General features: G+C 30.2%; 10 protein-coding genes, 1 long non-coding RNA gene, 1 other non-coding gene and 1 pseudogene across 13 annotated transcripts; 9 read left to right on the forward strand and 4 right to left on the reverse strand.

Annotated features, from left to right (window-relative positions):
* Positions 1–5,721: 5,721 nt before the first annotated feature.
* Positions 5,722–11,471, reverse strand: LOC112747917 (putative cytochrome c oxidase subunit 6b-like). 2 transcript variants are annotated; one of them, XM_025796125.3, is made up of 4 exons: positions 11,223–11,470; positions 10,984–11,060; positions 6,210–6,291; positions 5,722–5,918 (listed from the first exon to the last, which is right to left on the reverse strand). In XM_025796125.3, the coding sequence occupies exons 1-4, from the start codon at positions 11,391–11,393 to the stop codon at positions 5,865–5,867; spliced, it is 384 nt and encodes a 127-aa protein (XP_025651910.1). In that variant the 5' UTR covers positions 11,394–11,470; the 3' UTR covers positions 5,722–5,864. The 2 variants fall into 2 exon arrangements, with proteins under 2 accessions (XP_025651910.1, XP_025651911.1); XM_025796126.3 differs by lacking the exon at positions 6,210–6,291 and having other exon boundaries at positions 11,223–11,471.
* A 9,116-nt stretch (positions 11,472–20,587) lies between these two features.
* LOC112747919 (ras-related protein RABH1b) lies at positions 20,588–23,796 on the forward strand. The gene is made up of 6 exons (XM_025796127.2): positions 20,588–21,045; positions 21,363–21,433; positions 21,658–21,746; positions 21,907–22,018; positions 22,768–22,858; positions 23,359–23,796. Exons 1-6 carry the CDS (start codon positions 20,929–20,931, stop codon positions 23,500–23,502), a joined length of 624 nt encoding a protein of 207 aa, XP_025651912.1. The 5' UTR covers positions 20,588–20,928; the 3' UTR covers positions 23,503–23,796.
* Positions 23,797–24,622: 826 nt separating this feature from the next.
* LOC112747920 (ras-related protein RABH1b-like) lies at positions 24,623–28,191 on the forward strand. The gene is made up of 6 exons (XM_025796128.3): positions 24,623–25,032; positions 25,854–25,924; positions 26,225–26,313; positions 26,644–26,755; positions 27,400–27,490; positions 27,795–28,191. The coding sequence occupies exons 1-6, from the start codon at positions 24,916–24,918 to the stop codon at positions 27,933–27,935; spliced, it is 621 nt and encodes a 206-aa protein (XP_025651913.1). The 5' UTR covers positions 24,623–24,915; the 3' UTR covers positions 27,936–28,191.
* A 366-nt stretch (positions 28,192–28,557) lies between these two features.
* Positions 28,558–31,079, reverse strand: LOC112746858 (expansin-like B1). Its single transcript, XM_025794985.3, has 5 exons — positions 30,855–31,079; positions 30,660–30,766; positions 29,657–29,838; positions 29,379–29,511; positions 28,558–28,946 (listed from the first exon to the last, which is right to left on the reverse strand). Exons 1-5 carry the CDS (start codon positions 30,997–30,999, stop codon positions 28,740–28,742), a joined length of 774 nt encoding a protein of 257 aa, XP_025650770.1. The 5' UTR covers positions 31,000–31,079; the 3' UTR covers positions 28,558–28,739.
* A 2,737-nt stretch (positions 31,080–33,816) lies between these two features.
* LOC140179461 (uncharacterized) lies at positions 33,817–35,055 on the forward strand. Its single transcript, XR_011872932.1, has 2 exons — positions 33,817–34,480; positions 34,683–35,055. It is a non-coding gene; the product is annotated as an uncharacterized lncRNA (long non-coding RNA).
* A 2,400-nt stretch (positions 35,056–37,455) lies between these two features.
* LOC140179071 (secreted RxLR effector protein 161-like) lies at positions 37,456–39,223 on the forward strand. The gene is made up of 2 exons (XM_072217666.1): positions 37,456–37,512; positions 38,651–39,223. The coding sequence occupies exons 1-2, from the start codon at positions 37,456–37,458 to the stop codon at positions 39,221–39,223; spliced, it is 630 nt and encodes a 209-aa protein (XP_072073767.1).
* A 3,933-nt stretch (positions 39,224–43,156) lies between these two features.
* LOC112747928 (haloacid dehalogenase-like hydrolase domain-containing protein Sgpp) lies at positions 43,157–45,613 on the forward strand. The gene is made up of 5 exons (XM_025796136.3): positions 43,157–43,375; positions 44,207–44,321; positions 44,502–44,653; positions 44,738–44,999; positions 45,097–45,613. The coding sequence occupies exons 1-5, from the start codon at positions 43,356–43,358 to the stop codon at positions 45,277–45,279; spliced, it is 732 nt and encodes a 243-aa protein (XP_025651921.1). The 5' UTR covers positions 43,157–43,355; the 3' UTR covers positions 45,280–45,613.
* A 1,672-nt stretch (positions 45,614–47,285) lies between these two features.
* Positions 47,286–49,131, forward strand: LOC112747927 (haloacid dehalogenase-like hydrolase domain-containing protein Sgpp; annotated as a pseudogene).
* Positions 49,088–52,647, reverse strand: LOC112747926 (phosphoacetylglucosamine mutase-like). The gene is made up of 8 exons (XM_025796135.2): positions 52,200–52,647; positions 51,928–52,047; positions 51,703–51,845; positions 51,330–51,581; positions 50,491–50,903; positions 50,225–50,400; positions 49,771–49,867; positions 49,088–49,621 (listed from the first exon to the last, which is right to left on the reverse strand). Exons 1-8 carry the CDS (start codon positions 52,521–52,523, stop codon positions 49,479–49,481), a joined length of 1,668 nt encoding a protein of 555 aa, XP_025651920.1. The 5' UTR covers positions 52,524–52,647; the 3' UTR covers positions 49,088–49,478.
* A 1,839-nt stretch (positions 52,648–54,486) lies between these two features.
* Positions 54,487–55,786, forward strand: LOC112747931 (uncharacterized). Its single transcript, XM_025796138.3, has 2 exons — positions 54,487–54,982; positions 55,467–55,786. The coding sequence occupies exon 1, from the start codon at positions 54,664–54,666 to the stop codon at positions 54,976–54,978; it is 315 nt and encodes a 104-aa protein (XP_025651923.1). The 5' UTR covers positions 54,487–54,663; the 3' UTR covers positions 54,979–54,982; positions 55,467–55,786.
* Positions 55,787–56,335: 549 nt separating this feature from the next.
* On the reverse strand, positions 56,336–58,651 carry LOC112747930 (vacuolar protein sorting-associated protein 55 homolog). Its single transcript, XM_025796137.2, has 5 exons — positions 58,394–58,651; positions 57,334–57,465; positions 57,201–57,240; positions 57,004–57,088; positions 56,336–56,874 (listed from the first exon to the last, which is right to left on the reverse strand). Exons 2-5 carry the CDS (start codon positions 57,430–57,432, stop codon positions 56,679–56,681), a joined length of 420 nt encoding a protein of 139 aa, XP_025651922.1. The 5' UTR covers positions 57,433–57,465; positions 58,394–58,651; the 3' UTR covers positions 56,336–56,678.
* A 3,871-nt stretch (positions 58,652–62,522) lies between these two features.
* On the forward strand, positions 62,523–66,188 carry LOC112747942 (uncharacterized). Its single transcript, XM_025796147.3, has 10 exons — positions 62,523–62,912; positions 63,001–63,128; positions 63,208–63,279; positions 63,416–63,552; positions 63,680–63,794; positions 63,879–63,959; positions 64,503–64,640; positions 65,037–65,124; positions 65,445–65,555; positions 65,647–66,188. Exons 1-10 carry the CDS (start codon positions 62,675–62,677, stop codon positions 65,667–65,669), a joined length of 1,131 nt encoding a protein of 376 aa, XP_025651932.1. The 5' UTR covers positions 62,523–62,674; the 3' UTR covers positions 65,670–66,188.
* Positions 66,189–66,667: 479 nt separating this feature from the next.
* TRNAK-CUU (transfer RNA lysine (anticodon CUU)) lies at positions 66,668–66,740 on the forward strand. The gene has a single exon. It is a non-coding gene; the product is annotated as a tRNA-Lys (tRNA).
* Positions 66,741–69,950: the final 3,210 nt, after the last annotated feature.

The raw sequence follows: 69,950 nt of genomic DNA on the forward strand, positions 1-69,950 counted from the left end.
ACTACAGGATATGTGTTCATGCTTGCAGGAGGAGCTGTGAGCTGGCTATATAAATTACAAACTGTTGTAGCTTTATCTACTACAGAAGTTGAATATATGGCAGCTACACAAGCATGCAAGGAAGCTATTTGGATCCAAAGGTTGATAGAAGAACTCAGGCACAAACAACAGAAGATTTATGTGTATTGTGATAGTCAAAATGCCTTGCATATTGTAGGAAATCCTGCCTTTCATTCAAGAACAAAACACATTGGAATACAATATCACTTTGTTCGGGAAGTAGTAGAAGAAGAAAGTGTTGATATGCAGAAGATTCACACCAAAGATAACCTAGCAGATGCCATGACAAAACTAATCAACACAGAAAAATTTGAATGGTGTAGATCCTCATATGGCCTATGGTCACCATCTTTGCCACCGGAGAGAATGTTTTATTGTAATCTAGTCCTTCCATTTGTTGATTTCCTAAGATGACCAATCGTGCTTTGAATCGCTCGACTGACCCATCAGAATTGTATTTAATTTGATAAACCCATTCACAACCATAAGCTTTCTTTCCTGGAGGAAGAGATGTGAGCTTCCACGTGTTAACTTTCAGTGCTTGAATTTCTTTGGACATGGCATCTCGCCATCGTGAATCTGTGACAGCTTGGGAGAAGGACCGAGGTTCTTGCTCAGCTTGTAATGAAGCAAGAAAAATGCGGTGTTGGTCAGAGAAATTGTTACAATTCACAAAATTTTGTATAGCATAAGACGCACTTCGAGGAAGATGATTGGAGTAGGTGAATAGAAGGATGGGCTTTATTGGTCTCGTGGTGTGCACAAGGCTCAAGCAAGTCATGTCAAAGCTGAAAATAAATTGACTATGTGGCATAAGAGATTGAGACATCCATCATTTAAAATTGTGCAAATGATCCCCAATATGAGTGACAAATGTACTAGCGAAGAGGTGAATAAAATTTGTGAAATTTGTGAAAAATCCAAACAACCAAGAGATAAGTTTTCATTAAGTGATAGTCATGCTTTGAGTCTTTTTTATTTGATTCATTGTGACTTGTGGGGGCCTTATAAAACTCCGTCGTCATCTGGAGCCTCATATTTCTTAACCATTGTGGATGATTGCTCACGGACTGTTTGGATATATTTGTTAAAAGAAAAGACGGAAGTGTCTATTACATTGAAAAATTTCTTTGTTTTGGTTGAAAAATAATACAATAAATGCGTCAAAATGGTGCGATCCGATAATGGAACAGAGTTCATGTGTTTAAAGCAGTACTTTATGCAACAAGGAGTGTGGTGCACGAAATTGTGATCATCAATGGCGCCATCAACATGGTATGCTCAATTGCAATCTCAACTCTTTATCACAACTTCGCACAACTAACCAGCAAGTGCACTGGGTCGTCCAAGTAATAAACCTTACGCGAGTAAGGGTCGATCCCACGGAGATTGTTGGTATGAAGCAAGCTATGGTCATCTTGTAAATCACAGTCAGGCGGATTCAAATGGTTATGGAGGATTAATGATTAAAAGATAAATAAAACATAAAATAAAGATAGAGATACTTATGTAATTCATTGGTGAGAATTTCAGATAAGCGTATGGAGATGCTTTGTCCCTTCCGTCTCTCTGCTTTCCTACTGTCTTCATTCAATCCTTCTTACTCCTTTCCATGGCAAGCTGTATGTTGGGCATCACCGTTGTCAATGGCTACAGTCCCGTCCTCTCAGTGAAAATGTTCAACGCGCTCTGTCACAGTACGGCTATTCATCTGTCGGTTCTCGATCATGTCGGAATAGAATCCAGTGATTCTTTTGTGTCTGTCACTAACGCCCCATAATCGCGAGTTTGAAGCTCATCACAGTCATTCAATCTCTGAATCCTACTCAGAATACCACAGACAAGGTTTAGACCTTCCAGATTCTCAAGAATGGCCGCCAATGGATTTTAGCTTATACCACGAAGATTCTAATTAAGGAATCCAAGAGATATCCACTCAATCTAAGGTAGAATGGAGGTGGTTGTCAGGCACACGTTCATAGGTGAGAATGATGAGTGTCACAGATCATCACATTCATCAAGTTGAGGAACAAGTGATATCTTAGAACAAGAATAAGCTGAATTGAATAGAAGAACAATAGTAATTGCATTAATACTCGAGGTACAGCAGAGCTCCACACCTTAATCTATGGTGTGTAGAAACTCTACCGTTGAAAATACATAAGAACAAGGTCTAGGCATGGCCGAATGGCCAGCCTCCCAAAGAGGGTTCAATCATAAAAACATGATCAAAAGATGATCTGAAGATTGAAAGATTCCTCCAAATACAATAGCAAAAGGTCCTATTTATAGAGAACTAGTAGCCTAGGATTTACAAAAATGAGTAAATGACATAAAAATCCAATTCCGGGCCCACTTGGTGTGTGCTTGGGCTGAGCATTGAAGCTTCCATGTGTAGAGACTTTTCTTGGAGTTAAACGCCAGCTTTTGTGCCAGTTTGGGCGTTTAACTCTCACTTTTGTGCCAGTTCCGGCGTTTAACGCCGGGAATTCTGAAGCTGACTTGGAGCGCCTTTTTGGGCCATCAAATCTCAGGAAAAGTATGGACTATTATATATTGCTGGAAAGCCCTGGATGTCTATTTTCCAACCCAATTGAGAGTGCGCCAATTGGGCTTCTGTAACTCCAGAAAATCCACTTAGAGTGCAGGGAGGTCAGAATCCAACAGCATCTGCAGCCCTTTTCAGCCTCTGAATCAGATTTTTGCTCAGGTCCCTCAATTTCAGCCAGAAAATACCTGAAATCATAGAAAAACACACAAACTCATAGTAAAGTCCAGAAAAGTTAATTTTAAATAAAAACTAATAAAAATATAATAAAAACATACTAAAAACAATGCCAAAAAGCGTATAAATTATCCGCTCATCAGAGTGATTCATCAAACTTTGTGTGTCGAAACTCCATAACAAAATGGAAGAGTAGAGCGCAAGCACAGGCATATTCTAAATGTCGCCCGGCCCTTGCGATTCCAAGGTAATCTCCCTATTGAGTTTTGGGGAGAATGCGTTTTAGCTGCCGGACAACTAATCAATCTCACACCATCTTTAGTGTTGAAAGGAAAATTCCCATATGAAATTATTCATGGAAGAGTTCCCAGTTATGAACACCTGTGAATTTTTGGTTCTTTGTGTTATGCTCATAACCAAAGTAGGAAAAATGACAAATTTGACAGTCGAAGTAGGAAATGTGTGTTTGTCAGGTATCCATTTGGGCAAAAAGGATGGAAGCTGTTTGATTTGGAAAAGAAAGTTTTTCTTGTCTCTCGTGATGTCTATTTCATTGAAAGTATGTTTCCCTTTCGTGAAGCCCAAAGAGCAAACTCACGATTTGACCAAATTGAGCCCCCAATGCTGGAGCATGTTTTTTAAGAGGACACTCCAATTAGGTCAATTTTCACTTCTCCCACAGTTGAGCCCATTCCTCCAAATCAAAATGAGACTCTAGAACATTCACCCACTGCTCCTTACATCCAAGACAGGGGAACATGAGCTCCGGACGTCGTCATCCCTCCAAAATCAGCGCCGAGGAAACAGTGTCAATATCCGATTTGCTACCAGCCGCAACCGAAGCCCCCTTAACCGTGGACACTATGTGAAAATGTCCTCCATCAAGGTGCGCAACTTTGTCACCACCGCCACTGTCCAAAAGAGCCCCTCAATCCAGAATCCGACTTCATCAATTTCCTCAGGTGTGTCCTATCATATACAAAACTTTGTGAATTGTAACAATTTCTCTGGCCAACACCGCATTTTTCTTGCTTCATTACAAGCCGAGCAAAAACCTCGGTCCTTCTCCTAAGCTCTCACAGATTCGCGATGGCGAGATGCCATGTCCAAAGAAATTCAAGCATTGGAAGTTAACAACACGTGAAAGCTCACATCTCTTCCTCCAGGAAATAAAACTTATGGTTGTAAGTGGGTTTATCGAATTAAATTCAATTCTGATGGGTCAGTCGAGCGATTCAAAGCACGGTTAGTCATCTTAGGAAACCAACAAGTGGAAAGACTAGATTACAAAGAAACGTTCTCTTTGGTAGCAAAGATGGTGATCATTCGAACAACTCTTGCCGTTGCAGCAACCCGGGATTGGAAACTTCACCAAATAGATGTCCATAATGCCTTTCTGCATGGCGACCTTGATGAAGATGTGTACATGAAGCTCCCACCCGGGTTCCAAGTGTCTTAGCCAAGCTTAGTGTGTAAACTTCAAAAATCCATCTATGGCTTGCGACAAGCTCCACGTTGTTGGTTTGCAAAATTATCCTCTGCCTTTACTCGATTTGGATTCCAACAGTCACAAAAAGACCAACCTTGTTTAGTCTCTGTAAAAATGATGTCCACCTAGTTGTTTTGGTGTATGTTGATGACATTATGATTGCAGGAAATAATGGTGATGCAATTAACAAATTCAAACAGTACTTGCACAAGTGCTTTCACATGAAAGACTTAGGGCGCCTGAAATATTTTTTGGCGGTTGAAGTTGAAGAAATATTTTTTGGCGGTTGAAGTTGTCCAATCTTCCAAGGGAATTTTTCTGTGCCAGCGAAAATACGCCTTGGACATCATCACTGAAGCAGGTTTGCTGACTGCTAAGCCCGCAGCTACTCCGTGTGAGGAAAATCACCGGTTGGCATCCGCTGCTGGCCCTGTTATCTCTGATCCTAGCATGTATCGCCGCCTCGTTGGAAGACTCATATATTTGTGCTTCACCAGACCTGACCTCGCCTATAATGTTCATGTTTTGTCCCAGTTTATGCAGAACCCACGTACTGAATATTGGCACGCCGCTTTACGGGTTGTTCGGTATCTGAAGGGACATTCGGGGCAGGACATACTTCTACCTAAAGAAAATGATTTGCAACTCTATGGCTGGTGTGATTCTGATTGGGCTGGCTGTTCGCTAACGCGCCGATCTCTTACAGGATGGTTCATTCAATTCGGTACCACCCCTATCTCGTGGAGTACTGCTCAATGGCCAAGACAACTAAGAAATTAATATGGATAAAGAATATATTGTCCTCGCTGCACGTGTCGCATCCTGCTCTCATTCGCTTGCACTGCGACAGTCAAGTGGTGTTTCACATTGCTAAAAATCCAGTCTTCCACGAACATACCAAGCACATTAAAGTCGACTATCATTTTATGAAATCATACACAATTGACTATTACCTTCTTACGTTCCTACTCATCTCCAACTAACTGATATTTTCACCAAGGCTCTTGGGACGAAATAGTTTAAAAAACTCTTAGTCAAATTGGACATTCAAAATTTACAGGCACCAACTTGAGAGGAGTAACAACGGTCAACATAAGTTATATATAAAAATGTCAATTAGAAGGTTTGATTATTTACGTATATAACAATCTGTCATATATATTTTTTGTAAGAATAAATTAGGATAACAAATCAAACGGTTATATTAGAAAAAAATTTGCTGTGATTAGAATGTATATATTAGAAAAAAATTTGCTGTGATTAGAATGTATATATGAAAGTTTGTATCAAGGAGAAAACATACCGATTATCACATTATTTATTAACATCTAATTACAAAAAAAAAAAATTCACGATGTAATTTAATTTTTTTCATATAATTTAATTTTTTTTTATATATTATGAATATATTTTTTCTCTCAGACCTTAGAATGCATCCTAAAAGAAATTGACTAAAGTTAGCTACGCCTTTTGTTGGTTACATAAAAGAAATTGTTCTGACAATCTTTTTTTAAGAAGGTATACAAAGTCTAATTTCACACGTGTTATTCTTACCAATTTTTTTCAAAATAAAAGATGATACAATCAAGCCTATAACGCATCAGGAAACTGTCCTTCTCTTCTCTCCTTATCCCATTCTGCAATCTGTAAATAAACAAATAAATAAATAAAAAACAGAAAAAGGACTAAAAATAAAAATTTATATGACATTGTGTTTAAATTCGTTACAAATTCCCTTATGCGATTTGTAAAAGAGGAAAAATTAAAAGACTTGAAGAAAAACTTGAATGAAAATCGGTGAAAACTCAATTACAGTCGACTTTACGTGAAGTTCACAACTAATAATCGTTAGATGATTTGACGTGAAGTCTTAACTATCAATTTCACGTGAAATCGATTGCACCTAAGTTTGCACCATTGTAATTTGTGGCTCACCAATTCAGTTGGGCATGAGGAGCTAAGAGAATTGCCAAGTTTATTGCATTCAAATGTCTTTTCGCCCTTTTGCTTAATGCATCTGATTAAGTTAAAAATAAAAAAGAAAAATACAATTATTTATAAAAAAAATTCGGTTACAAAACAATTATTTTAGTTGGAATAAATAAACACAAATATATATAAAAAAAATATTTGAAGTTACAAAAATACATACGATAATATCAAAATTTCAATATACACACTAAAAATGACTAATAATGAATAAAACTAATTTATCATTATTAGAAGGACTAGTTTCATTAAATTTAATGAATACGTAGCCATTAAAACGGTGAATTAGCACTTTTTATCACTATTTAGGATATCTGAAGTGAAAAATAATAATTTTATCTATTTTAAAATAAAAATATTATTAAAAATAGTACCATTTTTTAGCCCTAAATTAATTAAACTCTAGTTTTACAAATTTTTTTCTGAAGCAACTAGGTGAGAAATTGAAAATATGTCTAGATGTAACAATTAAAAGAGTATTCCCGCCAAAATAGCTTAAATGACATTGATGGATATAAAATTATTTTAGTCTTAAAATTACGTCAATGTTTTATTTTAATTTTTTTTAAAAGCACGTCTTAAATGATTTCATGTAAACTCTTTCAATGTAAAACATGTATATGTTGTAATTGAATTTACTACTAATACAACATATATATGTAAATCAAATCAATACTAAATAGTACATATTGATTCGATTTTACGACTTATTATTTATTGAGAAAATATTTAGTTTGGTCCCTAAAGTTACATTCGAGCCTCAATTTAATTCTTTAAGATTTTAATTACTTCAATTTAGTCATTAAACTTTTCAAATTTTAATCATGTTAGTCTCTAGGTGGTTTCCATCAATTGAGACAATTAAAACTTTAAGGACTAAATTAAGATTCGAGTATAACTTTAGAAACTAAATTGAATATTTTTATTTATTTATTCTATATTAACTTTAAAACAAATGTCATTAATATATTATAAGTGATAAATCGAATCAAATTGATTCAATTTACTATATATGTACGGTTCAATAATAAATCAAATTAATTAATATAGCATATATTGTAAATAGAATCAATATATATATATATATATATATATATATATATATATATATATATATATATATATATATATATACTAAATTGAATTCAATTGATTCGATTTACATAAAATTATTTAAAACATACTTGTAACAAAAATCAAAATAAGACCTTAGCATAATTTTAAAATTAAAATAGTTCATTAATGTGTTTTACCTTCGAAATTGCATCAGAATTAAAAAAAAAACTTTCAATAATGACAAACACTACCATAACATTGAGGTGGTATTGTTAAAATCATTAACAGTAAAAAATCGGGTGGTTTTGTTAAAATCATGAACACTTAAAAATCGACCTTTGTATAAGATATGCGTTTGGAATTTGGTTTTAAACTGTATTTATTGAAAGTTTTTTTTATATTATTTATGTCTTAGTTCTGTTCATCTTCAATGAAAAAAAAAAAAAAAACTGAATTGACATGCGAGTATTTCATTTGATTAGATGAGTCGAAAATAAATACAGAGATAAAACAATTTTGGATGCTAATTTATTGTAAAATTTATTTTCTGAAAGACAAAATGTTGTTTTGAGTCAGGAGATGGATTCAGATGATATAACTATGAAATTGACGTTGAACTTAAACACGAAGACGAGAGTTGAAATTAGTGACTTTAAAAATTAATAATTAAATTATAGATAAAAATAATTTTTTGAAATTTTACTAAAAAAATGATACTCTATCTTTAAAAAAAATGATAGTCTATTTTTTAATTATAATAATGTGTTGATTTCAAAATAAATAAAATTGTTATTTTTCACGTAAGATACCCTGTACAATGATAATGATAAAAAATGCTAACTCATTTTAATCATCACGTATATAATAAAACTTTAACGAAAACAACAGATTAATTTTGTCTGTGGTTACACATCTTTAATATTTAAATTGGAATTTTAATTTTATTGTGTGCACAAAAATCTTTCTGTGTCCAATTACCCATTTACTCTTTTAGTTAATTTGAAGAAAAATAAAATCACTTAATCATAATGAAAAGGAGAATTAATAAGAAAGAAAACTTTTAATTACTTCCCCCTTCGCCCTTCGTTTTTAACCCCCCCCCCCCCAAAAAAAAAAAGCTAAATACTTTATAATAATAGAGAAAAAATATATTTTTTCTCCTGTAAAAGATACTAAAATGATATTTTTTAATTTTTTTTATTTGTAATATATATATATATATTTTTAAAAAAATTCTTTTTAATTTATTTAAAATTTTTTGTGTTAACTAAAAATTAATTTTATCTATTAAAAATTTTTTTTTTACAAAAATATTCTTTAGTAAATTTTTTTTCTATTAAATTTTGTTTTTTTATTGATTAAATTATATTTTTACCAAAATATTTAAAAAAAAATAATGAGTAAAGTATCGTTTTTGTTTCCAATATTTGGAATAAGTTCCAAAGTTGTCTTTAATGTTTCAATCGTCCTATTTAATCGTCCTATTTAAGTCCCTTTCAAAATTAACGGCGAAACAAAATTGAAACAATTTTAAAACGTTAGGAACTTAAATAAGACTAAAACATTGGAGACAAAAACGATATATAGAAATAAATTTTAATTTTCTCATTCAATAATATCAATTTTTTACTGTACATAGTATTCAATTATTTTTTAAACACATCTAAATAAATTACACTTAGTCGTATTACTTTCATTTTAAATAAACTAATCGTATTACTTTCATTTTAAATAAACTAATTTTTTTATGATTTAATTATTATAAAATGTTTGTAGAATGATTAGTACATAAACTTACAATAAATATATATATATATATATATATATATATATATATATATAATACTTTTTGTCTCTAATAATAATGTATCAAAATTATTTAATATTTAATTTAGTTAAACTTTATTTTTAATTTTATTTTTTAATAATATCAAATTTTTACAATAAAAAATTATTTAATTATTGTTTAAATTTTATTTTTAATCACATTATTTTTTTAAGTGAATTTATTTTTAATTAAGATTAAAATTAAATAATTTCAATAATTTTAATTTTTAATAAACTTGAAAAAATAATTATGGTAATAATAACAACTAATTAAATTACATCGTGTAATTATTATGATTTGGTTATTATATTGTATTATAATGTTATAACTTACATACTTCTTATAGTTAGTGAAAAATATTAAAGTGATAGATTTAATTCAACTGATAAAATATTGATCAAATTCTAAATTTAAAATTTAATAAAATATTATATAAATTAAATTTTATCTTATTTAATTATATAGTATATGTAAAATATATGAGATTTCAAATGTTTACGACAAATAATTATTTAATTTATTTTTTATTAAATTTTTTTTAATTTTATTCTTAATAAAAAATAAATTCACTTAAAAAAATTAATATGATTAAGAATAAAATTAAAAAAATAATTGAATAATTATTTACCATAAAAATTGATATTATTGAAAAATAAAATAAAAAATAAAATTTAACTAAATTAAATATTAAAAATTTTTGAATACATTAGAGAAAAAATGTACAATTTATACTTTATTGTGTATATATAATTTTTTCTACAAATTTATGTACTAATCATTCTATAAATATTTCATGATGACTAAAAATTTTTAGGTGTAAAATTATAAAAAAAATAAATTTATTTAAGATGAAAATAATGTGATTAAGTGTAATTTAGTTAGATGTGATTAAAGAATGATTGAATACTATGTACAGTAAAACAGTAAAAAATTGATATTATCAAAAGATAAATTTAAAATTTATTTTTATGTATCATTTTTATTCCAAACGTTTTCGTTCTGTCTAAGTCCCCAACATTCAAAATTGTCTAAATTTTGTCCCGCCGTCAATTTTATTAACGGATCTAACGACAGGACAACATTAACCCAATTTTAAAATGTTAAAAACTTAAATAGGACAATTGAAACGTTAAGGACAACTTTGTAACTTTTCATAATCCTAAACATTGGAGACAATACGATACTTTATTCGATCGCATTGTCTCCAAAATAATTAATTTTTTTTTAAAATACCCTTCAATAATTTTTTAATTATTAAATTATAATTTTATCAAAATTTTTATTAATAATTATAATAATTATTTTAATATTAAATAAAATAATTTTGATTAAATTATTTTTTGATATCAATATATATTAATTGTTATCCATTAATAGTGGTAAATTTTTTTATTTAATATTAAAATAATATATATTAATATCAAAAAACTAATAACAAAATATAAAAATAATTGTGAATGAAAATTTTGATAAAATTATAATTTAATAATTTAAAAAATTATTGAAGAATATTTTAAAAAATAATTTAATTATTAATTTTTTAAAAATATTGATAAAAATATAATTTAATCAATAAAAAATTATTAAAAATATTGTGATGATAAACAAAATTTAATAAAAAATAAATTTTTTGTTAAAAAATATTTTTATAAAAAATAATTTTTTTAAATAAATAAAATTAATATTAATCAATACAAAAATATAAAATAAATTAAAGAGAAATTTTTTTAAATTATAAAAAATTATATATTTTACAAATAAAGAAAAAAAATTCATTTTTATCATCTCTAAAAAAAAATGAAATTTTCTTAAATAATAATTATCATCTCCACTTACCTGTGATATTCCACGTACTTCACGTAACAGTGCCGCGTTTGATAATCCGTGGTTGCTACTTTGGCACCATTTTCATCCTGTTTCATTAGGGCATCAAAATCAGTGGGCAAGGTTAATTAATAGAAACTCAGGTTTTCATGAGTCTTGCCATGAAAACTAATTCATCGTAATAAGGCAGGTAAGATTATATATATATATATATATATATATATATATATAGCGCATTGAAATGTAGTTACCTGGTTGCTTTTCTTAGCATCGATATAATCCGTGGAAGAAGGAGGAGGAGGTGGAGAAACGGTGCCGAATTCATGAGGAGGCCTCGGAGCTTGCTCGCCACGCGCCACTTTGCTCACGTCCCTAGCCCTCATCTTATCATGCGGATCCAACGGTGTTCCTGCCGTCGACATTAACGATTCTTTATTGTTGTTTGCAACTGCGTTTGTTTTTCTTTGTTTTTTCTAGTCACAAACTATATAAAACCGATACGTTCAACATTGATAGAGTAAGTATAGTAACGCCACGCTGCAAGACACCTAGCTTTCGGCGTAACAGCTGTCACCGTTCTGAAGCACATCAACGTCTCTTTTTTTACTCCTTCTCACTTCCTTTGGAAAAAGATACTAGATAGTATAAAAAAAAAAAGAGAAAGTACAAAGATATCATGGAATATTTGTATAATATGTATAATAAAAGTTTAGAAAATATTAGAGATATAATTATTAGTGTTATTTTTTTTATTAGTTAAAATTTTGGGATGAGTAGTATTATAACATAATATTAGAGTTTTAGATCCTCGATTCTTGGTGAATCCAAATTATTCTAGATAGTTTAGGAGATGTTCATTTTGTAACTCATATAATTTATTGTACACATTGTACAAATAAGCCATTATTCTTATAATATAATATATATATATAGGGAAAGTATAGAGAGCCAATGATTTAAGCGTATAATACATACAATGGAAGTTTAGAAAATATTAGAGATATAATCATTAGTGTTATATTGTCCTATCAGTAGATAAATAATAAAATATTAAATAATATAAATAATAAATCTATCAGATTTTTATTTTATTAATTATGTAGATAGTTATTTTAATATTAAAATTTAGAAAAATAATTTAAAAATATAACGTATTTTTATTTTATTAATAATTATTCATATTATTTAAAAAATTATTAATTAACTAATATAATTTAAAAAAAAATATAACAAAGCATTTTTTGGCAATAAAAAATACTATGAATAGTTGAATTTCCTGGATCCGATCCAATAAATTAATGGGCTAGGACTTATTTAATTTGTTTATTATTTAAAATTATATTTAAAAAAATTTTAAAAATTAGTATTTTTATTAAAATTAATCAGTATTTAATTATTAAAAAATTGTATAATCTTACTATCTTATATTATTAAATATATTTTTATATTATTAAAAATATTAATAATGACTAATTAATAATTATAAATTATAAAATATATTAATCCTTTAATAGTTAATACTGCTGTTTATATTTAAGAGCATAATATATTCTTATATTTTATTAAAATGTGAACTTAAGATCAAAATACTTATATCATCAGCGCAAATTAGTTAACTTTGTCGATTAATCAAAATAAGGAATAGAGAAATGGGCTCGAGAATTTTTTTAGAGAAATACTAGAGTTAATAATTTTTATGATTTGTAATTATTAATTAGTTATTATTAATATTTTTAGGGTAAAGTATATTTTTTGTTTTTAAAATTTGGTAAAAGTTTTAAAAATACTCCTAAGTTTTATTTTGTTTTAATTTTGTTCTAAAATTTTTTTATTTGCATCAAATATATTTTCGACGGCTAAATTTTCAAAATATTTAAGACCAATCTAACAATAATGCATAAAAATTATGCTTGATTTGTTTGTGTTGAAGGTTCTTCTTATGAAATTGTTGTTGAATTGGTCTTAAATTTTTTGAAAAATTAGCCGTCAAGGATATATTTAATGCAAATCCAAAACTTTTGGGATAAAATTGAAACAAAATAAAACTTAGAGATATTTTTAAAATTTTTATCAAATTTCAAGAACAAAAAATATATTTTACTCATATTTTTAATAGTATAAAATTAATCTTTTTTATTAATTAAATACGGACCAAATTTTAATAAAACTATTAATTTTCTAAACTTTCTCTTTTTATACGCACCTAAAATGATAGTTAAGAAGAAATACTAAATAGTATAGTATCATGGTAGTCATAAAGGACGAGTTAGATGGTTTATGAGATTAGGGTCGTGTATTAAAATTATTTATAAAATTTTAATTGTATTAATTAGGCTTCTAAAATAAATAAAAATGCATTATATATATTAGTTGTTAACTCATTTTTTATTGACGGTATGATGACAAAATTTAATAACGTAAATTATTGGTGACATAAATCTCTTAATAATTGGTTACATGTAATAATATAATAATATACTAATCTGTAATACGTGGCATGCTAACATAAATAATTTTTTCATATATTACAATATTTTCTGGTTATATGCCAGTTTTATGTGTTATCTGTTAAGTTATTAGTGTAGATGTATTAAATTAGTCTTTAATTTTATATTAAATGACTCATTTTAGTTTTTAAAATTAATAATTTAATATAAAATTACATATCAATTTGGCAAATCTACAAGGATAACATAGTAGATAATACATAAACAAATATTATTGCGACACATGATACAAACTAATATGTAATCAAATAATAGCATTGTAATATGTGGTACAACCGTCTACGTCAGTATGTCACGTATCACTAGTCAATATATCATTTATATGTGGCCAAATTATTAACACATATTATTAATAGTCCACATTATCAAATCACGTCATTACTCCGTTAATGAAAAAAATAGGTTAAGATTAATTTAATATACTTTTATTAATATCAAAGACGTAATTTGTATGATTAAAAATTTAAAGACAATTTTAATACACGATACTAATTTTATAGATCACTTTAAAATTTAACTCTTATCAATACTAATATGAAGGATAATTGTATGTAATGCTTTTTTCTTATTTTTTTTTACTACATGTAATGCTTAATCATGTGATGAATTTTTTTTTTAAAGAAAAATTTATATTAAGAAGGGAGACCCGTAATATCAAAATAGACCAAATTATAAATAATTATAGGAGTTTTTTCCAACTATATTAAATTTAACTTGGTATGAGCTAAATTAGCAAATATGTGTGCTACTAATTTTTACTTCTTTTTATACGTGTAAAGTTGTAAAACTTAAAATTATTCAAAAAGATTTTACAGTTTATTATGATAGTGCCGCTGAGACCCGTAAAAATTAGTGTAGCTTTCAGAGTTTGTATTACTTTAATATTATTCCCTTTCACTTTTATTTCCAAAAAATACTTTTATGCTGCTAAACTCAGACCCATAAAAATAACCCATACTTCTGTCTCTGTAACTGAAAATGATGCAGCAACCTCCAGGATAATAGTAAGTTCAACCAATTATAATAAAAAAAGCATTTTATTCCTAAAAATATAATTTGCATTATTAAAATAAATAGACTTTAATATTAACCAATTATAATTTATATAAAAAATAAATTTTGGTCCTTATATATATATATATATATATATATATATAATTCATTGGAAGCTTCTATAAATTTTATATTTTAATATAATTTGTAAAAGGTTGTTAGAGGTGAAAAAAAAGTCAGACGATATATATATATATATATATATATATATATATATATATATATATATATATATATATATATATATATATATATATATAATTCATTGGAAGCTTCAATAAATTTTATATTTTAATATAATTTGTGAAAGATTGTTAGAGGTAAAAAAAAAGTCAAACGATATATATATATATATATATATATATATATATATATATATATATATATATATATATATATATAATTCATTGGAAGCTTCTATAAATTTTATATTTTAATATAATTTGTGAGAGATTGTTAGAGGTGAAAAAAGGTCAAACGACCTGCAGTCTGATTTGTGTTTGGTCTGATTTAACTTAGCTTATTATAAAATAGGCACAAACTTTTTTAAAAGTCTTAATTTATTAATAGGCTAAGACTAGACTCACTAATTAGTTTTATTGACCTGTCAGGCCTGCCTGAACCTGTTAAAATATAATTAAATATATAAATAATTTTTTATTATTAATAAAATTATGAAATATTTTAAATTTATTATTTTTTATTATAAATATTTTTGTATATCTTAAATAGTTTAAAAGATTAAAAATTTTTATAAATATTAAATATGACATATTACATATAAATATTTTTATTAAAAAATTATTTTTTTAAATAATATTTTTATTTTTATAAAAAAAATTATCAGACTTTTTAATAGATTTTAAGCCAGATTAAACTGAATAACAAATCAGACCTAATACTTTATAAAGAGTTTATAGCAGTAGAACAAACTCAGATCAATAAAATACATAACAGACTAAATCTATTAAGAATAAAGACTGGCCTGACCTAACCTATTTTCATCCGTAGAAACAGTCACGAATTACCACATCTATTCAATTGAATATAGATAATAGGAGACTACTATGGATTAAACTGTGGAAAACAACGGTAAATTATGTACAATTGACAAAGATAATTCGTTGGAGACTATAGAAATTATGAAAAAATACATTATTAACTAAAAAAATTAAATAATGCTTATAAAATTAAAAAATATTTAAAAAATAAAATATATTTTTTGTCTTCAAAATTTGACAAAAGTTTTAAAAATATCCATAAATTTTATTTTGTTTTAATTTTGTCAAAAAAATTTTCGATTTGCATGAAATATATCCCTTACGACTAATTTTTCAAAAAATTTAGCACCAATTCAATAACAATTTCATAAGAATAACCATTGACACAAACAAATTAAGTATAATTTTCATGCATTATTATTAAATTGGTCTTAAATTTTTTAAAAAATTAGACGTTGAGGGTATATTTGATACAAATAAAAAATTTTTGGGATAAAATTAAAACAAAATAAAATTTAAAAATATTTTTAAAATTTTTGTCAAACTTCATAAACAAAAAATATACTTTACCCATATTTAAATTAAATAAAACAAAATACATTATTAACTGAAAAAATTTAATATATTATTAACTAAAATCAAATTTATAATATAGTTATTAACTTTAGTTAATTTGAGTTAAAATTTTAGGATTGTTTAACTTTAATTAATAATGTACTTGCTTATAATATAATGTAGCTTTTACAATAATGCTTTACAACAAGTGAATTATTCAATCATGTTCATTATAACTTTCTCTATATTTGTACGCTACTTATACGTAATTGATTTTTAAATGTAAATAATTTCTCGCTTTTAACGTAAACTATTTCTTCTTCTTCTCACCTTTAATACTGCGCTTTCTTCTTCTCTTTTTATTTTCCTTCTTTTTCGTTATCTTTCTATTTCGTTATCATCATTATCAATATCACCATTGTACTACCAACTCTTCCACCTTTTTTTTCACTTGAATTTCTTCTCCTCCTCTTCTATCATCATCATCATGATCATCATCGTTATCGTCATCGTCATCTTTTAATACGTATTGTTGTTATTGTTATCGTTATCGTCGAATTTTTACCATATGACGTTATTTGATCCAAAATTGATTTATATGTGTTTTTTTCATGATTCAATCTTATTGTTTTCGATATGAATTTATGTTTTACAATCATTAAATAATTTCAGTACATTTATGAGTTGGTTTTCGGTGCATTTATGAATTAATTGAAGTGCATTTAGTATCGTTCACTTAGATTTTGTATAATTAGGTCATTGAATGTAAATTTAGTAAATTTAGTAGTTCTGGTGTCATTTAAGCATATTGATAACGTTAACTGATCCAAAATTAATTTGGGTGTATTTTTGTTCATGATTCAATATTATTTGTGTACCTGTTTATATAGAATAAGAACCAATAATATCAACCACAAAATCATATATTAAAATAATCACAACAAAATATACAACACCGAAAAATAATCTTTATATGAGAAGCAAGGTTCTTAAAAAAAAGTAAGAGTAACAGAAAAAATAAAGAAAAAAAATAAAAAGAAGAAAAAAATGTAGCATTAAAAAAATAATTTTGTATTTTTGTAGCAAAATTTTGGTGTCAAAATTAAGAAATTTTGTATTATTGTTAAAAAATTTTAATGTTATTTTTTCTGATAAATTTTCATAATTCAAAATTATCACTCCTCATCTTTTACTGATTATTCTTTTTCATATTTTTCTTCTTATTTTATTTATTATAATTTTTTTATTTTATTATTTTAACAGAAATAAAATTAAAAAAATCAAACAAAAAAATAAATAACTGCAATAACACATAAATAAGAGAAAAAAAAAACAAAAATTTCAATGTTATTTTTTAATAAATTTTTTACTATTTAATTTTTTTTCCCTTCATTCTTATCATCTCATCATCATCTTTTTCGTTATTATTATTATTTTTTTTTCTTTTTTTTTTCGTTTTTTTTAACTACGACCCACATTTTTATTAAGAATGAAAAAAAAAAGAAGAAAACAAAATAAATGATTAAAAAATTAGTGTATAAATATATTTTTAATAATAAAATTGTTTTTTTTTGTTAAATTTATACGAACTTAATTTAATTTAGTTATCAAATAAATTTAGATGTATAATATTATTGTAACCTTCATCGGATAATTTTTCTCCAATTACATATAATTTGTAGTTTCTTAATACACGTATTTTGTGGCAATGCAATTTATGTTTATCCTCAACTACACTTGATAATTTTTAGTAGTCTAAATTATATTAAAATGTGTAATTCGTAAAATCCTCCAATAAATTACATAAAAATAAAAGAGGACCAAAATATAATTTTTTTGCAAAAGTTGTACGTGAATAATAATAAAACCTATTTGTTTTAATAATGTAAATTAGTAAATTATCCTTAAAAAAAACTCTGTTCGTTCAACAAACACTACAAACATTTTATAATTTTTCAATTCAATTGAGTAACGAATAAAATTCATAATTAATATTTTTATATTTTTAATATTTAATTGAATAAAATTTAAATATAGATATTTATAATTTTAAATATTACATAAAATAAAAGTTTAAAACTTTTTATTTATAACAAGAGGATAAACTAGAATCTTCAATAATTTGTTAAATAAAAAATTTAAAAAATTGTATATTATAACCCTCTTTATTAAAGAACTCTTAAGTTTTAATTCGTTTGAATTAGGTTGAGAGATGAAATAGACAACCAATTAACTTTTTTGGTTATGAAGAGATAAAAAAAAAATCTTAAAAGAGTTTATACTTGAAAAAAAAATGTTATCAGCAGGTAGTATACATATTTTAATTAGACTTATCAAAAGAATTATTTTAATATATATACTTTTATATTTTAAATTTTTAAATTCTCTAGTAAAAGAAATACACATCATTTTAAAATAATTTTGGTAGGATTAAAAGAAAATAGAAAAAAAGATGATTTAGGTTAATTGGAATTGTATGATCAAGCCCAAAAAAAAAGAGAAATGGGATTTAAGAATCTGAGAATCAAGAACCTAATTTTGTTGGGTAAACAATTTTGGAGAATTACTACTAAGCCTAATCGCTATTTACACATATACTCAAAGAAAAATACTATAAATATACTAATTTACTTTTGGCAGATAAAGAAAATTAACCTTCCTAAGATTGACAAAGTTTACTAGAGAAAAGAAAAATGATAAAAAATGGTTTGAGATGGAATATAAGATCGGGCACAAAAGTTCGTATCTGAGAGGACTCAGGGTTAGTAACAACAATAATCCAGTAATAGACATCAATTGAGTACATAATCTACTTACAGTGGATGGAAGATAGAATAAAGAGCTAGTTGAAGCATTTTTTTTTTCTGAGCTCAACTCACGAATTCTCTCTTTGAACGACGATGACAAGAACAAGATTGAATGGGTCTGGAACAAGAGGAAGCAGTACAATGTGGCATCGGGATATTGGGTAATTTATGATTTTTTTTAGGTATCAGTTGAGCACTTTTCAATGGTAATGACGAATTCAACGCTTTGAAAATCAATTTAGAGGTTAAAATTACCATTCAAAGTAAAAAAATTTATGTGAAAAGCAGCCTATAAAAATTACTTGTACTCAATTTGATCAACCAGATATTTTCAGATACTTTAACAATGTGTCCAAAATGCAGAAATGGCAGCGAAACAATCCTTCACACTTTGGTGCAATGTGGTTCCGTTCCTGAGATTTGGTCTTCCTCTTCTTTTGTAAATACTATAGTGTAAAATGGAACTATAAAATTTGCAGTCTTCTGACAAACGGCAAGTAAAGGTATTGGAAGATGACAATTTTCTATAACCCTTCTTGTAGCTTTGTGTTGAACGATGTGGAAGGCGAGAAATTTGGAGATTTTTAAAGGTGAAAATTTAGCAGCAACAATAATTATAGAAATAACAAGAAAAATTCTAACAAAAAATGACTCAAATTATAAAATATCAGTTTTTATGAATCCTAATCTCTTCTGTTAATTTTTTTTTGTTAGTATTTGATATTTATCAAAGTGAATTTTTTTTATCTCTATAATAGACTGTATTTTTTTTATAAAACAATGTAATTACATATCTTTGAAAAAACAAAAAGATTTCTTAAGAATTATAAAATAGATGTATAATTTTTTAATAATAATAAAATATTGAGTAAATTATTAAAGGATGATAATAAACTTCTAGATCTTTAAGTAAAAATGTATAAAATAAGTCTTTACAAAATTACTAACACAAATGTAAAAATTTGAAACATTGTCACCTTAGACATGTTTTAGTAGAGACCTATAAATCTAATGCTATACTGTTATTTGAGAGACTTACTAAATTGTCTAATTTTACAGTAAACTTCTAGATCTCTAAGTAAAAATGTATCTAAATAAATCTCTAATAAATTACAAGACTAAATTTATAAATTTCTAAAAAGTTATCGCATTAAGAGCCCGTTTAAAAAATTTTAAAAGTAATTTTTTTGAGTTTTTGCCTTATAAAAAGTAGTAATATTAATGTTTAGTTTAATTTTTAAAATTAAATTGCAACTTTTTAAGAAGTTATTTAGGAGTTTATAGAGAAGTTAAAAAAAATGATTTTTTTCATAATATTATTATTTTTTACTATATTTTTATAAAATAAATATTTTTAAAACTAAAAATCCAAACATAAAATAACTTATTTATAATCTACTTTTAATATATTTATTTATTATTTAAACTATTTTTTTAAAAAAAGTTTAATTAAGTTGTTTAGCCAAATGAAACCTTTTACTAAAAAAAATAAAAACCTATAAAAATGCTCTAATATTTGAGAGATTTACTGACGTATTTAATTTTAAATAAATTTTTAAATTTCTAAATAAAAATATATCAAATAAATCTCTAATAAATTATTAGACTAAATATATAAATTTCTGACAAATTATCACATTGGAGATGTTTTACTAGAATCCTATAAATCTAATATTACAATATTTAGAGACTTACTAAATAGTCTTTTTCTCATGTATCTATAAATCAATTTCAATTTTTTTTCATTTGGTGCATCTTTTTCTTGGAAATTTATAAGTTGATTGAGTAAAGACAAATATGTTGTTTTTTTTTTTATTTTAATTTTTGGGCAGGCAGGCTCATGCAAATTACTTAAATAACAGAATAATTCCAATTGAGAAGGTCTTTGGATCTTCTTCCTCTTTTCTTCGTCGCAACCAGAACCGGAGATCAATCTCGACCGTGTCTGTGTGTGTGGGGTTTCTCTCCTTTGAATCAGGTCTCGTTCCGATTTCACAGTCAAATCTCACTGTGTTGCTCTGTTGACTTCAAAAAATGGCGCCGGTTTCAGCTCTTGCGAAGTACAAGCTCGTCTTCTTGGGAGACCAGTCCGTCGGCAAAACCAGCATCATCACTCGCTTCATGTACGACAAGTTCGACAACACCTATCAGGTTCCATCTCTCAGATCCATTTCCACTCTCCAATTTCAGTGTTTGATTTGATCTCTTCCTGTTCAATGCGTTGATTTCCTGATTAATCAAATCATATGTTAGATTTAGTTATTTCATGCATATTTGCTCGGTAATGGTGTGATTTTAATTCAGCTAAGTAAAATGTACCTTGAGATTTAGGATTAGCTTCGGAGCACAATAGGCACGTAGCTTATTCGGTTCCATGTCATCAAATTGATCTTAGTTTCGTTGTTTTTTAGCTGAGCAAAATCATATTATGATTTCGTTGATTTATTTTATTTCATTTCTTTCAACAGGCTACAATTGGTATTGATTTTCTATCAAAAACAATGTATCTTGAAGATCGAACTGTACGACTGCAGCTATGGTAAGATATTGGTTCGACATTCTCATTTTGTATAGTGGAAGGGAAATGTGTTTATTTTTCGAAAAGAATATTGAATATATTGAGCATATAGATTTTTGAATTTTTGGCTTTTGCTGAAGTTAAAAAGTGTTTAGTTGGTGATATTTATTTTCAGTTTTGGTGTTCCTTCCTTCCATTTGATTGACAAATCAAGCTCTTAATCCATTTCATTGTGTATTTGACAGGGATACAGCCGGACAGGAGAGATTCAGAAGTCTTATTCCAAGCTACATTAGGGACTCATCTGTTGCTGTTATTGTATATGATGTTGCAAGTATGTCATTTCGGGATTTATTTTCTCTCATTCTTTTGTTGTTGTTATGCACTGTTTTATGCCACTGAATGCAGTTTCTGCTTCTTGGTAGTATTGGAGTTGAAGCTATGAGCTCTGTTATGATTGCTTTCTGATACACTTGATGCTCTTTGTTTTATAGGCCGGCAGACTTTCCTAAACACAGCAAAGTGGATTGAAGAGGTGCGAACAGAGAGAGGCAGTGATGTCATTATTGTTCTTGTTGGTAACAAGACTGATCTTGTTGAAAAGAGGTAATGGACAATGAATATGAGAATGATTTTATGGGAACATAAAAGATTTGAAACTATAGGCAAACTAATATTAACCAAGCCACATATACTGATCTAACAACACTTGTTTAGCTAGTTGGTCCAAAATTCAAAAAGGTTTACTTTTTAGGTATTGGCTGAGGATTCTTATAACAAATGCGTTATACTGGCTTATGTTTTGTTGGCTCATTACTTCCCCATTATTTTCTTCCTGCATTATCCAATTACTCATTATTTGGATTAAGTACTTGCAACTTTGCACATAAAGTTGTTGAGAGAGAAGTTGTTGGTCAAATAGAGTCAATTGATTACCGCCGAGGTGTTTTTTTATTTTTAACTTTGCTTTTTCTACTAGCTATTGGAATGCTTTAGTGACAGTCAAGGTGCAGAGTTCTCCATCTTTCCATATATTCCATTTTACATGGTTTTTTTCATTTATTGGATAAAGACTTTCCATCCTTAACCAATTATGCCTTAGTTGGCTATCATAGAAAGCATGCCAAGGAATCAGGATATTGCTTACTAGTTAAAGATGTCCTGCATTCAGGTTAATCTAAGTCTTGGCTATTAGTAAAATTTTTTATCTGCTTCAGTTATACAAAAAATAGACCACAACTTTCTTCCAAATAAAGGCTTTAGCAACTTGGGTTTGCTCTTCTTGTGCTTAGTTTCTGTCTTAAAAATCCATTCTGTATTGTTGTACTAACTGTCTTTGTTATGTGAGTTTGCAGGCAAGTCTCAATAGAGGAAGGAGAAGCAAAAGCACGCGAACTCAATGTTATGTTTATTGAAACTAGTGCAAAAGCTGGGTTTAATATAAAGGTGGCCTAACTTCTCCTCTGGTTTCTTTCCATACATCTTAAGTAAATCTCATGCATCTTGCCTGAGTAAAATGAATTGCACAAAGTTATGATGTAGAGACTCTGGCTTTGTGCATGTTTTATAATTAACATTGGAAGAACGGGTGAATTAAAGTTCTTCATTATGCATCGTATTCTCTGTAGCATCATCTTAGAGGACAGCTGTAATGAGGTTTATGTTGTTTCTCCATTTATGATATGTTGCAACTAATTAAACTGCTGTGTCTTGCATAAGTTTGGGCCTAAGTATCTGTGATCTACTCGTTACAGTTTGAATCATTTTAGGTTATGGTCCATTCGAAACATTCAAATAGCTAGGCATTGATCAATTTTTCTTTACCAATTCCTCTGTATCATCTTACATATCTCTTTCCTGGAAACAACTTTCGATATCTGAATTTCATTCAAATACATTTCTTGCTTCCCACTCACCATACCTTTATTTATTGGACACATGTATAGGCCCTATTTCGAAAAATTGCTGCAGCATTACCTGGGATGGAAACACTATCTGCTGCAAAACAAGAAGACATGGTTGATGTTAACTTGAAATCCTCAACAGCCAATCCTCAGTCCCAACCCCAGTCAAGTGGATGTGCTTGCTGAATGTGCTTTATCTTGTGCTTGCACTTTTTCTGTGTCATGCTTTTTGTTTTATGCAGGGTTCTTTAGTCTTTTACAGCATTGTTTGAAAAGAGTAAGGATATAAAAGTCGGGCGGGTTAGGGTTGAAAGAAGTTTCATCTAGTATCTAGCAGAAATATGTTGTTAGCTGGTTATGCCTTCAACAATGTACTAATGTAGTGAAAGTTGGCCAACTTAATATTGAATTGTTCATTGTATTGTACCCTATAAAACGTGTGATAAATTTAAAATTTTGTATGTTCGTTTGGATTGACCATGTTTATGCATGAATTTATTCAGAACACTCTACCTACCATGATTATCCCTGTCCCTCCCTCCTGTCAAATTCAAAACTTTCCATCCATGTATAGTCCACATAATATTTTAAAATATACTTGACGTTGAGGCTTCAAAAATCAATGGCCGGCAGAGCCCAAGCCATTACTCAAAAAGATAAAAGAATAATCATTCAAAATCGGTTTTCATAAAATTTTAGATCAAATACTTTGATTAATAAATTTTTATTGTTCTAAAAATTTTTGTGAAGTATTTTCTGTCTCCGTTTCCTTATTTTCAGTCATCTGAGTTGAGCTCCAATATAAAAATTGGAGTTTAGACAGTAAGTCAATCCACATTCGTCCGCAATTCATTGGCCAGTGGTAGATTGTTAAATGAAATTCTGATCTACGACAAATTAATTTTTGGTTTGTCAGATTAGGAGATACCGATAGTATGTAATACTCCATAAACCTCCATTATACATATTGTATAAATATTTCATTGGCTCCTCATACTTTCTCTATATTATTTACTTACGATTATATTACGTATACACTAAAATTAGCCATCAATATAAAATATATATTAAAATATAAATACATATTGATAATAAATTAAATTACAGATATATTTATATTCAAATGTATTGATGTCTGATTTTAGTAATTGATATAGGAATAAGATTGTTGATTTACTTAACATTGTATATACTCCAATTAAAATGACCAATGACGGCGTGGTAATTGATGAATTTTGTAACTTGAGACCGACAAGCTATGATCGCATCAAATATTGATATAGTGAATCTAAAAGGTCCAGTGACAGCTCATCCTTATTTATTTTGTTAAAAAAAAGTCCCACTATAAATAAAAATTGAAATCCACCTACGATTTCCAAAAGGTAAAAAAGAAAAATTCCACCTATATTTTTTTTCTGACAATATCTCAGGAGACAAGAAATTCCACCTATATAATATGGAATTCTTGTAACTCACCGATGAAATAAAAAGTGGCTACATTTTTTTTTCTTTTTTGGATTGATAAAGAAAACAGTAGTAACGAAGATAAAAAGGGAAATCTGAATCAGAAGGAGGGTTGGAGTTGAGATTGGTGGAGAAATGGCGCCAGTGTCAGCTCTTGCAAAGTACAAGCTGGTTTTCTTGGGTGATCAGTCTGTTGGCAAAACCAGCATCATCACTCGCTTCATGTACGATAAATTCGATAACACTTATCAGGTAATCATTCCATTCATTCGTTAGATCCCTTTTTCTTCAATGCCTTTGATCTAGGAAAAATTGATCACAATAAATGTTTGCACGTCACTGAATTGTGTAAATTCTTTTTGTTATGATTGATCTGTGTTGTTTGATTTCTTAGATTCATGTATGCGTTTTGCTTTTTTAAGGAGCTGGTTAGACAGATCACGGGTTTTACTGCGGGATCATGGGTGAAGCTTCCAGCTTGTGTTTATTTATGATGAATTCTGCTAATTTTTAGATTGTAGGTCAGGATCAAACGTTGTTTTTTACATAATTGGGTAATGTTCTCAGCAATGCCAAATATGTAGCAATTGCATGTTGTATAAAGGGAATATCAGGGGAGAGTGTGACGGAGGATCAGGGCAGAATGGTGAGTTGTTGGAATGTTTTAGGGAGACAACGATGGCATTTCCATTATGGGTTCTAAGGGTGTTGAAATCAGTCGAAAATGTGATATTTTTGGTAGAAGAAAATCATCTCTTCCGACGATTAGCATTTTACAGTGAACATATTATTTGCCAGAGTGATCCATTTATTCAACTTGATTGTAGTATACATATTGTCTTTGTTGTCCATACTCCATACATGAACCTGGTTGTTTAAATGATCACCATCTTTCCTGTTACAGCATTCTTTATTTCCTCATTGGTGCATTGACATATCTACAGTATATAGTATATAAAGTTATCGTTCAGCTATTATGTGTGTGCAAGTTCCTGCACCATATGAATTTTCCTTTTTTTAATAGATTATATATTTTAATGGTTAGTTGTACTCTGCTTGTTTTTCTGCAACAGGCTACAATTGGTATTGATTTTCTATCAAAAACTATGTATCTTGAAGATCGAACTGTTCGGCTGCAATTGTGGTAAGATGTTATATACTCATGTGATCGGTTTTGGAATATTATTTGGAAGGGAAAAGAATAGTTATAGAGAAGAAAATGTAAGGCTGTAGTAGCTTCCTTACATTGATTGACTATTTGTATGTTGTGTGTTGGTTAATCGGGAGAGGTTCCAAATTTGATGTGTTTTTATTTATTGGCAACTTTTAGTCGCTTTATATTAACATTACTCAATTTCTTTGTCACTTAACAATTATTTTTTTCAGTCCTTTTTCTCCCCACAAAAAAAATTCTTTTTCATCAATGTTTGAAACGTGCCAACAGGGATACAGCTGGACAGGAAAGATTTAGAAGTCTTATTCCGAGCTACATAAGGGACTCATCTGTTGCTGTCATTGTTTACGATGTTGCAAGTATGCCATTTAAATACATTTTCCTTTCATTATTTTCTCTGTTTTTGTTTCCTTTGCAAATATAGTAAGAGTTTCTGAATGGAATATGTATGTGGCATATAGCTTTTCTAATATTTTAACCTTATATTAGTAATTCCTATATGTATGTGTTCTTGCACGTGTGTGTGAGTGAGTGATTAAGCTGAAACATTGTCACACTGCCTATTGTTGATTGTCACTTTCTTGGATCTCTTTGAATGATTTCAATTCTCACAGAATTGCTTTGGCATTTTGTATGAGCAAACTTTGATGATGGTTGCATTCTAATTATTCAGTATTCTTATGATATAGGCCGTCAGACTTTCCTAAATACATCAAAGTGGATTGAAGAGGTGCGCAGTGAGAGAGGCAGTGATGTTATTATTGTTCTTGTTGGGAACAAAACTGACCTTGTGGATAAGAGGTAAATCTAATCAATGGTAGAACAATTCCATAGCAGCTCATATCTGCTCATGGCATGGCTGTTTTGTTTTCTATCATCCAGTGATCTCTTAAATTTTGGCTAATTACTAAACATTTTCTTTGGGGTATCTATACTCTGCATGGTGCTTTAACATTTTTTATCAGCTACGTGCACACATGAAAGAATTGGGCATGGAGAAAAAAGGAACGAGGGACTGCAAAAGCTGATATTCATAAACTATCATTAATGGATTTCTAAGTATCATTGTGAAAATTGGATGAAAAACTTAGATAAATTTTATTTCTGACTTGGGGAAGTAGGAAAATGCTTCATTCTCCAAAGTCCAAACTATTGCACTGATAATGTTGCTGACCTTTAAAAATTTCCAATACAGCACGAAGTTTTGGTAATATAGAATTAGCAGAGCATTAGAGCCCTATAGGCTATATCATGTGATTATCGACTGAGATATATATTTCTGCTCCTACTCAATAGATGCTTGAATTATCTTGGCCCTTGAGATGTACCATGTGCATTTTGCACCATTGTTTATGCCTTGTATGAATCTTTGTTTAAATTTCCATTCAGTTGCTCATTTTGGTGTTATTTTCCTTACAAGCAATATCTTTCATGTGAGTCTACAGGCAAGTCTCGACAGAGGAAGGGGAAGCTAAGTCTCGCGAGCTAAATGTCATGTTTATTGAAGCTAGTGCCAAAGCTGGCTTTAATATTAAGGTAAGCCTCCAACTAGTTTTGCAATAAATATGCAATAACCTGGACAAATCTATACTTTTGTTACCTGGTGAACTTATTATCCTTTCAGAATCAAACTTGCAAGAGTATGCAAATAAAATTTTCTTATATCATTCTGTTGGGCAAAATATTGGAAATGTTTTTCAAATATGGGATTTCATATCTCATCCATATGAACTATTTTGGTTGTTTTAAAAAATTGCTTCATCTGCTTGCATATAACTCAACACTTTTGTTAACTACTGGTTCTGACTTTAGTGTGTTGCTTTGTGAAACCTGAATTTAGGCCCTCTTTCGGAAAATTGCCGCTGCATTACCTGGAATGGAAACACTATCTTCTTCAAAACAAGAAGATATGGTTGATGTGAACCTTAAATCTGGTGGTGGAGCTGATTCTCAAACCCAGGAGGGTGGATGTGCTTGCTGAATGTGCCTGGCCTTGAAGTTTTGTATCTTTCTGCTTCATGCTATTTGTTTTGTGATGTACTTCCCTCAGATCTGTAAAGTTTCTTTAGTTTTTTAGAATTTGAATAGCAGCATTATATGAGAAAAAATTAGTCAAAGCCAGTGGCGGAGCTAGTACTAATGCGGTTGGTTGTTTAATTAATTAGTATTCATTATTATATTATTCATTTTGTTTGAAAACTGAAACATAAACATTGAGAAACTCATATTCTTGATCATAGTTTGTTGAAAGCCTATGCAATTTTTTATAGCATTTAGTGATATGACAAATTCACAAACTAATAAGGAAAAAAAACCATCTGAATTAAATGATTTCGTGTCTGATATATTTATTATACACATACTAGAGAGTAGACCTCCTTAGTACCTGATGCATATATATTTTTACCCTTAATCAGGAAACTTCGCAACCTGTCAAGGTCAATGGCTGTGGAGTTTAATTCTGATCTGAAGCTACTATTAATACTAATCTGTTTAGTCTTAGTTATATTGCGATCGTTAATTCGTTATTTATATTTATGATATGATTCCAGTCTCATAATCAGTTGAAGATGGAAAAGAATAAGTGGCCCCAATTATGAAGATGTTTCAACTTTCAACACTATCATTATTAGAAATAAAAACGAATTAATTAACAAATCGAGTTTGGTGACATGCTTGGTATGATTGTCCACACTCCACAACATGCCTCACCAATTATTACAAAGAGAGAAAAAAAGAAAAACAACTTTAACTACTTAATGAATCGTTATATTGTTTTTGTTCCTTAAAAGCTAACTTGTATCCCAGAGTCATATATTTGACCAGGCTTCCAATCTGCGGGTAAGTTATTAGGAGGAACAATCCATTCTTCATTTTGTTCATCTTCATCACTAAACAACATCCTTATAGACAATGGTCCACTTGGAGGAGAGGTGCTAGTCCACACTGCACCATGGCTCCGATCTAGCAGCTTGCACTCAAAGTTCTCACTCTGCATAATAGTTAGTTATATGTATGATCAATAATACTAGCTGCTAGTACCATCCACAATGAAAAAAGTTTAGGACTCAGCAATTTTAATTTATATTAGCTAACACTTTTAGTTAACAGTTTTAATACTATATTTTTAACCAACACTTTTAAATATTACTGACTAATTGCTCAATAAAGTTTTATACATATTAGCTATATACTAGGAACTTAATTCTTACTTACATATATGTAACACAATAAAGAATTTCCAACGCAATATGATGAAAAATAATTTTTTTAGTCACAACAATAACCACTGTTTCATTACATAGGATAGTAGCATTAGTGTAAGATGTTGAAGACTCAAATTTCAACTACTCTTGACGTTAATTACTTGATTCAGCAGAATAATTTGGAAGCAGGAGAATGTATGTGTATATATATAGTATACCTCACAAAGCTGGACAGCAGTTATGTCTCTAATTCCCTGTTGATACCAAATCACAAATGCCAAGTAATTAGGGTTACTGCTACTCTCATCTATCTTGAATGTTATGTTCTCATGTGGATAATTGCATGCAACCCTGCACACACAGATACAGAAAACTATAAATACTTCAATCTTGCGTGTGTGCATATATAAGGATCTAATTAAGCAAAAATGTTAATTATTAAGGGCTAGAATATCATCATCATGAAATTAAACTTGTATCTTAATTGTTATGTTACCGTGTATACTGAATATCAAGAACGCCAAGGGCTAAGAGATAAGCTGCTGCATCAGTGGTCTGAGCCATACGATCAAAGGCATGTTCGGTGAGAATGAAATCAGTGTTATCACTTGACCCTTCGTCTGTTATAACCACTGTCACACCGTTATCTGAGCAATAACCACTCTCCGTACACCTCACCTTCCCACCCAGCAAAGTAACAACATAAATGCTAAGTAATTTGATCCATATTATGAACTATTTATCCGATCATACAAACGTGGATACTTTTAGGAGAAACTCACATGCAGTTATATGTGAAATTGATAGTTAATAAAGTCAAAACTATCAAATTATCTAACTATTATCGACTATTAATTTCACACGAAGATAATTGTTTTTACCATAGTTTTATATATTTAATATTCTATCGCTATTCACGTAAATATGTCATCTGTATAATTTTAAAATGGGCAAAGTATTAAATTGGTCTCTTACATTTGGGTCTAATCTTATTTTGGTCTTTAAAGTTTAAATTGTCATATTTAAATCTAAAAAAGTATTATTTATTTTCAATGTAGTTATACTGGAAAGTCAATATTAAATAATTAATGTCAATATCCTACCAAACTTTAATGTCCTTCCCTAAAAAAGAGGTACAAACAAACTCGAGAGATACAACATCAGCAGCAGAAGCATCACCGTGAGCCACTAGCCTTAGTTCAACTGTTCATCAAGCACATGGAAAATATTTTTGAGAACTCACTTTTCGCGGAAAAGTTTGCCGGTGACAATGAGAAAAAGGACTTCTACCATGAGAACTCCTCTCGTCAATAGAAGAGTTTGGTTATATAAGTTTTCTATATCTAAAAATTGAGTGCCATTAATTATTTAATATTGACTTTACGGCAGGATTACATTGAAACTAAATAAAACTTTTTTACATTTAAATATTACACTTTAAACCTTAAAAACTAAACAAGAATTACACCAATTTAATATTTTACCCTTTTAACATTTACCTGGTAACAGGCGCCACATCCAACGCCATTTCGATAAAGACTAGAAGCGGCAGATACGTCGCCGCCATTCACCATAGCACCAAAGGAACCAAAGCCGCATGCACCGTCTATAATTCATGTATTCAAAAGCAAAACCATTGTGAGATATGGAATTTATTTATAAATACTAGACATCGAGTTCATATTTTTACTTACTGGCTGTCCCATTTTGTTCAGAATGGGGGTAATATGTTGCCCTTGAATTTACAAAGCAATCGGTGCACGATGAAGAAGTATCTGCCAGTGTTTGCATGAAAACAAAGGTGGTAAGAAAAAATCCACACAAAATATGGAGCGCCATGCAGGACAAAATGGGAATTATTGGTGGCAAAATGACAAAATGAAGATTATGCTTATAGTAATAAATTAAACTAATATGAATGAAGTAGTGAATCAGATTTCTCTATCCTATTTATAGAGAAATTGGTCTATGTCACCAACTTTGACATTCCACCATGATGTTTGAAAAAAGATCATAATATGAATGAGTGGAGTTCTATTACCATTGTTTATTATTCAGCTATACCTACTACTTAGGCTAGCTACAAGATGTATACTCCTCCATTATAATGTTGAACTTCAAACCACTTTGACATTTCAAATAGGGGTGAGCATCGCCCGTCCCGAACCGAAGATCTTGTCCAGATCCGAACATTTTAGAGATTAATTTGGTGTGATTTCACCGGGTCTAGAACCAGGTAAAGGTCTCAAAAATAAATCCAAACATTATTTCGAGTCGGGTTTAGGCCATACTTCGATTAACCCGAACTCGGCCCGGTAGTCCGGTCATCATACACAATTAATATTTTGTGTTATTAATGATGAATGATGGCTATTCTTATGTAGAATTTAAGTATTGTAAAGCTTAATATTTTGTATTATTAGTCATTATAAGACTATAAGTTAATATTTTATGTTTAAAATGCATAAGACTTTTGAATAATGTATAATACTATGTTATTTGTATTGATTTAAATATTTGGTTACTTGGGTGTTATTAGACAATATTAGTATTGATTATGGTTATGCTTTAATTTTAGAGAATAATTGGTTCTTGTTATATTTTTCTAAGTGAATTTTACCATGTCAAATAATTAATGGAGTCTTAAAATTTTGGATATTTTCATATGCTAACTTACAAGAAGGTATTAAGGTAATGTAATGTAATGTTAACGGCCCGACTTTCATCCGGTATGATCGTGGCCCGAAAGTGTATAGATTTCATCGGGTTTAGGGTCGGGTTTGGGTCTAACAAATAGACTCGATATATATTTCGGTCCAGATTTAGATCACATCAAACCTGATTTTACCCGATCCATGCACACCCCTAATTTCAAAATTAGAAAATGTGTCTTTTGGCATTTGGATATTATTCTATATATTATTTACCACTTTCAAATTTTGGTGTGAAATTTTATTTGTTGGTATATTTTATGTCATTTAAATAATGTCACTATTTAGAACTATAGTATTACTTTTTGTCTTTGATAGGATGATCTGATTAAGGGGCACTCTACTGTACAGATTAAAGTGGTATAGAGAGAGAATATAATTCTTTTTATAGTTAATTTTTATTATTTTATTGTTATTCAAAATGTGGGTCCTACCTTTATCAATCTCTCTTTTATTCTATTAAAGGAAATATCTGTAAATTTACATCTGTACCATATAATTCACATCTGATTAATTTATTAGTTGCCTCATCAACAGAAATGATATATCTTACATAATTTTTACTTTGTGTCATTGTGTTTAAGGTGAAATTATGCATGGTGTATGCATGATGAATTCAATTTTCACACATTTTCGTGGATTAATTATTTCTAAAATTTCAGACAAATGGTTTCTTAAAGCAACTCTCTTCAAGATATCAATGTTAAGAACCAAATTCCAATTGACCTTGCTCACCTAACACTAATTAAGAGGGAGGTTGAGAAATCCATAGATTCATCAAATATTTTGAATATGAGACTTTGTAGTAGTATTATTAGTAGCATGGAATAATTAAAAGTTAGGCCCTTGTGCACTTTGATGATGAGAATAAACCTTTCTGTGTAGGCATCTTCTAGTGTTCCCACTTGGCCAAAATAATAATCACAGATATAATTGAGGAAACAACCGGGGAATGGTGCATGAGAAAATAATAATTATCCATCAAATTTAGAAAATTTTATTTCTTCATAATTAAACTGTGCCACATGCAATTTGAAGGCCATACATATTGATACATATAAGTGTGCTTACAAATTAAGACATGACAGTCATGAAGGAATTCTCTTCAACCACATCAGCTATGACATGGAAACCACTTTGGAGGCCTTTTGCCCCAGCATGGCAATTATCAATTATTATCATTTTTAGATATGTTGAACATTAGCTATATATGTAATGCTAAATTCAAGATTCCCTGCTTGCTTTGTATTCATTATTCAGTAGAAGTTGGTGGCTACATTAAATATGTAAATATTGTTAAAATTGAAATGACATTTTTTTATTGTATTTTAGTAACCGTTTTTTTAATCACGTTTTTTTAAAAACTTTGATAAATAATAAAAAATATTGCTTTAATTTTAACAACACTTTTTAATATACAAATTTATTACTCTATGCCTAGTGCCTACATCACCCCCTAAGACTAAAGTTAGAAAAAGATCCAATATAGATCCAAAGCAACGCTTTACCCCAATTTAGACCCAGAAGATTAGGGTTATATATTTTCTCTAGATGAGTGTGGTTGGAAGAATTATAAATAATTCTTAAGAATTTTAAGGTGAGAATATCATATTTTTATGTTTGACTCAAAATTTAAAAAGCTATTCCTAAATAAATTTGATTTTAGAAAATTAAAATAACATCATTTCAATTTCCATCTTTCTCTTTGGGTATCTTTAATTCCCATAAAAATGAAATCTTTATACTTGAACCACAAGAGCACTTAGATAACTTCCCACTCTCGAGAGTTCCACGAGCTAAGCAGAACTACACCCTTCCATTACTCAAACAATACTGTTTTTTTATTATGATAATTGTCCCATGACTTATTATGAGATATTCTCTTCTACAATTATTCATTTCCAAGTCACTTATAAATATCTACCTCATGTATTTTAATCAAAATAACTCACACTTTATTCATATATAACATGAAATTTAAATTCTTAATACTTGTTTAAATAAACGAATAAACTAATTATTCGATCAATTTAAATGAGTCATTATTGTTGTTGTTATTATTATTACAATTTTATTAGCTAATCAACTAGAATACCAACTAAGATGTGAGCCATAACAAAATGAAGGTCCAATAACACAAAAAAACATCCCACAACCTTACCCAAACTTAACTATATTTTCACGTAATTCACCCTTCTTCTCCAACTCTCCTTCACGTCGTTCACTCTCTCCTTCCTCTCCCGTTCCAATCACGTCGTTCCGATGCCCCTCACCGGTGCCGATCACTCTCCGTCACAACAAAAAGCCGCGTCTCCTCCTGCCGAAGATGACGACCCCAACCCCCACGACAGGAGCTCTGGAACTCCGTCACTACATTGCGTAGCCCGACCCCTGCCCTCGAACTGGTGACGGACATTTTCCACTGCCGCAAGGAGCCACATCCACCCCGAAGACGACGTCCACAGCCCCCATGAGGAAGTCTCCAGAGTGTCGTCACTGCACCTCGCCCACCCACGCCCTCAATCGGCCCTTTCCCGGTCCCTACCTATGCGATTCGTTTGCCGTAAAAGGTGCACAAAAAGCCCTTCATTGCCTATTGCAATAACAAGGTAACGCTGCTTGTGTCCGTTTCGAATATTTTTCCGTTATCGGATGACTGTTTGAGAGGTATTCAAATATTTCTGAGTTGAGGTGGAATCGAAGATATCTTTGAGACTCATTTGTATGTTTCTTTTGTGCTTTAGTGGATATTTCTTTTTGACTCATTCAGATGTGTTTTTTTTTTTGGATTGGGGGATATTTCTTTTCTAGGGCCTTGTAAAGGCTTAGTTTACAGGACTGGCGGTTAGTTGATCAACGTCGAGCGGCCGGTGATGTGGCATGGAGAACTGCACACGTCGCAGCGATCAGGATTGGATGCGGAACTAAACAGCGACGCGGCGACAAGGGAGAAGTGCTGCACGGAAAATTGCTCGTATTGGAACGAACACGATTGGATGAGGAGGGGAATGACGCAGCGAAGAGAGGGATGATGTGGTGTCGTTGGTGGGAGAAGCCGTTATACGGGTTGATTTTTTACTGACGGGTGTAATTCTAATTTTTAGAATTGAATTTGGATATTCTAAATTTAGAATTTTTATTTTATAGAGTAAAATGTAATCTCTTATTTTTAAATGGTTTTTTTTTCATATTTTTTTTCGTTTCATCTATAAAATAAATGGTGAGAAATCACATTTTACTTTCTAAAGTAAAATTTAAAATTTAGAAAATCCAAATCCTTTAGAATTAATCCTAATTTTTAGAATTAAAAAAATAGAATGATTTTAAAAAGTTCAAGAGTAAAGTGTAATCTCTCACTCTTAAATGGTTTCTTTCTCATATTTTTTTCGTTCCTTCTATAAAATAAATAGTGAAAAATCACACTTTACTCTTTAAAGTAAAATTTAAAATTTAGAGAATCCAAATCCTTTAGAATTAATCCTAATTTTTAGAATTAAAAAAATAGAATGATTTTAAAAAGTTCAAGTTGATTAAACACATACTTGGTTCTCTAAACTTTTGTTTCCCAGGTATCTCTCAACCTGGCAGGCCAAAGACTAGTCAAAATGCGTCATGCTAAGGAGAGGTATACACATCCTTTGCTGCATGCACAAGGTGGGATTCGAACCCCCAACCACCTGCTTAAGCGGACTAGTGAGCAAACCACTAAACCAACCCAACTTGATTTTTGTCATCATATGATTCATCTTTACAAAAGTTTTTTTCTTTTTGGTTTCCTACGGTTTTACAAAATATTTTTAAACCCCCCCCCCTTTCAGCCCATCAAAAACATTCCCCATCTGTTTTTGGGCTCATAATCATAAGTGATAAACTTATTTTCTTAAATAAATACTCGAATTAATTTTTTTAAAATTTTCAATCGGACATCTTGGTACTCGATATATTTTTATTCTAAAAAAGTTTTTAAAATTATTTTTGTCAGACAGATTAATTTTTGTATTATTTTAAAGAGAGACTAATTTTATTTTAAATAATTTTTTAAATATCTGTTTAAATTCTGAGCCAGAATCAAAACCAGAACCAAAATGAATAAGCCAAATTTTATAAAATCCAATAAGAGTCCCAAAAATTTACTTTACCAAGTTACCTGATTCATTCGGACGGTGAATCCTCTGGTCCAAATTCGACTCACAGCAAGAAATACCTCTTAATTACACTAATCTACAGGTCTATAAATTCTCTCATTATTTAAAAGGTGGAATAACAATCATTTTTTAAACATGAGAAAATAACTTCTCACCATTATAGGTGGAGCAGTTTTAGAGCCATCACTTCATATATATAAATATCCCATTAAATACAAGTATTTTTCAATTCTAATTCATTTAAATTTATTTTAAATGTTCAGATTTCACATCCAAGCCAAATTATATTGATTTCAGATAATTCTCAGAATATGACCTAATTTTTTTATAATAAAATTTGTTAAGAATTTATTTGTCTAATATACTTATATACATATAAAAAAATTAATTCAAAATGACTTAAAGACTAGTAAAAGTAATTCTCAAATATTCTTAGAGAATAAAAATGTGTTGAAATTTTGAAACCCCTGACCTAAAATTTTTCGGAACCAAATTAAATACTCACTCTATCTTCTTCTTCGGCTCCACAAAGAGGGGGGAACTTCAACTGTTCCACGACAATGTGTAAATATATATATAGAAAAAAATATTATGTAAATTAAAAAAAAAAAGTGGCCAAGTTGAGTTTGATGTGTAGAAGAGGTAGCTAGGTGTATAAATGGTACTAGATGAAGGGTATTTACAAATTTGATTAATTAATATTATTAATATTATTATTAATATTATTAATATTAATAAATGGTTACTAACCGTTTTGTACCATTTGGTTGAAGGGACACAACCTTTTAAGGATTGTGTATGTTCAAAACATTGGGTCTATTCGCTAAAGGGACACAACTCTTTAAGAGTTGTATATGTTCAAAACATTGTATCTATTGGCAATAGAAATGACACAACCATTTGTATACGTAACTAATCATAATTGCTACGTGCAATATGTATAAATAAGTCCTTGTCCACTATTTCAGAAAAAAAATACTAAGCGTACAATTTACACTACTATTAAGAGATTTTCTTTGTTCAAGAGAGTTGAGAATTTCTTACTATTGCTAATTAAGAAATTCTTAGGTTTCATTGTATCCTGGGAGAGTATTGTCATCAACCCTATAGCAACTAAGTGTGGGGACAAATATCTCTCTAAAGAAAGCGATCTAATCGTGCCTTGAAACCACTACACAAATATAAGATTTTGTCATCTTATCATCTTACCATCTTCATATACCCAACAATTTTAGAGAGATATTTCTTGAAGATGGCACAAGATCAAAACACTACGTTCAAGGTCATGAATCAAGAGTTTGTCAAATTAGATCGCTTTGATGGAACGAACTTCAACCGTTGGAAAGACAAGATGATGTTTCTTCTTTCGGTTCTCAATCTTGCATATGTGATTGACCGAAAAAACTCCACCAATTGTCAATGCTGCTGGAAGTTCCACAATGGAAGAGGAAGAAAAGATTGTTGAATTGAAGAAGAAACATGATGCAGATACTATTGTATGTCGAGGTCATATGTTAGTTCAATCACCGTTGGAGATTTGGAAATATTTGGAAGAAAAGTACAATACTAAACGACAAGGAACAGATAAGTTTACTATGATGAAATATTTTGAATTTATTATAAATGATATTATTGATCAAATTCATGAATTACAAATCCTTGTAAGTAGACTTCGTGATCTACAAGTGGTGATCCTTGAATCATTATAAGGTGAAGAATATTTTTCTAATGAATTTGATCACTTTTGTGAATTACATAGTATTGTGCATGAATCTTCCGCTTCATATACTCCGCAACAAAAATGGTTTGGCGGAAAGGAAAACCGTACCTTAGTGGATATGGTTAATTCAATGTTACTAAATGCAAAATTGCCTTACAATTTGTGGGGTGAAACATTATTGACATCATGTCATATCCATAATAGGATATCATCAAGACATAGAAATGTTTCTCCTTATGAAATTTGGAAAGAAAGGAAACCTAATTTATATTATCTTAAAGTGTGGGGGTGTTTAGCCTTTTATTGAGTTCCTTATCAAAAGAGAACCAAATTGGGGCCAAGAGGCATAAAAGGCACTTTTATAGGATATGCTTAAAATTCTAAAGCATATAAATATTATATTAGACTTAGTGTCTAATGTAGTTGTTGAATCAAGAGAGATAGAATTTATTGAAAATAAATTTATCAATTATTCAACTTCTAATTTAGAATATCCCCAAAATGATACTAATGTTTCACAAGAAATATATATGGAGCAACCGAAAAGCTATGTGCTACCCGAAAATGAAAAGAAAGTTTTCAAATTAATTAAGTCTTTGTATGGGCTAAAACAAGCGCCTAAACAATGGCATGAGAAGTTTGATTCAGTGGTGTTATCAAATGGCTTCTCACATAATAGTGCGGATAAATGTATTTACTCAAAATTTACTAAAGATTATGGAGTAATCATTTGTTTATATGTTGATGATATGTTAATCATCGGAACAAATTTAGAAGGAATTCGTATAACGAAGGAGTATCTAACTTCTAAATTCAAGATGAAGGATTTGAATGAAGTTGATACAATATTAGGCATAAAGGTGCATAAGAATGAAGTTGGCTTTACTTTAAGTCAATCTCATTATATTAAAAAGGTATTGGAAAAGTTTGATCATCTCACAATTAAAGAATCCAATACGCCGTATGATCCTAATCTTAAATTAGAAGGAAACATGGGAAGACCTATAGCACAATTAGAATATGCTAGTGCTATAGGAAGTTTAATGTATGCAATGCATTGTACTAGACCTGATATAGCATTTGCTGTGTGCAAACTATCAAGGTTTACAGGAAAGCCTAGCAATCAACATTGGAAAGCTATAACAAGAGTTCTTGGTTATCTCAAGAAAACCATAAACTTGGGATTACATTATAGTGATTATCCCGCAGTTTTAGAAGGTTATTCCGACGCAAGTTGGATTACAAATCTTAGTGATAACAAATCCACTTCAGGATGGATTTTCACCATAGGTGGTGGAGCAATAAGTTGGGCCTCAAAGAAACAAACATGTATTACACATTCTACTATGGAGGCTGAGTTTGTAGCTTTATCAGCCGCAGGTAAAGAAGCGGAATGGTTAAGAAATTTGTTATATGATATAAAGCTGTGGCCACAGCAGACGACAGCCATTTCAATCTTCTGTGATAGTGAATCAACCATGTCTTGAGCATATAATAAGGTTTATAATGGAAAGTCTAGACATATAAGTTTGAGACATGAATTTGTGAGGCAACTAATAGATGATGGTGTAATTACCATCACTTATGTAAGATCTCAAGAAAATTTAGCAGACCCTTTAACTAAAGGTTTGTCAAGGGATAAAATCAAAGAAACTGCTGCTAAAATGGGATTAAAACCTATTATTGCTAAATGATGGGAACCCAACCTTATTCTAGTAGACCACTAGTTTCAAGGTTTAATGGGTAATAACAAGTTATTTAGCAATTGGAGCACTAAGGTATAGGATTTAGTGCTATTTACAATAAACTAGGAGGGTGAGTTTAAACTCTTAATGGAATGATAATATTATCTATCAAAAGATTTCACCTATATGAATATAAGAGTGGTGCCGCTCTAATCGAGAATTTTAGAGGTTTTATTCTCGTAAATATTCATGAAACCAGGATGAGCACAAGGCCATATAAGTGCTTAAAATTGTAAACTCTTGAACTTGGAGGGTATAAGTAATGTGTGTGATTTTTGGTACTAGCATATGGAGTATAGGTTTAATCGATTAGACACCTATTACTTCGTTAGAACTTTAAAATTTACACTAAAAGAATGTTTAATCTTAGTGACACATTCTTTATGCATATACTTGTATGGCATTTAAATTTTGTAAATAGTGGGGGATTGAAGGGTATTTACAAATTTGATTAATTAATATTATTAATATTATTATTAATATTATTAATATTAATAAACGGTTACTAACCGTTTTGTACCATTTGGTTGAAGGGACACAACCTTTTAAGGATTGTGTATGTTCAAAACATTGGGTCTATTCGCTAAAGGGACACAACTCTTTAAGAGTTGTATATGTTCAAAACATTGTATCTATTGGCAATAGAAATGACACAACCATTTGTATACGTAACTAATCATAATTGCTACGTGCAATATGTATAAATAAGTCCTTGTCCACTATTTCAGAAAAAAAGTACTAAGCGTACAATTTACACTACTATTAAGAGATTTTCTTTGTTCAAGAGAATTGAGAATTTCTTACTATTGCTAATTAAGAAATTCTTAGGTTTCATTGTATCCTGGGAGAGTATTGTCATCAACCCTATAGCAACTAAGTGTGGGGACAAATATCTCTCTAAAAAAAGCGATCTAATCGTGCCTTGAAACCACTACACAAATATAAGATTTTGTCATCTTATCATCTTACCATCTTCATATACCCAACACTAGACGCACGAAGATGGGAGGCTATAATTGACCACAAGGTTCACAAAAAGGTTGACCACATGGATTGATGGGACAGCCTTCTGCTTTGTTTCCACGTCATACGTTTTGCTTTGAAAAAGGTCGAGAAAAGTTGCCAAAATTAACAAAGGTGGTAGCGAAATCAAATTCTAGTTCCAGAGTATTAAATAAATTACTTTTCTGCGGAACAAAATATTTAAAATGAGTATAGTTTAGATTAATTATAGGATAAAATCGGTATAATTAATTGAATAAAATTGTATTTGTTTAACTTTTATTTTTTAATCTAATCCAACTTTATTAAAAAATTTTGTATGGTATAAATTTAAATTTATTTTTTTATTTAATTTTATTCAAATTATTATAATTTAGGTTAGACCAATTCATATCTTATTTAACAGTGTTTATGAATAGATCTAATATACAAATACACAATATTTATTTTTTATTTGTAAGTCCATCATTAGATCTGCACATTTATAGAATCAGATTACAAATTTTATATAGATATTTGTAGATCTATAGATCCATAAAAAAATAAATAAAAATATAAATAGTATAATTTTTTATTTTTTTATTAAATTTATTAATTTTTTGTTAAGTTTCTCTTGAGTTTTATTATTATTATTTTTTAATTTTTTAATTAATTTTTGTTTTTTTTCAATTTTTGTAGATATACTCTATATCTAATTTGATATGCAAATGTATGCATAAGATCGAATCTAACTCCAAAAAATATAGATATTGAATCCGATAATTTTAATGCGAATTGAATCGAAATTTTTCGATTAAAATTTTAGCCATCCAATTCGATCCCATCCAATCTACCAATACACCTAATATTATCCAATTTTTTTACAAATTGAAATTATTTATGGTCTAAATATTAAATTTTTAAAATTTTTCAAACAAAAATATGTAATCAAATAATATTATAATAATATAAATAAAAAGTCTAAGGAGCCAACAATTTTATTGCATTTTGGCCAGCATGTGACCAACAGAGAAAGATGAGCTATTGGATAAAATCTCACACCATCAAATCATTATTGATGGTTAGTTAATGGCTACCAATCATAAATATTGCTGGCTCCTAACATTGTTCTAATATAAAATAGTCACCCAAAAAAAATAATAATATAAAATAATTGAGCATCAAACTTGGGGCTTCTTTTGCCACACTTGATTTTGCAAACCAATTAGCAATTTAAGTTAGTAGAATATAAGGTGGAACCTCACCTGCAGTCGACTGCAGGTGAAGTTGTTTCTGGATTGTTGACACGTGTTACTGTATAGTTTAAAAAAAACTGATTTATTTTATACAAATGGTTTATTTAAAAAAATCGGTTTGAATAGATCAAATAACTACATTTAAAATAATTTAAATTCTTTCTGCGTATTATTCCTAAATTCCTAACAGATGAATTTGATATGTTCTTTTTCTTCATTCATATTGACCAATTTTTCTTTAAATTTATCTGAAACTTTTTTTTTATTTAATTTTTGTCAAATATATGTATACAAATTGTTTGAAAAAGTAAAATTTAGTATTTTGAAAAAAAAAAACAAAATTCACAGTTTTTTTTATAGGAATGACATAAATGATGTCATCTGTCCTTTTTTTTGTCTCTGTTTCTATTTTCTTGATGAGTTTTGTTTTGTTTCCCATAACTTACATTTTCAGTTGCTTTTAAATTAAGCTGTAAACAGATTTTAAATTAAACTGTAAAAATATGTTCAATTGCAAATTTATCGTTAAATTAAATTTTATGGTTTGTGTTTTTACTTATCAACTAGAATTTATTTTTTAATGAAATTAGAATTTATTTTCAATAAAACAAAAGTATCTAATCAAAATATTAATTTGGTCTCCTTAAATAATTGAACATAATATTATTAATTTTGTCTACAACAAAAATTTTTAATAGTTTTTTTTAAAAATAAAATTGATTCAAAAATAGAGAAAAAAAAGAACAACTAATGAAAATATTTATTTTGACATTGCCATCAAGAATAGGATAGCCATAGAAAAAATCCAACCAAATAAAAAGGACCTAACTCATACAATTAAACTACCATCATATTATCACAATAAACTATAACATCACCAACTAAAGAGACATATAACAAATATGAAAGAGATCATGCCAAAATTTCAACAATGCTCATGCTATCAACTAGTCTACGTTATACCATAATTACATTTTTGTCTTCCATCACATGAAATTGCCATGAATTATCTTGGCATTTATGATCCTGAACATCAAAATGGTATGATGACATAAATATGTACGTATTTATAAATAATTTTCATCATTCACAGAGGAATGAATAAAAACATAAATTAAGAAATACATTTGAAATAATAAATTTGATTAAGAAATATAAATAAAAGGAACATACCTAATTGAAAGTTTCATATTAGTTCTGAAAAAGGGATTGAAAGAGAACGAATTTTACGTGCGAAACGAAGAAAGAGGGAATAAAAGTAACTGCTTGGTCCAATTCAAACCGATTTTTTTAAATAAATCATTTATATAAAATAAATCGATTTTTTTAAACCATATAGTAACACGTGTCAACCGTCTAGAAGCAACTTCACCTGCAGTCGACTGCAGGTGAGTTTCTGCCAGAATATAACAAATTCTTAAGATATATTTAAAAATTTGAGAAAATATAAGCATGACTATACAAAATAAAATAAAATAAGTGTAGAGCATCTCTGCCATGCGATTTTGATTCTCTTGGCAGATTCCAATTAACATTCTTCTTCTTCTTCTTCTTCTTCTTCTTCTTCTCATTGATCCGTTCCCGTTTTTTTCTCACTTCCAACAAACTTTTCTATTGCCTTTCTGATTCTTACAACCATGACCGTCTCCTCTGAAAGGTAACATTTTTCATTCCAACGTTTCATTTGCAACCTTGTTGATCAGTTCATTTGTTCCACAATTCGTGGAAATCGGGTATCTCTGTTAATCTCTTCATTCTTTTATTGTTTGTGCTCTTCTGCTTCTGAAGTTGCTCAAGATTTCACATTTTTTAATGTTACATGTTTATGCTTCCTCAATGTAGAGTTTCTATACGGAAGTCGAAAGTTAATCCCTTTTCGTGTTCATTTATTGATTAAATCACTCTATATTTTCATTAATGAGAAATTGTTCTCCTTGCATGCAAATGAATAAATAAAATAAAATAAAATAATAATGATAAATTGTGAATTGCTGCCACTGCTCTGTTTTTTGTAGCTGAGATCAAGTTCATATAGAACAAAAGGGAGAGGATGTGGTTCAAGTTGTGCACACATAATTGATTATTATTTACTATTTAGCTTTGTTTTGTGTTTTGGAATTGAATACCAAGTTCATTTTTTTTGCTGATGAAATTAATTTTGAGCCACAAGGATGAAGCAAGGAGATTTGATTTATGTTTTTTGACTTTTTTCATAAATCCCAAATTGATGAATCTCCTATATTATTGAAGCCGTTGCCAATTTAAGGAATCTGCAATGAGTAACTATTCTTTGCCATTTATGATGAAGGATCTGTCAACAGTTTTTTATGTAGCAATCTTTTTCATAAAGTGTGACAATGCTATCTTCTTGTTAATTTTTAGGGGATGGCATGCATATAGAAATGTCAAAGTATATGCTAAAAATCTTATTAGTTAATATAGACTATAAACTTATCTTGCCACACTTGTCTGTCTTATTCTGTGGCAGCAAGAATTCTCTCACCCAACTAGCTCCACTTGAGGCAGTGCTCTTTGATATAGATGGAACTCTCTGTGACTCTGATCCACTCCACTACTACGCTTTCCGTGAAATGCTCAAAGAGGTAGCATTTGATTTCTTGATAGAAAATATTTAGGGGTGAAAAATACTTAGAACATAGAGACTGTATAGTTTTCTAATTGAATATTACTTTTATCATCATCATATTATAAATTATACATACACCTTGACAAAACACATCACAAATTTTAGAAAAACCAACAGAAACTATTGTGGTTTTCAGATTGGTTTCAATGGAGGTGTTCCTATAACAGAGGAATTTTTCATTGAGACTGTTGCCGGCAAGCACAATGATGATATTGCCTTGGCTCTCTTTCCTGGTGATCTTGAACGAGGCTTAAAGTTTGTAGATGACAAGGAAGACATGTTCCGGAAGTATATACTCTGCTAATGTAATTTTCCTTCTCATTGTTGTTTATTTTAAAATTCATAGTATAATTCACTTGATGGACTGTACAGATTGGCAAAAGAGCAAGTAAAGCCATTGAATGGCCTTGATAAAGTGAGGGAATGGATTGAAAGTCATGGGCTGAAGCGAGCGGCAGTGACCAATGCTCCAAGAGCTAATGCAGAACTCATGATCTCATTGCTTGGTCTCTCAGACTTTTTTCATGCTGTCATTATTGGTGGAGAATGTGAACATGCCAAGCCTCATCCAGACCCCTACTTGAAAGGTCTTGAAGCTCTGAAAGCATCAAAGGATCACTCATTTGTATTTGAGGTCTGCAATGTTTATTCCCTTAACTAATTGGGAGAAGACTTTATTGCTGTTATTGAATCTAAATGATAATGACACAAATTCTGTTTTGTTATCATAGGATTCTGTTTCTGGGATCAAAGCTGGAGTGGCAGCTGGGATGCCTGTTGTAGGTTTAGCTACTCGAAACCCGGAGCATCTACTGATGGAAGCAAAGCCTGCCTTTCTGATTAAGGATTATGCAGACCCAAAATTGTGGGAAGCTTTGGAAGAACTTGACAAGGCTGGTACTAAAAAAGTATGAAGAGTCCAACTGAAAGAATATATTGGTAAATTCAAGTAGCTGGTTTGATCTAATAAGCTCACATGATTACCTCTATAATTTTGTTTAGAGGGCAATGTTGCATGGCTGGAAGTTATTGATCCAAAAACAAGCAATCTCTCATTTTTTCAGTTTATAATCATACTCACTTTAAAAGATGACGGTCCAATATTATAGTACTAGTTTCTCATTCTTGCTTTGGAACAGAGAGCAAACACTTGTCTTCTATTTATATTTTGTAATTTCATTGGCCACAAATAAGTGGGATAGCCCAAGATTGCATACAATACAAACACAGAAATTCTCCTATCAATAATTTACATCCCACCCCCCCCCCCCCACCCCCCAAAAAAAAAATTTTAGTTCAGATTTCTCACAATGTTTTTAACGTTTTCTGCCTGCTTTAGCCTTGGTCTTTTGATCAAACAGAATTTAGAAGTTGGTATATTTTGTCTTGAGTGTGAAGACAAACATAATAAAGTAACATGGACAAAATATATATAAATTCTTCTGCTTCTTAACTAAGTCCCAAATTTTAATGTGGGCACTTATTGCCTAATGCCTATACTGTATGTTTGAATCAGTCTCTGGAATATATCAGTTTTTCTTAAAAAGAGAAATATACATCCATATCAAGAAAATGAGTAAATGACCACATATTATCGCAGGGTTTACAATTTAGATAAAATTAATGTAAATAAATTGGATGTAAATCTTTTTTCTTGTTCAACATGACTGTTTTTAAAGATCCCATTGGAAAAAGAAATGAGGAAAATTCTAGTGGGTAAGAGGATATGAGTAAGCCTATAAACCTTGTTTCTTTCTTCCTTTTTAATATGATGATGATATATTCAGTGTTCTCATATGGTAATAGTTATTTATTATATAATTTATAGGTTATTTCTATTTCTATAGGTAAAATATATTTTTGTAATTTAAAGAAGGAAGTGCAGAGCATCACTTCTCCCAGTTAATTATTCTCTCCGTCATATTCAATTATTCATCATTGACCTTTATTAGTTTAATAATTCATCTTTCTATCTACCAATATCATTTGATGGTACAAAATCCATACGGTGGAAGCATCCAATTTTGCTTCAATTAAGATTAGGTGTCTTTTAGGCTTTTAGTATGTTGATACAAAGAACAGGAAACTAACCACCCTCAAACAATGTGGGTTAGTCATGAAAAATAAAGGTGGTTATATAATAATAAAAATTTAATTTTAAGATTTTGTTATCCTGAGTTCTAAAGATATAAGTTAAGTATATCATAAAATTTTTTTTAATATTATTTATTAATTTTATGCATTGAAAACTAAAAAAAAATATTTTAGAATAAGTGACAATAAAACATTTTTTTAATAGTATATATAACCTATATTCAACACAAAATAACAATTTTTAATTTTATACTTTTAACTATAAAATAATTTTATATATACATTTAATTATATAATATTATATTATTAAAAATAATTACCATTTATATAAATCCTGGTAATAATTATAAAAAATACAATTAATCAGGCATCAAAATTAAACTCGTAAATTAGAATGAACTTATAAAATTAAAAGCATTTCAAATTACACATCTGTCCCTAACAGTTTCCCCTTCCAGCTTCGGTGCTCCACCTCTGCCACGTCACATGGCCGGTGCCGCTTGCACTCTCCAATTCCGGCCTCTCTTACCGCCTTGCGTTCAAACTGATTCTCCGAGTAACCTTTACTATTCATCATCCTCTTCCATTCCATTTGTTTTATCGATCAACAGAACCAACAGCCCAAGACCCAATTCTCGTTCAGCTCACCTACGCTGCAGGTAACCCTGTTCCTCCCACAGTATGATTTTCTATTTCATTTGCCTCCATATCTCATATAACCATGTTTTTTGAACTATTTTCCTGGTTATAAATTCTGGGTCTGTATCAAAATTATGACTTTGTTTTCATGTTCCTGTGAATGAGGTTGTATGGCTTTTGTCGTACAAGGAGAGTTTGGTAAATTAAAGAGTGGGTCCATTATGGACCCAAAAATGTGTTGCACCACTTAAAACGTGCCCTTTCCGCTTCTTATGTAACACTTTCTCAGTATTCCACACACCACTAGCCAAACTTTTCTTTCGCCATTCTGTGAACCATGACGACTTCTTCTGATACCTGCGTCGAAAGGTAAGGTTTCTCCTAAGCCATTGAATTGCTTCTTGAAGATCTAGCTGGTTTTGTCATCTGCAGTGAAGCAGGTTCTGCTTCATGCTTTGATTATTAGTATTGAGTTTAGTAGCCTTTAATTTTATACTTGCTTTAAACTTGTTTAACTGCTAAGATGCAAAGAATAATGGCAGTTTGGGACATGACAAATTTTATCATAGAAACTTTATGAATGTAGGCATATGTAGATTCAACCCAATTTTATGGTTTATCACACTTTGTCATGTAGTTATTTCCTTCATTTTTTGTGGCAGCAAGGGTTCTCTTGCTAAACTAGCTCCCCTTGAGGCAGTGCTCTTTGATGTAGATGGAACTCTCTGTGACTCTGATCTGCTCCATTACTATGCTTTCCGCGAAATGCTCCAAGAGGTAGTGTGTTTGTTTTTGCTGGGTGAGTTTGTTATGGAGTGAAAATTGGGGTAGAAATTTTCAATCTTTGAATATTTGATTTGTGTTTTTTTATCTCTCAATTTCGTCTCCATACAAAATTCAAGATTAGTAGAACATTCTATGCAAAAATATTTATTAAATGGAGAGAACATTGGGTTTCAACTGAATGTTCCATTTAGCATATTTTGAGTCACCTTGACAAAACACATGATCAATAGCTATTATATAATCTGACAGAAACTTTGGTGGTTGTCAGATTGGTTACAATGGAGGTACTCCTATAACAGAGGAATTCTAGTGAGAATATTTCTGGCACACACGATGAGGATGCTGCCTTGTTTCTCTTTCCTGACGACCGGGAACGGGGTTTGAAGTTCGTAGAAGATAAGGAAGCCATGTTCCGGAAGTAAATCTTCCTTTCTTTCCTTTTTTTTCCCCTTGTAGTTTTTCAAAGCTTAAAATGATTATTTATTCCCTTGATGGATTTACAGATGGGCAAAAGATCAACTAAAGCCTTTAAATGGCCTCGATAAAGTGATTAAATGGGTTGAAGATCGTAGCCTGAAGCGCGCTGCAGTGACCAATGCTCCAAGACCGAATGCAGAGCTCATGATCTCAAAGCTTGGCCTCTCAGATTTCTTTGATGCTGTCATTATCGGTAGCGAATGTGAACATGGCAAGCCTCATCCAGATCCCTACCTTAAAGGTCTTGAAGCTCTCAAAGCATCAAAGGATCACACATTTATATTTGAGGTCTGCACTGTTCTTTACCTAAATGTTATTGGATTGTGGTATCGATAATTCTGCTTCTGCATTTGACTTTCATTCTACTTTGTTGTCATAGGATTCTGTCTCGGGGATCAAAGCTGGAGTTGCTGCTGGGATGCCTGTTATAGGTATAACCAACCGGAATGCCGAGCATTTACTGATGGAAGCAAAGCCTACCTTTCTGATTAAGGATTATGATGATCCAAAACTGTGGGCAGCTTTGGATGAACTTGACAAGGCTGGTGCTCGTTGAGTATGAATTACTTGTGCAAGTAGCACATTTGAATTCTGTTTAGGGGGCCATATTACAATAACACATAGTACATAACCAATGTTGCTTTTAAGCAGAAAGCAAACACTTAAGGTTATATTCTGGTAGCATTATGTACTATCATTGGCCATGAATACGCTGGTGAACCCATATTTGCAAATACAAATTCATAAAGTATCTTATGAATAATTTACAATTCTCTGAAGTAATTAGATAGACTATAGTTACGTTTTTCACAATCTCTTCAACAATCATCTTTGTACTGAAACTGTCAAATAAGCTTAATGTTGCTAATCTGTGATCAATTCAGCCGGTTCTAATATATCGGAATGGAATTTTTTTTTCCAAATCCAAAGGATTGAAAAATCAGATCTAATATGTCCATGTAAGATAGTGGATAATCATTTGAATTAGAGTCATCTAAAAAATTGGTAAAATGCTCTATAAAGTAAAATGCTTAAGAATTTTTTTTCTCTTCAAGATTACAAAACTTTGAAAAGCCAAGCTGTTTTGTATATATGATTGATGCTGAGAATAGGCATGTCAACCCAAGAATTGGTCCACAAGTTTAGCCACGGAGTTGGCTAGGCTATCTGCTGCTTCTTGTGAAGATGCCTCGGCATATACACGAACAACATCCTCCGTGCCAGATGGTCGCACAAAGCATCGACCTTGAGAATACTTTCCTATAAACACACAAGAAAAAGGAAAATGATGACAAAGCTGCAATAGTGCAATACAGTGGTAAGTGAAGTCTTGACAGGTTTCACTTGTTGCAAACAAACATATCATGGCCAAAAAATTAAAAAGAAAAAGAGAGGAAGCAAAGAGATACCGGTTTCGTTGTTGATTGCTTCTTGTAGACCAGGGGGACTCACAACTACAGTTTCTGCATTTGTTGTAATCACTGCAGTCCTATCAGCAACTTTCACCTGGGGTTTTAGTAAAAAATCAATGCATCATTTCAGAATTTAAAGAAGCAACTAATATTACACACAAAAATAAGCACATGTAAATCCCTTGATTACAAGGCAAATACCTGCAATAACAATAGTAAAAAAAGAAATGAAGAAAAATGATGATGTTTAAGTTGAATAAGTAACTTCAAAACCAAGGTGAGAGGTAAAGTTTTGTGACCAAAGCATAGCCACCTGACTCCAAATGCTAGCAGTCAACACAAAATAATAAGGCATAATTTGGACCTAACACATGTCAAAGGAAAACCTTCAAGCTACCTAATTTTAGACAACTCTGAGATCAAATAGTTTGTCATTCTAATTAGCACTAACCTTAAGCTGCCTGCTGGGCAAATCATGATAAAGTTCATTCCATCTGTGTATGGACCATCCCATGTGCTGCAATATGACTTCCACCAAGAGCACTCCACTCAAGGCATCTCCAACTGCTTGGTTGATCAACCTACTGGTAGCCAATAATCTCAAAGCCGCCTTTTCTGCATCTGAACCTGAAACAGACACCAAAAATATTTCATTTTTGTTTTGCAGATTAATCTCAAAAGCAAAGTGAGAGAATGACAAGAACTACTGAATTAAACCTTTAGATCTTGCAGAGAGCTCATTTGTAGTGGCCTCTAACCACCCTACGAAAGATTCAGAAAATAGGACAGTTCCATGGCCATTTGCCTCAAAATATATGCCAATATCAAATTCAGCAGCTTTTTCATGCAAGTATTTTACTCCAGTTGGAGTCAAATTGATTTCAAGTCCCAACTGTTTAAGGTAATTAGTAGATGCTCCATTTGCATAAGCGGTCTGCACTATACCAAGACGGGCTTGGTGATTGTTCTTTGTGCCTTCTCTCTCATTAAGAATGCTTAGTTGCTCTCGAATAAACAAGGCAAACAGAGAAAGTATCTTATCCCCATCAACAAGATCAATTGCTCCACTGCTTTCTGGATGTACAGTAAAATAAACAAGTCTATCAGCATCTCCATCCAAGCTAGCACACCTGCAAACTAGAACTAACTCCATTAGTTATCATAAACAACATCAAAATAGCAATGCTCAAAGGAATCCATCCATTAAATCAAATGATAGGGCTGGGTAAATATCAATTTTTATTTTATTATCATAAGAATAATTTTAAGGATTATGTAAACCAATTTTTATTTTATTTTGTTTTTATCAATTCCAGGTTACAAATTTATAATTTTCAATAAAATGAATATCTTCCCTTTAAAATTTTGATTAACTTGCATTAAATATCCTGATTGATTCAATTATTTGTAATCTCCAACTAGAAACATTATGCTATCTGTTTTAGTGAAGGGAAAAAAAATTGAGAGCGGCCAATATACACTTCATATCATATTGTTATGAAAAATCGAGCAGCATGCCATAGCAACTTCACTTTTAGCTTAATGAACAGACCGACCTTATCCCAGCATCACTAGAACCAAAGCCATGTGGAGCAACCTTCTCTTTCTGCACATAATCAGCGCCAACTCCTTCATTCAGTACGCCTCCATCTTCACTGCTATTCCGAACCTCAATAAGCAAACCATTCAACAATTTCTCTAGAACTTTTAGTTTCAGTCCACCTACACCATTAGCTCCATCCACAACCAATTTGTCATTCGTCCCATCGAACTTGCTCCTTTGACTTGGAATCAAATCCATTAAGCACCTGATCCAATCACACAATGATCCTAAAAGGATGTGATCAGTGATGATCATAATCACATTATGTCGAAGGAACAACAAGAGCTACATCCATCATAGCAATACTTGGACGAGATTGGACTAACCTGAATGAGCTCGAAAGCTGTTCAACGTAATCCTGCTCTGAGGCCTTCATGCCCTTATTCCTAGCCCAAACCATCCAATGTAACTGAGGAGTTGTCAAAATCCCCAAGTCCATTGCAACCGCTCCAACAATCGACGCGACGCCCTTCAATTTTATCCAGTTATACATGATTTAAACAACAGAAACAGAACACAATAAGCTCAGCATTTACTTAAGGAAACCATACTTCTTTAGCAGCTTCAAGCAAAGCTTCTCCGCTGGGTCTGGTGTCTCTCCCCAAAAGTATTTCAGCATGCTTAACTCCATCAAACTGAATATCCTCTTTCTTGACAAATTCATTTATCAACTGTGGGCAATATCAATATGGAACCATATTAAATTGAACTACTTTTCTTTTAAACTTACATAGACTTCATCATTTTTTATTGGTTTTTTTCTTTACAAAAAAATAAACTTTATATATTACTTCAAAAATAAAAGAGAGAAATTTGTGCGAACCCGGATCAGTTCTTGTGGAGAAGGAGCATTGGCGAGGGCATCAGCGAAGGGTTCCCAATGCTGAGAAAGCATTCCTCCGTTGGGGTCAGCGATTTTGACGCCGTTGTCGGAGACTTTGTTGTGGGAAGCAGTGATCATGACGCCGATCACCGACTGCGTCTTCAGCGATCTGAGAGCCGCCAAAATTCCGACCCTGTAAACCGTCGATTGGAGCAGCGATGCATCGGCCCTGAACCCAGCTGTGCCGTACGACAGCTTGACTCCTTGTGGTGGCAAGAAGCGAGAGGAAGATTCGAGAATCAGAGACTGTTGTTGTTCGTTCATGGCCGGAGGTGTATGAATTACAACTCTGCTCCTGGATCCGCTGAATCTGCCACCACTAAAATCACTGTATCTTGCTTAGTGCATGTTTGGGTGCTATTATTTTGTTTAAAATAAATCTTTTTTCAATGAAAAAGATCTTTTTTTTATTTTTTAACGTGTTTGACAAATTTCTAATACTAAAAGTAAAAGCACTAGTAAAATCAAAAAAAGATCTTTTTTGAGAATGTGTAATTTACATCTTTTTTTAAAAGATATTTTTTCCTTAAAAAAAAGATGTTTTTCATGTAATAAATAAACAAAAAAGTATTTTTATATTGTTATACCCAAACATAATTGATAGATAAAAATACCTTTTTACATGAGATATCCAAACATAAAATTACTTTTACTTCTCTATAAGATCTTTTAAAAAAAGATAACTCAAAAAAAGATCTTTTCTTATAAGTTCACCCAAACAAACCCTTAAGCTGGAGTTTAACCAACGATGTAAAATCATTAAGAAATGAATGCTTTTTGTTTTTTGAATTTTGACAGTAATAAATTAACTTTAGAGTAAATCTTTAAAAGAAAAATATCAATTAAGAATAGTAAACTCTGTGGATATATATGTATTATACTATTAATAAATAGTGAAAAATTATACAGAGTGTCCATGTATTTATCACCTGAATACAGGATAATTTTAGACGGTAAAATATTTGTTATTTTTTGAATTTTTATATAATATTTATTAATCGTTTTTTATTTATTGTAAATTCTATTAAAATTAAAAAAATTTAGTTCCAAAAATTATTACTTATGCGATGAATTTTATAAACACGGTTATTAAATTTTATGTGATGAATTAATAAAAAATATAATATATCTATTATTTATTATTTTAAAGGACTAAATTAATATTTTTTTTTAAAAAATTATTAAGAACCTACTAGCATTTTACTCTTTATTTTATTTGTTAAAGTATTAAAGATGGAGCAATGCAGAAGCTAAAACTTTTATAAAAGAGACTACTTTGCATAAATAATGTGACTTTTAGTTTTTTTTAGTAAATAGAAATATATATTATTTTACTTTTTTAAAAACTCAAAGTACAAAAATTTGTTATTATTCTGTGATAAGTGAAATAATTTTTTCTATAATGGATAGAAACTCGTATATGTATATTTTTTTTGTCACTAAACAAACCAAAACAACAATATTTTGCAGCCAGAAAAAAAAAGAAAAAAAAGCTTTTAAAGTGGTATTTTATTTATTTTTTAATATAATTAATAATATTTTATTAAAGAATACATGTAATATAACACCAACTTAATTCCTGAACATTTTTGTGACATTATTTATTTTGGTGTTGTTAAATTGTTAGAAATTTTATTTTAATGAAATTTTTTTTTAATTTTTAGTATGTCTAACAAAATTTTAGTAGAAAAATAAAAATATTTTTTTAAAATTTATTATTTATATTTTTTGTGAATTTTTTATTTTAAAAAATATTTTTATATTATTATATTCAAATATAATTATTAAATAAAAAATATTTTTACATAAAATATCAAAATATAAATTTTTTTATTTTTCTAAAATTTTTTCATAAAATAATATCGTTTAAAAAAACTATTTTCATAAAAACTCATCTAAATAAATTCTAAGTTAGTAATCCTAACTTAGTAATTTATAGAAAACTATACAACAATATTTTGAAATTACATTAATAAATATATTTAGACACATATTATTTTCTAAATGCCATACAAAGAAAGCCCATTTAAAATAAATTGAAAATAATTATATGTAAAATTAATAGAATAATATTATAAAATTAATAAAATTTATTATTTTTGTTTTATAATTAGTTCTTAATATTTTAAAAAATATTGACTAAATAGGATATTAGATTGTTAAACTGAAAATTAGGTTACTCACTAATATAAATTAAAATTATTAGCCGTGAAACTTTTCTGAAATTGATATTTCAGGATCAAAGTTAATCATAAAAACTAAAATAAAAAAACGTTTCTATAATTTAATTTGATAGATAATCCAAGACAGTAGCATAATCAAGTGTATATCTATCTCCAAATCCCTAACAATAGCACTGCGATATTCCCGACACAGAAAAAGCTCGAGCCTTCAACCTTGAGCTATGGGTTTGTTGTCATGGTGGAAGGGCAAAAAGTCAGAACCCGAACCACCAAACTCCAACTCTTCTTCTTCGGTTCAGCTGAAAGCCAATGGTGCAGGTAAACCCACCGAGGTTCCCGGCATGAACGGCGCCGTCGAGGTCCCTCGCCCTCCAGACGCCACCGTTTCGATTTTCGAGTTCGGTTCGGTGGCCGCCACCAACGACAGGGTCACCCTCGCTGGATACTGCCCCGTCTCCGAAGAGCTCGAGCCCTGCCGATGGGAGTTCCTCCCCGCCGTTGAATCCAACGCGCCGCAGTTTCGCGTTGTCTTCTGACACCGTAAGCTCGAAAAAAGATTGAGAATTTATGTGATTTTTGGGGTTAGAGGTTCTGCTTCAAACGAAATTTAGCTCCTTTCAATGTTGAATTTCAGTATTTCTAATTGTTGTTCTTTTTAACTGCGACTGTGAATGAACTATGTACTTTGCATTATTCACTATCACTCTGTAGATTCTGATTCTGAGACAATTTTTTGACTTTGTACAATATATCTTAGATTCTTAGTTGACTTGGGCGTGCGATGTGTTAATCTTTCCCTAATTAATGTGCAGTGCAATGGATATGTGGTTTGGTTGTGAACAAAGAACAAAAGTATTGTGCTTTTTTAAATGGGGAAATGGGGAATACAATTGATGTGAATCTTGATGTCAATAATTAGAATTGTTCATCCATTCAGAGGCTCTAATCTGTGGTTGTTTGGGTTGTGGAGGTCCTATTCTTTTCATACTGCATTTTTTGAATGCTACTTGGAAATGTTTTGCAGAATGCGGAATAGAGAAGAAAGTGAAAAAAGAGCACTACAAGATTAAGCATATGTTCTGAGTTGTTTGGTCATGCTCATGTCTTTTCAAGGTGATTGGGTCAGAAAATTCTGTTTTTGTTAGTGATTTTCTTAGTCTAGAGACTTAAGAGAGATTTGCTGGCATGGGCAAATGAATTCCTTGGTTGTACTAACATTCATGTGATCGGTCCTCTTGAACCCTTTGGTGGCTATTGCGAATGCTGCTTTGTTTCAGAATTTGCACTGTAACTGGAGTATGTTTGGAAACTTTAATGAGATGGAATTGAATTGAATTCTAGAAAGAATTGACTTGCAATTCAATTCTCACAGCACTTCTTAAATTTGGAATAAAAAGAATTAAATGGAAAAGGAATGGTAAAAATATATGTAATATTACTATGTTACCCTGAATAAGAGGGAAGGGAGAAAAGAAAAGAGAAATGGGAATATTTGAAAAATCAAATTATGTTAGGGTTAGTTTAGATGTTTTAATTTCAAATTCAAATTTCATTAGGTTGGATTTGTGATTTATTTTTTACTTGAATATGAGAATTAAAATTCTCAAAAGAGTTTAAATTCATGTAATTTTTATATTTTAAAGCAAGAAAGAGAATTCAATTCTTAAGAAAATTCTAATTTTATGCTTTCCAAACACGTTCTTAATCTTTATCCTTACACCAAAAAAAAATTCTTTATCCTTACTTCATCCAGCATTAACAAGTTCCTTCATAAACTATTATTAGAATATCAATCCAATTTCTCAATCAAGTTCAACGAAAATATCATTAGCCTTAACAATTCTGTAAGAAAAACTTGGGGCACCGTAATTATGATAAATTGATTAAATTCTGTTGCCAAAAAAATAATTCACGATTGTATTGAAGTGGCAATCCACTATCTAAACAAGTGTAACTCAATTATGATAATAATACTGTTGCCTCATTCCTCAACTGCCGGTAAATCATACATACATATACAAGGTACGTCAAGTTCCCATATGTTTTGGCCGAAAGCTCGCCTACAGTTGCCGAGGTTTGGAAATCATTTTCAGCAACATGGTAATAGCATTCAATTTCAATGGTTCGAAACGGAGAAAATGTCTAGGTGAAAGCTTATAAAAGCAAGAGAACCAATAGCGCACACAAAGAATAAATCCATTTTTACACATGAAATTATGCCTGGTAGACTTCCATCTCATATCATACTGTAATAGTCATCTTCATCATTCATCCCCATGAAACACAATATGGCTAATACAAACACGAAGAAAGATGAAAGCTCCATTGCAAAGGCTCCCCAACCAATAACACCAGAATGCTTTAGAATGCTTGGAATGGCAATGCTTCCAATAGTTGAGAATCCAGTCAAGAACTTGGCTAAATTCACCCAGCTGCTCCATCATTCATCAGACCACAAAACAAAAAGTTGAATGATTAATAACCTTGGCTCGGTATACAATCTTATCTTTTTTCTTTTTTAATTTTGTTTTTCAATTAATGCTTGAATAATAACAGTTTACCTGCTCTCAGATTCAGAAAATACAGAAGAACCATTAGACCCCGCAAAGAACAGCAGAGGCATTGGGAGTAGAACATATGTTATAGCTGCAAGAGAACAAAACACCAAATGTAATAAGAAACCAGGAATGTTACGGTTACATTAACATCTCATTCCCTTAAATCTTCAAGAAATAAATACAGAGATGCTTTATCTCACCACTTAGCATCGGCCACCAATTATTATACAAAGCACACGCCTGTCACATAACACAGATGCAACTAGGTAAGCAACAATTACTTCGTTACCAATAAGATGTGATGCATTTATTAACAATGAGAAGAACACGGACCAAAATTTGCAAGACAATTCCCCCAGAGACCAAGATTGCCAAAAAGGCAAGTTTTCCCATGCTCAGGCAAGAACGCAAATATCCTGGTAAGTCTGCCATCTCCAACTCACCTCATGTTACACGGAAAAAGGGCTGGAGCAAGAAATCTCATTACCATAATGCTATATGGATATTAAATCAGAAGAAAATACTAAATCAAAACCAATTCTCATTTCTAACAAATCTGTCATAGATAAGATGAAGGTCAAACCAACCACAGTGATATTCAAAAGTTTGGTTTTATTCTATCACAGTGCCTGCTGCATAAGCACAGAGAAAGAAAATCTAGTGATTTGAGATCAGCATCAGGTAAGTCCAATGCAATATAAAACAACAAAAACAGCAGCAGCTATGTAAATTAATGACATAACGAAGAGAACAAAGGCTTCAAACCTAATTCACCTAATAGACATTACATTGTTTCAATCACAATTTGCCATACAAGATATCACTTCTCTTTAGTACTGAACAAGTGAATGACATTTCCACACATTTTCACAAACAAGCCTTTGCATATCTGAAATGTTTTAAACATATTATAGTACCTAAATATCAAAAACCCAATCCCACATATTTTTTACCCTAAAATCAACAAGACCAAAGTTGCATTAGCCAAATGATTGATTGATACACAGAATCCATACAACAATCTGGTCTAGATGACAGTATGTTCAAATATAACTAAATTCACGGATACGAAAACACAGAGCTAAAGGCAAAGGCCATGGAAGCAATTCCTACGAATAAGCACAGGAGTAACGGCAATTTTGTTCTCTCAGATAAAAGAGAGCAAGGAACTAACAATCAGCAAAGTAGAATCAGAAAAGATGATACACTATAATCCCTAAATTGAAGGGAGAGGGTTCAGCCTGCAAATAAGTGCATGCGATTGGGAACTACATAAGCAAAGCGGAATCCAATCTGGGAGAACAATAAACTCCGATAAAACCAGAAATTGATAAGAGATGTGGAAAAAGTTGCAGAATAACACAAATTGAGAGGGAGATTAGGAAACTCGTACCTGAAGAGTGAAGTGCTTAGAACGAAGTAGAATTTTTGGTTGTAACTGAAAGGAGATATACGGTTCGGTGAGGTTGATGTGTACGGAAGGTTCAATAGCCTTCAGGGTTCAGCGGCAACGGCAATGACCTGCCACTCTGACTCAGCTACCAGCCAGCACACCCTTCCGCAGTTCCACGCCTTGTTGTTCTTTCGACAAAGTAACATTCTTTTCCCCAATTTTTTTTCTCGAATAAATATTAAGATGGTGGAACCAGTTAACTTCGTTCTTTGGCCTTATTAATTAAATAATTTCATATGTTATTAAATTATTTTTTAATAATTTTTAATTATAATTTTGTATGAAATTTTTTTAAAGTTAAAAATGAGATTTAAATCTAAAATCTTTATATGAGAATAAAAAAAATATGATATTTGAATTATAATTTTTTGACAATTTTATATAAAATTAATTGTATATGAATTTTTTTATTTATATTTTAAATATGTTAAAATTAATTTAATATTATTTTTATCTTAAATATTGTTAAAAATACTAATAGAATATTTTTTTTCAAATTTTAATTTTTCTATAATTTAATTAAAAAAATCATGATTTATATGGATATAAGAATTTGTTGTTGACATTGAGTTACAAAAGAAAGGCTATCCTATCCAAAAAAAAAATTATAAATTAATTTTATCTTTTTTTTATTTTTACCTTTTTTGAGTTAATGATAAGATAAAATTGAATTACTTTAAAACATTTGATATATAAATAGATCGAAAAGATTGTTAGAAATAAATAAAATAATATTAACACTTATTTTTGGAATAAAAATAATATTTTTTTTCTTCTAACCAAATTTTTCAGAAATTAAAATTCACACATGATTTCTGTCTTTTTTTCGTTTTCAAAAGAAAATTTGTAGATTTTTTTTTTGAAAAATTATTGTTGTCACCTGCAACTCCTAAAATCAGCGATAGTCCTCCTTTTTCTCTTTTATTCTCTTCTCTTTTTTTACGCCTTTTCTTCCTTTTATGTTAATGGTTTTTGTCTGATTTTTATTTTCTATTTTAACTTTTAATAATTCTTTAATCATGTTATAAGTTATAACTCCCTTTTTGTAGTGTTATTTTTTGTTTTTCTTTTCTTGATGGTTTGGTTACTTAGTTGGATCTCCAAGATATTTAAGATTATATTAAACGATGATAGTTATTTATGCAAGAACTTTTAAATACATAAGTAAATTTAAATTTGTTCTAAGAGAAGAAAAAGATATTTTACTATGTTTGCAATGTTTAATATTCTTTATAACAAAAATTTGTGATTACTTTCGAATTTTAGTTTAACATTGAAATAATTATCTTCATAGCATAGAACGTGTCGCCTATTAATCCTAACTAATGAAAACGTTAATGAAATGACAGAAAAGAGAATAAAAATATTAATGTAATTAATAGAACATGATATTTATGTGTACATTTAGCTCGTTAAATTATTGGTATATACTTTTTATTCATCGTGTGATTAGCCATGTATATTTTTGGCTATTCTTCCTAAACCAAAAAGCGTTGTTAGGCTTAAATTTTTGAAAAAAAGATAAATAGGTCTCTAACTTTTCAAACTTTTGATAAATATATTTCTGACAAAATTTAAATATAAAAAGGTTCCTGATTTTAACAAACGGAGGATAATTTAGTCCTTTCGTCTATTTGCCTCTCATATACCTAACGGAACTGGCTGACGTGGCTGAAACGGTATACAGGTGTCCGTTACGGTGCCACGTTGAAAGGGGAAAAAAGTTCGAAGGACAAATAAGTCCTTAACGTCATTTTACAAATAAAGTTCGAAGGACAAATAGGTTCTTGAGAATTTTTTTTTCATTATACTTCTATTATGAGAATTTAGTTTATAAAATTAGGCTAATTTTTTTTTGTATGGAAAAAATATTGGTATTTTTGTTGAAAATGGGAGAATGTGGTGTAATTATAGATGAGTGGATTTTTTTGTGGGAAGTCAACACGTGGGGACGTGGTGCAACACGTGGGAGGCGTTGTGAACACATGGCATCATTCTGGCCAACACGTGGGGGGCGTGTTGAACACGTGGCAGCATCTTAGGCAACACGTGGGGGCGTGTTGAATAATTTCCACAATGCTGTAATACACTTCAAATGTCAATATTCAACCAAAATACCAATTTTCTTTTCATATTAAAAATAATTTCTGATTAAATTATGCTTGTATTTTGAAATCTAGTTAACTTGTTTTATTCTACAATTTAAATTATTTGTATTAAAATTATTGAAATTGGGCTTGTTATGTTTCTACTCTTTTTCTTAAATTGCATTAGTTTAGTTTTAGTACATTTGTGTATTATATTAGAATTTGTTAAATTGCATTAGTTCAGTTTTCATCATACTAGTGGCATTAGTTAGCATCAGTTCATTTATGCATCACGTTAGCATTAGTTCATTTGTGCATCATTCATGTATTAAGTTAGCATTAGTGCATTTGTGTATTATATTAGAACTAGTATTTTTATGCATAATAACATTACGAGAATATATTTTTTTAAATTATAGTTCACTTTGTTCTAACAGTATAAATTATACATGACACAAAAGATTTATAAAATCAAACTACCTTTACAAAAAAGTCGTAAGTTGACAAAAGTTTTTTACTAAGAAGACCAAGATATCTGCAGATAAAAAATTAAATAATAAGATTTTTAGTTATTATTTTTATATGAAAAAGTCTAATTTTTTTTATTAGTAATTAATTTTAACATTCGTTATCTAAAATTTAAAATAATTTAATGTGTATAATTTTACATTTAAAATATTTTAATTGTAAAAAAATATCAAATGACATATTTTGATTTGTCAAATTATTAATATAAAATATAATCATATATAGAGTAAAAATAGTAGAGAGAAATATAAAAATGGAGAGAGGTAGATGAGAGAATTTAGGAAATGAGTTTATTAATTTTGAAAAAAAAAATTCTCAAGGACCTATTTGTCCTTCGAACTTTATTTGTAAAATGACGTCAAAGACTTATTTGTCCTTCGAACTTTTTTCTCCTTCCAACGTGGCACCGTAACGAACATTTGGACACCGTTTCAGCCACGTCTGCCAGTTCCGTTAAGTGTATGAGAGGCAAATAGACGGAAGGACTAAATTATCCTCCGTTTGTTAAAGTCAGGGACTTTTTTGTATTTAAATTTTGTTAGAGATGTATTTGTCAAAAATTTGAAAAGTCAAGAACCTATTTATCTTTTTCCCTAAATTTTTTGGTGCCATTGTTTTTAGATTACTCTCTATTTTAAAACAAATATTAGTGGTATTTTTTTTATTTGGCTTACAATTGAGTCAATATTAACTAAAGTTGGAATGAAAATTTTACCCATATAATCAATCTTGTATTGTATAATTATCTAAATAACTAATTATTTATTATCACATCAATAAAATAAAAGTAAATAGTTAAATTAGTATTTTTGTCACTTCTATAAAGATGTCAAAATTTGCTAGTACATAAAATAATATTATATTGATTATAATATATTTTTGATAGTGCTAATTGACTATTAATATAATACGTCTACGTAATTAGATCAAATTAACTCTAAATTAAAATATAACTTTGAAACAATAAAATCTCTTCATTTAGAATTGATTTAATATAATTTCATAAACTTATCATGTTTGCACTTAATTAGAATTTTCAAGTATGTAGTGTGATATACTAATATCACTTAACATGTCATATAATAAACTATGACTGTAAGGTCCATATTGGTTAGAGAGGGAAACGAAGCATACCTTATAAAGGTGTGGATACTTCTCCATCACGCGTTTTATGTTATTAACATTCACGTTACTCATTCCGTTAATTATTTATGTCAAATTTTAAACAAAAATAGGACGTTTGAAATTTTAAGAATCAAATTAAAATTTGTTTCAAACATTGAGAACCAAAATAATATTTTATCTATTTTTTTTATGAAAGAGAAATAAATGATATACTCAAATATTATAATTTTTTATATTTTTTAAAATTATAAAAAATACACAAATAAAAAAAATTACGATTGTGAACCCAATGTTAAAAATAAAAAGTGGACCATTTACTCCAAAAAAATATATATAAAACTTACAAACCTCATCTTCTGCGGAAAAATTGATTGATTTGAAAATTGTACATTGCAGACTTGCAGTGGCAAGTTTGAAGCTGAAGGCTGAAAGGTGTGAGTGAAGAGAATTAGAGTCGGTGGTGTAGCCGTGCAGGGGAAGCATGAACCGTGCAAGGGAGAGGAAGTCGAAGACATCGTCACCGTCGCTGATTCCAATGGGAATCGAACCTCCTCGCGATTTGCTTCCCTCCAAGCACGACTTCCCCAAGCTCCTCCTCGTTCTCGCCATCTCCACCCTCGTTGCTTGCTTCTGCAACCTCTTCTTCACCTCTTTCGTTAATCCCCCTACCAAACCCTTCTGCGATTCCAACTTCATCCACTCCTCACATTCATTTTCCGGTCTCTCTCTACAATTGCATCGCTTTGTTTTCTTCCTTTTCTGTAGGCTGTGTACTAATACCTTGTTTATTGGAATCATTTCTTACAGATGATTGTGAACCTTGCCCAACTCATGGAGAATGCTACGCTGGCATGCTCGAATGTTTCAAGGGTTACCGCAAGCATCGTAATTTATGCGTAGAAGACAGTGAAATTAGTGAATCAGCTCGCAAAATTGTATGTCTCTGCAAATTGTTTTTTTTTTCCCTTTTTTATTGCCAATTTGATCGTGTATGATTGGACATTTGGACCACAGGTGGAGAGAGTAGAGTTTCACCTTTGTGAAGAATATGCTCAGTTTATGTGCTATGAAACTGGATCAATTTGGGTTAGTTCTGTCACTTTAAGTAAACCCCTGGATTGTGCAGTTAACTTGGATTTATGGTACGTTTCTGTATTTATTACTGTCTGAATTGTAGCTGAACTTGGCTGGTTTCAAATTCCTTTCTATATTCGCATCTCAGGTTTCAGAGGATGAATTGTGGAATCGTTTGGAGCCATTTGGGGATGTCTCCTCGGACAATGCGCTTTATAATTTCACGAAAGAGAAGGCAATTGAGTCAATTGGTAAATCATTGGAGCTGAGGTTAAATTCTCATGGGTATATATATCATCCATTTTATTGCTTGTGTGAATTTTCATTAACCTCTTAAGTCATAGCTGCTTTGTGACTTCAGTCATATTTTTCTTAAGACTTTTGCTGAGGATAGTACTTGCGTCTCATGTAGGATGAAGGAGTACAAGTGTCCAGATTCGTTGGCGGAGCATTACAAGCCATATGCCTGTCGCCTTCGTCAGTGGATACTACGGCACATTCTACTTGTTTTGCCTGTTTTTGCCATGGTATCCATCTCTTAAACGCATGATTAAATGCATGTATTTCTGTTATCAATGAGTAAACATGTTAACAATATTGAGATCAAACAGCTTGTTTTATTGACAACTCTGTTCTGGAATGTCCGGCGGAAACTACGCATTTCAAAAAGAGTGGAGGAGCTTTACAACCAGGTATAGTGGAGTTTTCTTTCCTTTTTGTGATTATTTCATGTTTTAGGAACGAATTTCCATTTGCTTCTGTTTTTATAAGTGTGACTTTTTAGTTGTAATGAGCAATAATCTTAATTGAAAATTTAAGGTATCAGATAAATATATTTGAATAGAATTTCAGGTTAGCTAGAGTTCTTGTAATAGTATGGTATTAGTTAGAGGGAAGTTCCGTGTTTGATTACAATAGGATTATTCATTTATTCTCCACTTGAACAGTTTGATATGTATTACAGTACTGTAGGCTTAGATGAGTGCAAAATTATCCTTGTATCCTGATTTTTGTTAAACATAGATTTCTGGGTAATGCAGTTTGCCACTGGTTCAGATGGAAAAACAATTCTATCGTATAGTTATGATGGATTAAATTTATAAATATATCTATATGGTTTCTGTCCTTTGTAATTGTAATTATGGTTTATATAGTCTCTTATGTGCTATATAGAGGACTAGTTGTGACCTTTTTCTGATCTCATCTCTGTATAAACACCTGTATTGATTTAATAGGTCTGTGAAATACTTGAAGATAATGCATTGACGGCAAAGAGTGCGAATGATGAACGTGAACCCTGGGTTGTTGCTTCTAGGCTACGGGATCACCTGCTTTTGCCTAGAGAGCGGAAGGACCCTCTATTATGGAAAAAGGTAGTTATGGATTTATTTGGTCTTTTAGAGTTGTTTTCATGTGGTTGTTTTGTATCCGATATTATTAGAATAATTATTACAAAAATAGCAACATGGATCAAACTGATTCATTTGTATGTATCCAGTTGCCTCCATGCTTCAGCGGATACTGGTTCACAAATTGACCTTGTTCATTGGAAGCAATATTAATTCTGATTGTGTCATTTTCTTTCGCTCCTCATTCTATTGACATAGGATGCAATATTGCAATCTTTGTATAGCTTCTGTTCACTAATATTTTTTTTTTGGTCATCTGCTTGCTTTTGTCCTGTTATCAAATTAATATATTTTTATTTGATGGAGTTTAACAATTCGTTAATGAATAATTAGTTTATTATAACTTTATTTTAATTGCAGGTAGAAGAATTGGTTCAAGAAGATTCGCGAGTAGATCGCTATCCCAAGTTGGTGAAGGGTGAATCAAAAGAGGTTTGGGAATGGCAAGGTAAATCAGGATACTTATTTGAGTTGTCAATGCAAACAAGATGTTCCAAATAAAAATAAATTAAGAATTGATTATTACTAGCCAAGTTTCTTTCATTATTCATCCCACTTCTAGTAATATGGATTTATTAGACAACATACTGAAAATATTCCTTCCAGTATGATGAGCTGGACATTATCCTGATAGAAGTTTAATTCATTGCACTGGTCTGCCTAAAGCTGTATTCTGATTGACGATTCTGATTCCCCCCCCCCCCCCTTCTCTTCTTTTTTTTTTTTTTGTATTACTAATTATACCTTTTCCTTCCCCATAATTTACAGTTGAAGGCTCTTTGAGTGCCTCAAAGATGAAGAATAAAAGAGATGCAAGCAAAACGGCGGTCAAAGAAGGCATGAACCTTAACTATCAAAACCAGCCCATTATGAAAGCGGGTCAGTAATTACGTCGTTAGCATGTTTTGTAATCATGCTTGTTTTCTTATTACGGTTGGAATGATTTTGTTGTGCTATTAACTTGATGCAGAGCATAAGGAGCCACTGTTTTGATACAAAGTATTGCTTGTACTTTGTACAATAGAAGGTTGTATAAGATACGTTGTATATTCTTTACAGCAAAACATGGGGCAAATGTGCGGCATTGTTGTGTGTGTTTCGTTCATGCAGTTCCAAAGCACTTACAATTTGTATGGTATGTGCTGACTGCTGATAACTGAGGAAGAGAAATCAAGTATTCAAGTCCCTGAAAGTCTGAAACTGTGTGACCCTCGCGGGTCTTAGATAAATTCAACTGGGCATTTTTATCCTGGAAGACCTTGTTTGTAGGATATAGCTTTTCTTAAACATATCGAGACATACGAATTTAGATATAGCTCTTCTGGAAGAATGGCATCATATAATATGGAAGAGTCCAGTGTAGTGATTAGTGAAGGTAGATTTTGAGGAATTTGCATCATAAGGTCAGGGCCTTTTTAGCATTAGACTCCATTACTCTCAATTGATCCCAAAAAAAACGTTTAATGTTCTCTCCCGCATGTTAATTTTATATAGACAAATGTTGTATGGACATATAGATTGGCATCTGGATTGTTCTTGTTTTTTCTTATTTTAAAAGATCTAGATATGGTTTAATATGCATACTAAAAATACTTGCAACCTTGTAAATTTGTCTTCTACGATAATGTAATGCTTCCCTAGCTAAATTTAGTTAACGTTTTATATAAGATTGTTTCTTACTTTTAGCTTGCTTTCTAGTTAAGACCACGATCGGCAACGCACACTAATGGAAGTAATGATGGTTTTTACAGCGTTAATAGATAATGCAAAGGAATAGTTTGTTGTGACGAAGAATTTAAACTAAATCGTTTGATGCAAATATACTGGAAATCACATCACGTGAACCAAGCCGTAATTAAAGTCCAATACAATGACCATTTGAAAGAAACTAATGTTGGGCTGTACAACCTAATTCTATGTGAGATTTAGAGGGGAATATGATGATGGTAATGTGCATATAATAAAGAAAAGCATGAATCATATTAACATCTGCCCGTCTAGCTCAGTCGGTAGAGCGCAAGGCTCTTAACCTTGTGATCGTGGGTTCGAGCCCCACGGTGGGCGTTTATATTTTGTTAATTTTGTTACCTAACAAGTTGTATGCCTCCAATGTAACCGACAACACTTCAATTGGTTTACTGCGGCCTACAATAAAAATTAAACATGCATAGGTTTCAATTTCATAACATTATTTATTTTCTTTTGGCAGTGTTCATTACCTAGGTATGTTTTCATCAGATTTTTTAATTTTGACTTTATGTATTCTTCTATTAGACAGACGAGGGGTGAAACTTTCTTGAGTTGCAAAAGATAAGGAGAGAAAACCTGCCATGACTATTACCTTATACCAACATTATTCATTAGTATCATGAAATTAAAGCAGCATTGATTATAATTTAAGGGCTCAACAGTGACAATTCTGTATTTCTAAATAGAAGAAACAAACAAAAGCAAAACCAAACTCAAAAGTGAAAATATACACACCAGGTCAATTAATTAGGTCAATAATGTGTGATTATGAAAGTAGGGCAACAAAAATATATATGACATTAGAAACAAGAGAAGTAATGGTATTGCAGTAAAGTATACCAAACAAAATTGTATTAACTATAGCAGGACAAGGACACTTTCCTTAATTAGGCACTGTGGTATTTTGAATAATAGGTCTATTATAGTATTAATATGTGGTGTGCTTGTTATGCTAGCTAGTAGCTACTAGAATAATGCTCTCCAAGGTGTCAAAATTAAAAAATAGTAATTACTATATATGAAATGATGGAGCCTTTTGAAAACAACGAAGAAAGATAGCTGAGAATAATTATAGGATGGAGGAGACAGAGATCTATGGAATGGTGATAATGTATGCATTTGTGGGACTTCCACTTTCTTCAAAGATAGCTAATAAGCTATGAAATGATTTTTCTTTTTTTCTTTTTATTCAAAATTGGAGCCTGCATATTAAATTGGTTTTCAAATAATTTTAAATTTTTATTTTTATTAGTATTTTAATTTTTTTTTAAATAGATTAATATCTTTATAAGAAAACAAATTAAAGATTTAATTATTTTATAATAAAATTTATTTATCTGATAAATATATTACAAGTTATATTAAAATAGACAAAGAGATTTACATGTGACAAAAATAATTTTGACAATTTTGAGAATAATAAAATTTATTAAGATATTTACATGTGTACAAAATGTTAATGATGTCTCCATAGTTCGGCATAGAGGAGTGCTAGGGAGCAGGAAGTTTTGTAATTTGTAACCATCAATTAGCTATTATTGGTGATTTTAATGGTATGATATTTCATCCAAAAGTAGAAAATCATTCACTTTGCTTTTACTGATTAAGTGCTGACCAGATTTCAATATAATTGCTGGCCTAGACCTTTCCGTGCGGCATATTCTCTGTTTTTCTTTAGTCTTTTACTGGATTTATGTGTTTATTTTCCTTTACTCCTCATCATGCATTTACTTCTTTGTCATATGACTGATTCTAAGTTTGGTGAAGAAACTCAGGTTTAATGTTTGATTATGTGGAGCCAAACTTCTAGCTTGTAGGTTGGTGTGTACATTTAACTATCTTAAACAAGTTATTAACTATCACCTTCTAACTTAAAGGAATATATAAATTAAGAGTTAATTATATTACTTCCGGTAAAAAAAATAAAGAATAGAAAATAGTAGAAAAAATAGAGTAAAAACTAAAAATGTTATATCAAGAGAATAATGTTGTACAACATATATAAAAATTATACTTTTATCTAATTGATATACATAATTATTATTTTTTTGTTTTAATTCATGTATGTGTGTATTTATAACTGGACAACTAATTTCAGATTCAAAGATTTAATATGAGTGAAATAATTTATATACGTTACATACATACATATGATAAAGAATTTAATTTATATTGTTAATATACTAAATTTTAAGATTAAGTTCATAAATCAAACAATCATTTATTATTATTTCTTTCTCAATATTAACGATTAAATAATATTCGTGTAATTCATAGGTTAGGAAAATGTTAAGAAATAAATCTGGTGATGAGAAATAATTAAACTTGAAACTGTAAGGATAGGATCTGCATGCATTAATTGGAACCTAGTCTGAAAATTCCCACCTTCCGTTTTCATATATTCACCGACCTATATATAGTACACATGACTCATGTGCCAAAAATCATATAGTAAAAGTAGCAATATTGCTATTATTACCAAAAAGCATATAATAATAATAATAATAATAATAATAATAATAATAATAATAATAATAACCATTTATACTATTTTTTGGTACGCCTTATTAAAGTGCACAGCTTGTTTTTTTTTGGAAATCAAATTTATTGGATTTATTTTTTTATTATATTATCACTTTTTATATAAAAAATTACATATATATAAAAATATGTCAAAAGAATAGTGAAAATAACACCTCTGTAAAGTTTGTATCATTTTGTCTTTGTCTGGTGGGTTCCTTGTTCCACAGCCTCCTTGATACATTCATCAAACTATTAAACTTTATTTTAAAAGAATATAATGAATGATGAAGCATTACTTGACCAAACTCTTTTCATTTGTTGGTTATAACAAGTTTAAGCTTTGTTGTGAGTGGTTACTAAGTGAAGTGGAACCGGAGTCTGTGATTGGCTGATTGCCACATTTTACAATTAACTTACATTATAATTAACAAACCCTAGCTAAGACATGCTTAAGATAAACTCTTCAAGTTTGGGGTAGTTGTCACATATTTTAAGTACCAATAAGGGTTTCTTTAAGAGTTTAGTTAACATATATTTTAGAAATTTGTTAAAAAATATAAAACTTATTTTAATATATTTATTAAAATAAAAATTTAAATTTTTTTATTAAGAATAACTTTAATATATTCTAAATATATAAATTATTAATTTTTAAGGGTGTGTTTAGTTTACCCTTAAAATTAATTAACTAAATTTACTTTTAGTAGATAGAAGTGTTTGGGTAATATAATCAGATTTAAAGTGTCAATTTCGGTTCAACTCAAAGCAATTATTTGTTGCTTATACGTTTAATTTTTCAAGTTGGCTTTAATATCTAAATTAAAATATCATATTCTTATTAGCTATCCTTTCTTTTTATATTATTATACATGTCTTACTTTCATAATTTTCATCTACAGTATCATTGTTATCTAAAGTATTTGATGAGGTAACTATTAATGTTTTCTTTTTCACCAAAAAATGTTATTTTAATTTTTTTTGTTATTTATGTTAAAAAAATTT

The sequence above is a fragment of the Arachis hypogaea genome, chromosome 15 (genome assembly GCF_003086295.3).
Source record: "Arachis hypogaea cultivar Tifrunner chromosome 15, arahy.Tifrunner.gnm2.J5K5, whole genome shotgun sequence".
Lineage (NCBI taxonomy): Eukaryota > Viridiplantae > Streptophyta > Magnoliopsida > Fabales > Fabaceae > Arachis > Arachis hypogaea.

Excerpts from the sequence above, each read along its gene's own strand:
- LOC112747917 (XM_025796125.3), bottom strand. The coding sequence starts at position 11,393 with ATGTCGACGGCAGGAACACCGTTGGATCCGCATGATAAGATGAGGGCT. Across the intron at positions 11,061-11,222 it reads ATGCTAAGAAAAGCAACCAG|GATGAAAATGGTGCCAAAGT; the intron begins GTAACTACATTT and ends CTAATGAAACAG. Across the intron at positions 5,919-6,209 it reads CCTCATGCCCAACTGAATTG|ATTGCAGAATGGGATAAGGA; the intron begins GTGAGCCACAAA and ends GTTTATTTACAG.
- LOC112747919 (XM_025796127.2), top strand. The coding sequence starts at position 20,929 with ATGGCGCCGGTTTCAGCTCTTGCGAAGTACAAGCTCGTCTTCTTGGGA. Across the intron at positions 21,434-21,657 it reads ACTGTACGACTGCAGCTATG|GGATACAGCCGGACAGGAGA; the intron begins GTAAGATATTGG and ends TGTATTTGACAG. Across the intron at positions 21,747-21,906 it reads TATTGTATATGATGTTGCAA|GCCGGCAGACTTTCCTAAAC; the intron begins GTATGTCATTTC and ends TTTGTTTTATAG.
- LOC112747920 (XM_025796128.3), top strand. The coding sequence starts at position 24,916 with ATGGCGCCAGTGTCAGCTCTTGCAAAGTACAAGCTGGTTTTCTTGGGT. Across the intron at positions 25,925-26,224 it reads ACTGTTCGGCTGCAATTGTG|GGATACAGCTGGACAGGAAA; the intron begins GTAAGATGTTAT and ends ACGTGCCAACAG. Across the intron at positions 26,756-27,399 it reads ACTGACCTTGTGGATAAGAG|GCAAGTCTCGACAGAGGAAG; the intron begins GTAAATCTAATC and ends GTGAGTCTACAG.
- LOC112746858 (XM_025794985.3), bottom strand. The coding sequence starts at position 30,999 with ATGGCGCTCCATATTTTGTGTGGATTTTTTCTTACCACCTTTGTTTTC. Across the intron at positions 29,512-29,656 it reads CTTGATATTCAGTATACACG|GGTTGCATGCAATTATCCAC; the intron begins GTAACATAACAA and ends CTGTGTGTGCAG. Across the intron at positions 28,947-29,378 it reads CTGCTGTCCAGCTTTGTGAG|AGTGAGAACTTTGAGTGCAA; the intron begins GTATACTATATA and ends ACTATTATGCAG.
- LOC140179071 (XM_072217666.1), top strand. The coding sequence starts at position 37,456 with ATGGAAGAGGAAGAAAAGATTGTTGAATTGAAGAAGAAACATGATGCA. Across the intron at positions 37,513-38,650 it reads AACATGATGCAGATACTATT|GTATTGGAAAAGTTTGATCA; the intron begins GTATGTCGAGGT and ends TATATTAAAAAG.
- LOC112747928 (XM_025796136.3), top strand. The coding sequence starts at position 43,356 with ATGACCGTCTCCTCTGAAAG. Across the intron at positions 43,376-44,206 it reads ATGACCGTCTCCTCTGAAAG|CAAGAATTCTCTCACCCAAC; the intron begins GTAACATTTTTC and ends ATTCTGTGGCAG. Across the intron at positions 44,654-44,737 it reads AAGGAAGACATGTTCCGGAA|ATTGGCAAAAGAGCAAGTAA; the intron begins GTATATACTCTG and ends TGGACTGTACAG.
- LOC112747926 (XM_025796135.2), bottom strand. The coding sequence starts at position 52,523 with ATGAACGAACAACAACAGTCTCTGATTCTCGAATCTTCCTCTCGCTTC. Across the intron at positions 50,401-50,490 it reads GCTCTCTGCAAGATCTAAAG|GTTCAGATGCAGAAAAGGCG; the intron begins GTTTAATTCAGT and ends TGTCTGTTTCAG. Across the intron at positions 49,622-49,770 it reads AGCAATCAACAACGAAACCG|GAAAGTATTCTCAAGGTCGA; the intron begins GTATCTCTTTGC and ends GTGTGTTTATAG.
- LOC112747931 (XM_025796138.3), top strand. The coding sequence starts at position 54,664 with ATGGGTTTGTTGTCATGGTGGAAGGGCAAAAAGTCAGAACCCGAACCA.
- LOC112747930 (XM_025796137.2), bottom strand. The coding sequence starts at position 57,432 with ATGGCAGACTTACCAGGATATTTGCGTTCTTGCCTGAGCATGGGAAAA. Across the intron at positions 57,241-57,333 it reads GAATTGTCTTGCAAATTTTG|GCGTGTGCTTTGTATAATAA; the intron begins GTCCGTGTTCTT and ends GTTATGTGACAG. Across the intron at positions 57,089-57,200 it reads TTGGTGGCCGATGCTAAGTG|CTATAACATATGTTCTACTC; the intron begins GTGAGATAAAGC and ends GTTCTCTTGCAG.
- LOC112747942 (XM_025796147.3), top strand. The coding sequence starts at position 62,675 with ATGAACCGTGCAAGGGAGAGGAAGTCGAAGACATCGTCACCGTCGCTG. Across the intron at positions 63,553-63,679 it reads CTGAGGTTAAATTCTCATGG|GATGAAGGAGTACAAGTGTC; the intron begins GTATATATATCA and ends CGTCTCATGTAG. Across the intron at positions 64,641-65,036 it reads ACCCTCTATTATGGAAAAAG|GTAGAAGAATTGGTTCAAGA; the intron begins GTAGTTATGGAT and ends TTTTAATTGCAG.